Genomic DNA, 72,089 nt, shown 5'->3' with positions numbered 1-72,089 from the left:
TGTAACCATTCCAAGGAAGGAAGGAGACACTGGTCTGAAAAAGATTTACCCCACTTTTCGGACTATAAAAAAGAGGACGAATCAATTGACTGTAAACACTGACGAATTGCATGCATAATTAATGATCTGATAAATCTGATAGACAATTTACACTCTTGTAAACAACCCTCCCCACAGTTGTGAAGTAACTAATGTCCTACCTAGATTGGAGAAGTCGAGCAAAATTTTTAATTGTATAGATGCCAAATTACAAAAAGGTAATTTCAAGATGAGAGGTCTGTTGAAACGACAGACTTCAGGCATTTTCTTCAGACTTGATCAGCAGTCACGCTTGCGCAGGGGAGAAGCGGTATTTTGCGGTAATGCCCATTTAGTGGATCATCAGAATGACTAACGTAAGCTCCAGAGATCAACCCAGCTATTCGTCTGACCCCCTGCAAGAGGATCAGCACTGCCTGCCTTGCCAGTTTGGTAGTAAGGAACTAATTTGTCTCCGGAGCAGCAACATTAGTGTGTCGCACCCGAGATAATAAAGCCAGAAGACGCACGCTCCTGAGTCGCGTTCTGGAGTAGCTTCTGGACGCGATCGCTCGATTACAGCACACCGGAAAATTCGCATGCTAGTCAGCAGCGTTCTGGACTTCGCTTCTCTCAAGCTGACTCGTCCCTTGAATACGCCATTACAGTAAGATTGCATTGTAGAAAATGCACGCTAGATCCGCAATCGCCGTGGCGACACACGCTCGTTTGACCTCAGACAGCTCCACAATGCACTTAAAGTAAGCAACGCGCTAAGGTTCTCGATCTCTCATTTCCTTGTCTAAATCTCCCACATGGCCATCGATTATGTATCTGCTCTTGATTGGTTCTCTCTTAAAACTACAAAGTCTCCTTATTACGTACTTCCGTATTTCATACATCTGTTTTTCGTGGGAAAATTTGTATTCGGTATTGTAGTTTCTTAGCTTTTCCCGTACTGTGTAGACTACCTCGTTTTTTTACGCTGTTCTCGAGAGCAATGTAGACTACTGATTTTAATTCATCACTAAATTCTGCAGATCCTCCTGTCACGAAATAATTTACTCACACCTGAACTAAATACCTCTTTTCGTTTACGATATCCCATGCTAATACGTGTCATACCAAAGTTTTCATCGCAGAAATCACGAGGAAAGTTGACGGTCAACCTTACAGGTAAACAGTAAGCGGCATATAGAAAAATTTTGATGATGTGCGTTTTTGGTTTCTTTGGTGTAAAAGCTGGTGCAAAATGTTTTATTAATGTGGAAGGAAGGAAGGAAAGGCCGCAAGATGCTGATGTCGAAAATAATAAACCATATGGATACTCCTTGGCGCCAAGGAATACATTATAAGCACGAAACAGAGCGCAGAACGTTTGTCTGACGGTCTTCTGTTAAAATGTACTTTCTGAGTAAAATGATTAGTAATGCTGTTGGTTTGTCGATTCCTAATGGCTACTGATCTTTATTACGGACATAATGGCAGCTACTTAATAGCAGTCTAGATGCGAAGTCTTGTAGAGAACTTGGTTTAGAGTCGATCGTAGAGCTGTGTACCAGAAGCATACGTCACCTATAGAAATTTATTTAAAATCGTAATCGAGAGTATAATACTCCTGGTTAACAAAATACCCTCGATCTTAAAATTTACACAGTTTCGTTGAGGGGCATGTATTCTGTTCATTTATGCAAGGGTAGGTGAACTGAAATCGACCTTTGTGGGAGATTAACAGTTCTACATAAGGAAGGAAAATTATGTTGAGAAGACCGCGATTGATCATAGACTGGTTATTTTATCTGGAACAACTGAAATTTAGTTAACTGTGATATCTGGAATGGAGATTGTGGTAGGAGAGATCTCGAACTGATTATCGCGAGGCCCTGTTTTGCCTGTGAACTGCCATAACCATTGAGAGTGGTTTCTCTTATTTGTTGTAGGACGGAATTTACGTAGTTTCGTTGAGTGTTCGTTATAGACAAAAGAGCAGATTACTATTGTATCAGGGTGCTACTGTTGAACCATCGGATATTTTGAGTTGCTGACAGACTACATTGTCCCTAAACGTTCTAGCCTGAATTCTTTAACATTTTGAGTAATAGTACTGAACCATTAAAACACAAAGTCCATTTTTAGTATTCGCATGCTTCATAAGCTGGATCGAGTTCGTAATTTCAATTTAACATGTCTGAGGAAACCAACAGCTCTAGTGATTGAGTCTCGTTTTACTTTCATATTCTGCTACACTGGAAACCGATTACCGCATGGCTACTGACTTGAGGTGACAAGAAAAATTCAACCTACCTTATAGTATTAAACGTAAACTTTTGGTGTACGTATATGCATAAAACATTCTCTGACTTTTTGCCGCGTCAACTCATGATGAAACCTCCAGCTCTTGACCATTACCTCCACCGTCTTCGCCAGGATCAACTGACTTCCAAAATTGCTGCTGCGCTCGCATTATGTAGTCCGTAGACGGCTTCTGATTGGTCGGTAATTACGTAATACTGTCGCAGAAGGTGTCAGCATGTGCGCTGGTGGGGCCACCGCTCCCGTGGTAGCGAAAATATTGGCACAAATGTCTCTGCATCGAGAGTTCGCTTCCAGGCGCCGCTAAGACCATATCCGTTGTAACAGTTGAAGTTCCTGTAACACATTCTTACTTCTACAGCTCCTTTAATCACAGATTTCCAGTATGTATAAGCCTGGAAGAAATTTTTGTTTCGTCAAGCAGTATTTATTGTTTTCTTGTGAGGCTGTGCTCAGCAACTGCACATTTCTCCAGATCTCGGTTTTTAATATGGTGTTACTTTTCAGCACAGTGGTTCGAAACGGTGTGGACGGACTGACCGATTCAATTGCTACCGCACTAAGAAGGATTGTTTTAAATCCCAGGGATCCTGCGGCCGAGACTGTCCTTAACAGAGCGTAGCATCTGCTTTTTTTCCTTAAGAGGTCGATAAATAGGTCTTACACCTCTTCTTTCCAGAACTCTGCCTATTTTGCTGGCTGTAGCACCGCAGAAAGGAAGGAATACATTCGGTAGCTCATCGGGTGAATGTTCAACATTTTCACGTTCTGTTTTCTTGAGGAACACTGAGTTTATATCACGTAAACCAAAGCCGTTCTTTCGGAAAACCTACTTCACGTGCTTACTTTCGGAATCCAAATAGTCCTCGCCAGAACTGACACGGCAAGAAGGCCGAGAATGGTTCATAAAACAGTGCAGTCGCGACTTCGTTCTCTGATCTACTTGTTCAGTAGTTTGATTTTGCTGCAAAATGATCGTCTTCTGGCACTTCAAACTGGAATCATATTTTAAAAGAATCAAAAATAAAATAACGTTAAGTTAATCAGTTCAAAAGTAAAAGAAAAAGAAACTGAAGACAAATATATTCCATGGATATTAATGCACAACTTTGAAGAAGATAAAAACGCAGTCAGAATAAAATCATACTAATTCAATGAAAGAAAATATACGCTGATGGAAGAAAAATTATCAACAACAACAAAAGAAAAACATAAAATTCATCATGGTTTCACCGATATACCGTATTGAAATAATAATCCAGCTATCTCTAGAAGCTTTGAATTAAGTGTTTGTTTGTCTGTTATTTTCCTTTGTGCAGTAACAAAAAATATATACTAAATCACTAATGTAGAAGGGTAAAACTGGAAACGGTCGAAATTTACCGTCACATTACTACACGGTTGTAAGTCAACTGGAATGGGTTAATGTTGGGATGTAAAACAAAGTATATATATTATATGACTTGAGAATCAGGGATACTAGTAGATGTGATTTCCTTTTAAATAGATATGCTAGCTTTATGTGTATGAGATTTTTCATTTTGTTCGCATTTTAATTTCATGTCTACAGGGCGAATTATTAAGAAGACTGGGAGGTGGTCGATTTAATCCATAATATAGAAGCATTCTTGCGTAGGAATATGATATAATCACAGACTGACAATGCTAATTTATTGCTGCATATAGATTGCTTATACCATATTACACGAGAACTGTGTACTGGTGAGAAGGAAAATTTCACGATATGTGCTAGGGTTTACTTCGAAACAGTACATAAACAGGCGACCGGTAAGTTAGTAAATTGTTCATACAGTACTGAAAGTTATTAGGAAATAAAGTCGGCTGTACGTCCAGGGAGAGCTTGTACTGAAAAGAAAGAGTGCGCGGAACACTGAGCAGAACTGGTATTTTGGGAACATCAGAGCAAGGCCGTGGGCTTGTGTGACTTCTGCGTATAATGAAGCAGCATCTGTTGTGATTCTGGACGTCATAAGTACAGTCATCACGTTGGGTAACTAAGCAGAGACAAGAGAAACAACAGGGAATTTTACTTTAATAATAAAAAATGGATAGTGAATTGTAAGCTGTGGTAGCACAGCAAATACAGAGTAAAGAGAATTGAACGATTTAAAGAATGGTCCAGAGAAGGCAAAAAGTGAGAAAGAAGAGATGAAAACTTAGTTTAATAGAAAGTATGAGGTTGTCAGTAAATAGAATATAGCTGTAGAAGATAATGTTTTGGAACTGGTGACACTTCTTGGGGAAATTGCTAAATTTATAGAACCCACTATAAATCTTTCGGTTCATTGTTAAAAGATTTTACGTAGCAGATTGGTAAGGATTTTAATATACGAACAAACTAGCCAAGGAAAAAGTATTCTCTATAAACGAAAGTAGTAAATAAGTACAAACATATTGTCGATACTAAGATAGAGAAGAAACAAAGACAGGGAAAAAAAAGCTGAAGAAGATAAAATTCATGTAAAAGAAGTTAGTTTTTTTAGTAAAGATTTAAATTTTGATTATTATAACAGTTTAAGTGCAGAAAGCTTAATTTACTTGTAGTAGCGGAGAAAATAGTTATAGTGACTGTAATTGAGGTGATTCAAGTGAGGTACATAGGTTACACTGCTTAAATAGTAGCAGAAATAATAGTACTATGTCTGGTGGTAGTAGATGGGACTAGGTAGAAGGATGAAAATTAGGAGTAAAAAATTATTTGGAGTCATTTTCCTCATTTTAAACTAAACAGGTCAGTCGATCCAGTTATATTTTTTATATCATGTCAAGGGTCGTTACGCACTTTATGTGACAGCGACTGGAGTTTTAGATTTATGGATCGTCATTTAGAAAGAAATTTTTAACAGTGAGAAATGCTGAATATGAAACATTTTGTCACTGTAAGAGGTTTTGTACGAGCTTATGAAGCTAAATGTTGGTCAGAGAATGCTAAAGTAAATAAATAAATAAAAACAAAAAAGGAACTGTGGGTTGAACTGTTGGTCCTCAGAGACATGACGCCAAGTCTGTAGAATACCATTTCAATCAAGAGTCAAAAATGGGTGAACCAGTTAGTATGCTACATTCGATAAAAGTGCTAATTGCAAAATTACCTGATAAAGTAAGGGACTGAATAGTGGATGAAAGGTGGACACAGACCCAACCTTTATTAGAATTACTTGACTAGTTAGATAAAACTGAATTTAAAGTAGCTAAATTAGTGTATGTGAAAGGATTACAGAAGGAAAACAGGAATCATTGCAGTAGTCACACAAGACCTGCCTCTGATGCTGAGATCGCTAACGTGTGCTCAAGAGGTGTTGTTCAGCATGGAGGTAAGTGGTTGGAATCCTGGTGGTGGAAAACTCTTCACTGACAATATTTGACCAGCAAGGGGAAGACAGGTGCTACCATTAAGCTCATGATCACTAGAATTTACATCAATCTCCTCGTCTGAATACCAAACCTCTCTGCTGTGTCTCATGAAGTGACGGCACATGGCACTGCTTATGATGATCCATCTGTTGGATGGGAACATTAAGCTGGGCGGCCCCCTAGTTGCTGTTATCGAGGAATAGGCTATGTGCTGCCATTGGATTTTACCCTCTATAGTCTCTGATTATCATCATAATCATATTTGTAATACAACACAAACATTAACTTACACTCCACACACACACACACACACACACACACACACACACACACATACACACACACGCACAAAATGCATACATGTAGTATTGCAAATATTGTAATGAAGCATGTTGTAAATAAATAAAAATGCAAAGTTTCAATCCTCATTCTTCAAAGCTGTATAAAATGCCAGTTGCCACAAAAAGCGAAGTGAGCATGTTGCCTAGGATAAATGGGAAGGTAATGAAGAGAACTGGAGGTGTCCATTCTTTCCAGTTGCCAACGTAGATCTTTTAGGTCTGATGGGACTGAAATGTAGAAAACTGGAGGAAGGGATTTTAGTGACATTTCAAATTCCAGAGATAGCTGGCCATCGATATACGCTAGAAATAAACTTATGAGTTTTATTAGGTATGGACCGGATGATGTGCCATGGTGTCCTGTTGGACTTAACAAGCGAAACGATATGAATAAACATGAAAGGCAGACAAACGTGGATTAAGTAAAATAAAGGGCAACCATGAACAGACACAACCAATTGTTTTAGTAGTAGTAAAATAGATGTAGAATGAGAAGCACAGTTGAATAACAACTATGAAACGTATGGACATACGGGAGAAGAAGCAGAATGTCTATCAGTTTAAAACAAAATGCAATGACTCAACAGAATAAACTTAAAGCGTTTAGTGAGAGACCAGGAAGTATCAATGGTTATGAGTTTAAGTTAGGAAATAAAGTTCATGCACCCTTTTTCAAAAACAACCATAGCGAATAACTCTGCATGTTAGGGACTTGATGAGAAAGGAAATAAATAGGATGTTCAACTGGGGTATATCTGAAAGTGAGATAGTCTTCATTCTTACACCATTTCGGCCATGTAGAAAACAAATAGCTACATTAGATTGGTGTTAAATGCTTGAAGAAACAATATAGTACCTAAAGTAGGGACAGGCATATCCCTTCCAATGGAAGGAATTCTGGTGCAATAAATAGCTTCTTTTAAAGCTGACCAATGAAAACGATTGTACTTCCATTCTGAGCTCGTTTAACGTTAAGTACAAGCATTCTGTAGTAGACTCGAACCCTCAACCTGGCAGCATGCTAAACCAAAACGCTGCACCCTGCAACAACTGCTTTCTTCTGACAGAGGTAGTTACCGTGTACGTGATTACAGTGTTGCCTGATTGCCAATCTTTAACGTCCATTTACTGCCGGAAATATGCGGAGGACGAAATTTTGTGAGGGACATAATTTTATTGCTAGTATGAACGGAGGTCCGAGTACGTTAACGTTTCTTCACGATGTATATTTTCTGACACATACTACAGAAAGTACCATGCTGATAATGTGTCCCATCTGGCGATGCACTGCTGTTCCCGTCGACACTTTTCCTTTCATGTGGTGCAGAAAATTCTCACTCCTCTAGTTACTTTTTATAGTTTACAACATAACTAATAACTATAAACACTTCCGACAAATTCAATCGGATTCATTTCATTTTTTGATACTATGGAACTTTCCAAGGAACTCATCTCGCTCATTGAAAATTTTGGACTCCATTCGCCTGGCTCATCTTACACAGAACTGTAGCATGTTGTAATTCTGCTGCCGTAACCGTTGACAATGAAGTAGAAGATAACTCAAAAATCTTCACCAACTTCAGATATAATTTGGCGTTAAATTATAAATAACAGAAGTCTACAAAGATGAAGTTTTACAGTTCATTCATCCAAAGAAAATAATTACACAACTACAACTTAACTAAAAGCCTGTCTGTCGCTGACAATGTTAACACTTACCTCAGACATTTTCACTATATGTACAACATAAGATATACCGTAAAATTTTTCATAGATATGAATATCATTTTTGTGCTAATTACCGCAATTTTCACTGTGATCTTTCATGACGGTAGTACTGGAAGTAAATTTAGCTTCTTTATGAACTATCCTAATTGAACATTGGCTAAAAAGAAACGAGAAACATAGTTTCTCAGCTAACTGTACCAGCCTAGGACGAGGATTTTTTTTTCAAAAAATGTATAAGAATAATTAGAGATTATTGCAAGTTGACTTTCGACATTAATATGCCATAGAAAATCCTCAATAATGAGAAACATTTAACACTTCCGTTTATATCGTACATTTGTTCATTTATTTATTTGATTACATTCCACTCTTCATTAAGTGCTGTTTGTGGTTATCAATGAGAGGCATATCGCAGATTTAAATGGAGCTGTGGTTGGAAAGTGTGAAATTGTAGTGGCGTGTAAAAAATTAAGGACGAAAGTTACTTGTGTGATGTGTGCCAAGTAACATAACTCGGTGAAAGTTGGACTATACATAGAATGAACTGCGCAGCATAGCACAAAGGCACTGAAAGAACTTTCAATGAGACGAGCAAAAACGACACTACCATTCCAAGAAAATAATTACAATGAAGACACCACGATCTTTGATGAGTCCATGTACATTACAAAATGCGGGACATGGTCCTTAATAGCGTTTGTGGTCACCATGTACGATACTGCTAGCTCTGCATCGTGTTTCCATGCTGGGAACAACGTTGGTAAGGACTTTTTACGATATGACGTTGCATTCCTCCACCAGTGCGGCTGACAACTTTGGTTTGACAACTGCGGGGTGGTCGTTGATGCAATTGTACGTGTTTCAGCAGTACGTCATCTGTCGCTTTTAACACCTGCCCCATGAGAATTAAGTCGGAGGAACGAGCAGATCAGTCTACCCGCCAAATATCATTTCGCTCCGAGAGCTCCTTCACCTGCCATGTCTAGACAGTCGCGTATTGTCATACATAAACGTGAAACCAGGACCGAACGCACTGGTGGAAAAATGCAAACAGGGAAGTAATGCAGGGTCACAATAACGTTTACCGTTGAATGTATCGTATTCCAAGACGCGCAGGTCAGTGCGTCCGTGAGATACTATGCCTCCCCACACAATAGCAATCGGACCCTCAACAATATCGTGTTCGACAGCGCTCCTGGATGCCTTACATACCCTCATATGGCAAGAGGTGTGAACACGTAATGCAATCAGGAACTATTTTACACGTCTTATGATACCTGATGATGGTAAGAGCACTGAAACGTGGCGGTGAACTACAGAAACGGAGGAAAAACGCAACACCAAGAAGTCGCTGTGCGACGTAGACGAGTCTGCAGCTCAAAGATGATGTCCCTTCCAGTTTCGTACCAGTCGGGCTAGTAGCGCCACTACGACGGTGAAAATTAAATTTTCTTTGGAATACACGTCGTAACGGTCGTGAGCGTCTATTACGTTTGAGACTGGCCGTGGTGAGTTAATATTAGTCAAAAACGCCTTGAAGACGACAAAGACGTCATTATTCATTTGAAAGAGGCCGTGTAATACGGCTACGAGAAGACGGGTGTTTCTTATACGATACTGCAGAAAGACTTGGCAGTAATGTAGTCACTGTACATGATTGCTGGCACTGGTGGTCACGAGAATGAACGGTCGCAAGAGACTGTGCTCCTGACGGCTACGTGGCACTAACAAGAGGGAAGATCGTCCTATTCAGTGTATGCCACTGGTGCATCATACTACGTTTGCAGCAGCAACTGGAGCAGAGGTGGCACCACAGTGGCAGAACGAACTGTTACAAACCGGTTACTTTAAGGACAGCTGAGAGCCAGCCACCCAGTCGTATGCATTCCACTGACCCCACTAACATCAGTGGTTTAAGCCAGAGCTCATTGGCAGGGTAAGATCTGCTTTGTTTTCCGATTAAAGCTGGTTCTGCCTCGATGTCAGAGTTGGCTGTGTGTTGGTTGGGAGAAGGCTAGTTGACGACCTGCAACCAAGCTGTCTGCATCCTAGACATATTGCACCTACATCTGGTGGTCTGGGATACATCTAAATCTACATCTACATCCATACTCCGCAAGCCACCTGACGGTGTGTGGCAGAGGGTATCCTGAGTACCTCTATCGGTTCTCCCTTCTATTCCAGTCTCGTTCGTGGAAAGAAGGATTGTCGGTATGCTCCTGTGTGGGCTCTAATCTCTCTGATTTTATCCTCATGGTCTCTGCGCGAGATATACGTAGGAGGGAGGAATATATTGCTTGACTCTTCGGTGACGGTATGTTCTCGAAACTTTAACAAAAGCCCGTACCGAGCTACTGAGCGTCTCTCCTACAGAGTCTTCCACTGGAGTTTATCTATCATCTTCGTAACGCTTTCGCGATTACTAAATGATCCTGTAGCGAAGCGCGCTGCTCTCCGTTGGATCTTCTATCAAACCTATCTGGTATGGATCCCACACTGCTGAGCAGTATACAAGCAGTGGACGCACAAGCGTACTGTAACCTACTTCCTTTGTTTTCGGATTGCATTTCCTTAGGATTCTTCCAATGAATGTCAGTCTGGCATCTGCTTTACCCACGATCAACTCAGTCTGGCATCTGCTTTACCCACGATCAACTTTATATGATCATTCCATTTTAAATCACTCCTAATGCGTACTCCCACATACTTTATGGAATTAACTGCTTCCAGTTGCTGACCTGCTATTTTGTAGCTAAATGATAAGGGATCTTTCTTTTTGGGTATTCGCAGCACATTACACTTGTCTACATTGAGATTGTATTGCCATTCCCTGCACCATGCGTCAATTCGCTGTAGATCCTCCTGCATTTCAGTACAATTTTCCGTTGTTACAACCTCTCGATACGCCACAAAATCATCTGCAAAAAGCCTCAGTGAACTTCCGATGTCATCCACAAGGTCATTTATGTATATTGTGAATAGCAACGGTCCTATGACACTCCCCTGCGGCTAACCTGAAATCATTCTTACTTCGGAAGACTTCTCTCCGTTGAGAATGACATGCTGCGTTCTGTTATCTGGCTGCTCTTGAATCCAATCACACCATTGGTCTTATAGTCCATATGCTCTTACTTTGTTCATTAAACGACTGTGGGGAACTGAATCGAACGCCTTGCGGAAGTCTAGAAACACGGAATCTACCTGCGAACCCGTGTCTATGGCCCTCTGAGTCTCGTGTACGAATAGCGCGAGCTGGGTTTCACACGACCGTCTTTTTCGAAACCCAAGCTGATTCCTACAGAGTAGATTTCTAGTCTCCACTAAAGTCGTTATACTCGAACATAATACGTGTTCCAAAATTCTACAACTGATCGACGTTAGAGATATAGGTCTGCAGTTCTGCACATCTGATCGACGTCCCTTCTTGAAACGGGGATGACCTGTGCCCTTTTCCAATCCTTTGGAACGCTTCGCTCTTCTAGAGACCTACAGTACACCGCTCTAAGAAGGGGGGCTAGTTCCTTCGCGTACTCTGTGTAAAATCGAACTGGTATCCCATCAGGTACAGCGGCCTTTCCTCTTTTGAGCGATTTTAATTGTTTCTCTATCCCTCTGTCGTCTATTTCGATATCTACCATTTTGTCGTCTGTGCGACAATCTAGAGAAGGATTTAGTATGGCAGCAAGAACAGTCCCGTGGTTATCCTATACATCCTAACGGCAAATTTATACGTCAATCTATCTATTCGACGTTTTGTGCTGCCATTTATGAACGACATTCCAGGGACTATTTTCCAACAGGATAACGCTCGCCCACATATTACTGTTGGAGGGCAACAAGCTCTACAGAGTGCCAACATCGTGGCTTGATCTGCACGGACACGAGCTCTGTCTGCAATCGAGCACATATGGGACATCATCGGACGGCAATTCCAGCTGTAATCCACAAACAGCTTTAACAGTGCCTGTATTGGCCTAGCGACTGCAACAGACATAGAACTCCATCCCATAAACTGACATCCGGCACCTTTTTGCATGCTAGCATTCAACATTCGGTGCTTACACCCGTTATTAATGTACCAGCATTTGACATTTGTAATGGCTTATCTTGAATTTACATTAATCTGTGTTCTTCCAATCCAGACAAATGTATTTCCGAAATTTCATTTCTATGGTTTAAATGTTTTTTGGACTTGCAAGTTGTTTGCGTCAGTGTATGAGGGAAGAAAGTTCCCTTTTTACATGAATTTGTGGAAGGGGTCGTCAGAGATGGTGCAGAAATTGTGATTCCGGAGTAGAAAGATGGAAAACGGCCGTGCCCTTGAATGAAATCAACCCGGAATTTTGCCTCAGACGACTCAAAAAAAGCACGGGAAAACTAAAACTGGATGGCTGGGCGGAGGTTTGAATCACCGTCTTCCTGAATACTTATGAGCAAGAAGTGCGAATGACACGGTGATGAGCATGGATGAAAAAGAAAACCAACAAAGTCAATGAGCAGCACAAGGATTATTGGCTACAGAGCCTAATTCGCAAGAAAAGAAGCTGCAACATAAACACGATACGTATGCATGAAAGGATTTCAGGATTCTCAAGATAAGTCTTTGATTGTCATCAAAACAAAATTTTCCTCCATTAATTGTCTTCGTTGGCACCCGGAATTGAAGCTACACTTCACTAAAACAAAAATTTGCGGGAACCCTTTGGTGATATTTAATACTGTCCTGCAACAGTGAAAACTGTCGTCAGTTTTTCGACGTCGCCACAGTTTTGACGGGTAATGCCGATGTCGCAATGCAGCGGCCTTTGCTCAAACCGCAGCTCGCTGATATCTCGTCTACTTTTGCGGATGAGAGCCGCCTGTAACAGACCACACAACTGATGAGTTTGTCTAGTGTGAAGGTAGTGTTAGCGACAGAGGAATCTACGCCCACCTTGGTAATCCAGTGGCCTGTAAGGTTGCGGAAGCTGCTCGCCCAGAGGCTAACACTGCTTGCAGAGGACAAGACAGAATCGTCTGCGAGGAGCTCTCGAAGCGATGCCATAATGAGAAGTGCCACCAGGAGCTGCCACATGCATTCCCAGACCATACTGCCCTTTTCAGAACCAGACACAACACACTTCGAAGTACCCAGGCACGATACAGAGGTCGATTCGAAAGCGCAATGCCTGACAAGATACGTAAAACATGCAGAACACATGGTCAAATGTCTATGTAACTGTTCACGTACGCTCCATCGTCGGGTATGTAATAGGTTGCAATTCAGTTGGTCCGCAGCTCGTGATCGTGCGGTAGCGTTCTCGCTTCCCACGCCCGGGATCCCGGGTTCGATTCCCGCCGTGGTCAGGAATTTTCTCTGCCTCGTGATGACTGGGTGTTGTGTGATGTCCTTAGGTTAGTTAGGTTTAAGTAGTTCTAAGTTTTAGGGGACTGATGGCCGTAGATGTTAAGTCCCATAGTGCTCAGAGCCATTTGAACCAATTCAGTTGAATGGCCACAAGAACACACAAATGATGTTCTTGTTGAGTGTTGTAACCAGCCTTGGTGAGGTACACACTGAGCTGATAAAATTCATGGGATGCTTCCTTTTGCCTGACAGAGTGCAGCAACTTGACGTGGCATGGACTCAATAAATCTCAGGAAGCTCTATAGCCTTCATTATTGCCGGTGCAGGATTTTGTGCAAAACCCGATTAAGTTCCATAAATGATATATGGGATTCATGCCGGGCGATCGGTGGCATGGCGCATTGTCACTCATAGAACTTCCATCGTTGTTTGGGAACCTCACTTCGATGAATAGCTGAAAATGGTCTCCAGGACCCAGACCATTCCATACACACACAGCTCGCACCATTATCGAGCCACCACCAAGCTTCACAGCGGCTTGTTGACAATTGGGGTCCATGGCTTCATTGAGCTGCACGAGTTTCGAACCTTAAAACCAGCTCTCACCAACTGAAATTGGGACTCATTGGATCAAGTCACGGCTTTGCAGTCGTCTATGGTGAAGCGATACGATCACTCACCCTGGGCAGGTGCTGCATGTCATGTCGTGCTTTTAGAAAAGGCACCCACGTCGGTCGTTTGTTGCCATATCCTGTCAACGATAAATTTCGCCACACTGTCCGAACGGTTATGTTCTTTGTACGGCCACGACGAATTCTGCGGTTACTTCACGCGGTGTTGCTTGTCTCTTAGCACTGACAACTCCACGCAAACGTCCTGTTCTTGCTCAATAAGTGAAGGCCATCGGCCACTGCATCGTCCGTGGTGAGACGTAATGCCTGATATTTGGTATTCTCGGCACACTCTTCACGCTGTGGATCGCGGAATACTGAAACCCCTAACGATTTCCGAAATGGGATGTACTATGCATATAGCTCCAACTGCCATTACGCATTCAGAGTCTGTTAACTCCTTTCGGGTTACCATGACAATAATTTTTTCACATGAATAATCTATGTACAAACTACAGCTCCGTCATTGTACTGCCCTATTACATCTTGTGTACGCAGTAATACCACCATCTCTATACGTGATACCGTTGTCCTGCGTCATCTGTCACATTACAGCATAAAAAGCGTGAGCAACGTCCGATGCTGCGTGACCAGTTTGAAGGACTCGGAGATACTGCGTACTCGTGTGAGACAGCATTATCGGCACCTGACTGAGTTTGAAAGCCGTGACGCTGTTGGTCTCAACTCTATCGGCTGATCGAATCATGTGATATACAGATTGCTGCGGCATTCGCATTTGACAGTGGCCCGATATTGGGCTGCATGAAAATGTGAGGTCAAGCATAATCGTCACCAACGTTCTTATCAAACGCGTCTGACAACCGGAAGGGAGTATCGCCGTATTCTGTACCAAGCACATCCGCGCGTACCTTCATGTAATGGACTCGCTGCGGTAAATTGTGACATTCCCAGCCGTTGGTTGGAGACTGGCAGCAGCAGAAACGGGGAATTATCATCCCATGCGTAGATTGCCATTAACATCACAACACATATGGCTGTGTTTGGAATGATGCGGAGAAGCTGCTGATGGATGGTGTTACAGTGTGTTACCAATGAATCGAGCTTCTGCACGACCACCGCTGGCGAGTATTGCGGCGAGCTGAGGAGAAATTCCGTTCTTGCAGTGTTGTAGAGAGACACTTCGGTGCTACTCCTGGGATCATGGTGTGGAAACGATCGCGTTTGGCTGCAGGATACGCCTTGACCTCACGTCATAGTTGGCTATTGCTGTGGGAACTCTGATGGCACAACTGTACGTCATGGATATCTTGAGTCCTCATGTATTACCTCTCATGCGACGGTAATGTGGCTCCATTTAACAACAGGGCATTATTGCGTGATCTTGTACTTCCATGTCTCCAATAGACCATGTCTGGGACCAGCTCAGACGTCCATTCCCCTCAGCTGAGACGTCCATTCCGTCCCATGACCAGTATGCAATATATCAAGGACCAGTTTCATCACTTGTGGCCCAGCTTAGGAGACGACACAATGGCCTTACGAGAGCCTTCCCAGACGAATCATAGCATTCATCGAGGGCAGAGAGGGTGTAGCATCATACTGGCAACAAAGCTCGTAATGTCAAGTTTTTTGTTCGACCCTGTATTCAGCGAAATAATCGCACACGTCCTTTCACGCCGTAAAATTTCAATTTGTTCTGTATCCTCTTCTGGAGTTCAACAAGTTCCTAAAGAAGGAAATGTCACATACACGAGTATGTGTGTGTGAAATATTATGGGACTTAACTGCTAAAGTCATCAATACCTAAGCTTACACACTACTTAACCTCAATTATCCTAAGGACAAACACACACACCCATGCCCGAGGGAGGACTCGAACTTCTGCCCGGACCAGCTGCACGTACACGAGTAAACCGTATGTTTATGAAAGTACGTTTCTTCATGAATCTTTCACTTAATTTACTTTCAAAATGGCACATTTGAAAATATTTTGTAAGTAGAATCACTTTAAAGCAGCACGGAGTACCGTCCCGTGATTACCCCTACGTTTCTATTTTAACAAGCGGTCCTTAAAGAGTCAGGCAAATGGTAAATCTGTGTTGTGGTCGTGGCACATATTGATTTCGCGACAGTACTTTCCCGCTTCTTTTCTCAAATGTAGCTACTACGGCCATGTTGCGGACTGTCTGAGCATGCAGAAATTTATCCAAGAAGAGAGTGGAGGAGAGGAAGACTTTAAAATTACCATTCTCATAAAAATTAGTTGACTAGTTACGAGGTGTTGGCATATCAAAATAATTAAATTTTGTGGTTGACTCAAAAACTTTTCACATCCCAGACAAATTATCGTCAAGAATGTTTCAGAGACTTCTGAAATGAATAAAAACTATGCTCCAGATCCCAGGTGGGGGGATGCGGACAAGTACTGCTCCCTCCCCCCTCTCTTTCCCGACTCCCCACCCTCCCGGTCCCTCCCGGTCCCTCCCGTCCAAAGACACACACACACATACACACACACACACAAGTTGCGGACGCCTGTTTGCTCTATGACACCAGTGAGACTTGTACCTCATAATGACCAGGAAAATGTGTCTCACCAAACGTGAGGGTATCCATACATTCGACAATATTTAGTTTTCTTGCCAATAATGGATGGAAACAAAGAAAATGTGGATTATATGTTTCAGTCACGTCCACACCCTGAAACAAAGTGCACAAATATGGCACACTTTTTTACATCACCGAGCGTGGCACGGCAGTATTTTTGTTAGTCAACTCGCCTTCTGTAGCAGTGGGTTCGAATCCTCGTCTGTGATCTAGATGTAATCCATCTGAATTTCTTTAAAACGATTGAGTCGAATGCCGACTCGGTACCTTATAGCCAATATCAGTTTCCGTCCATGACAGCATCGTGAACGAAACGTCACGTCATACCAAAAATTTCTCTCTTTCATTTTAGTGCTGAAGATTATTCACTTTCGGAATGGTCAGTCTGCCTCTATGTACGTATTTCTGAATTCATACACTCATCATTTACTCAATTTGTAAAGAGCAACAGGTAAGTTTCAGATTAGTTAATCAATGTGTGGCGTCTTTATTACTCGTGAATATTTGTAGGCTTTCAGTGAATGTTAGTTTCTCGTTTTTATTCTCTGTAAGTCATTACCTTATTCCACGAAGGCATTGACCGTGTTGTCTCACAGTGGGATAAAAGTACGAACGGTTACTTCTGAAATGATAAAAAGATTACTTACTCTCTTCCATCTATCTCGATTTCATTTAACTGCGCGCCTATACAGTGAAAAATCCATACATACTCGCAAAGGAATGGGATTCGGGGGAGAAAGTATAGCTCACGACGCACAAATAGCTAGAGTATATTCATACATTACGTGAGAATGGTAGCACTTAGTGACCTACAACCAACATTACATATAATTTCAAATCTTTAGGAGACTTTATCTCCGACAACCCCTAGAAAATGTTCAAAGGTAGAAAGCTTGTCGCTCACTAGGTTGTCAAAACGTTCTGGGTTCAGCCACCGCTTAAAATTTGAATAAGAACAGTCAGAAACGGTGGCCGAAGACTTCCGAGGTAAGAACTCTGCCAACGGCAGGCAAAGGAGTGGACTGAGGTACAGGGCACTCTCTTGCCCTTGTCGTGGGAAACGGCCCTATTTAATTTCATTGTGTTTATTATCACGGCTGATTATATCTTTTTTACTCAGCTTTTTTTGATGAATTTGAAATTAAATGTCGCTTACTTTGTATGGGGATGTCTGTTAGTGAGTGATCACGTGTTAACGGCAGTCAGTTTAATACGTCTGCTTTGCTTTCAGAATAGAACCTGTTTCTAAAATTTCACTTTTCACAAAACTAAGTCCGACAACGTTTGGGCGTAAATCACGTTCCGAAACTATACTCGCCAACAGACAGTCCCGGTAGAGGACCTAGCCAAAAAAATATGGTAGTAATATCTGGAGAACTGCATTCAAATGTCAATACTTAAAAACATTTTTTACATAATTTTTCAAGTACGTAATTTTTTTGCTTCAATTGATGATTCATGTAGTCAAAGATAATTTTAATTTGAGTTACACTTGCATTTGAGTTCAAACATTTTAAAAGCCAGAATAATAAAAAATTAATTACTAATTTCGAAACGGAATAATAATAAGTAATAATAAAAAGCCGCCATTAAAAAGTGGTTCAAATGGCTCTGAGCACTATGGGACTCAACATCCGTGGTCATAAGTCCCCTAGAACTTAGAACTACTTAAACATAACTAACCTAAGGACATCACACACATCCATGTCCGAGGCAGGATTCGAACCTGCGACCGTAGCAGTCGCGCGGTTCCTGACTGAGCGCCTAGAACCGCTAGACCACCGCGGCCGGCGCCACCATTAAAGAATGTGGGCACAGTACTAGGACCGAGAGAGGAAAAGGCTAATTGAGTTCCGCGATAAATTTCAGCTACTAATAGCCAATACTCCGCTCAGGAATCAAAGGAGCATGAGGCGTACTTGGAAAATAGCGGGAGATACCTGAAGACTTACGGCACAGGTTCCGAAATCAGATACTGGACTGTAAGGAGTACCAAGGAGCAGATATAAACTCAGATCACAGCCGAGTAATGATGAAGACGCAAGCTTAAGAGACTAGTCAGGAAGAATCAATGCGCGTGGAAATGGAGTATAAGAGTACTAAGGAATGTGGAGGTACGCTTGAAGTTCTCTGAGGCTGCAAATACTGTGGTAAGGAATAGTTCAGTAGGAGGTGCAGATAAAGAGGAAAGGCCGTCTCTTAATAATAGCAGTGATGGAAGTTGGAAACAAAGACATAGATACAAATGAGGTAACCATGGGTAACACGAGAAATACTTCAGTTGGTTGATGACAGAAGAACAAAGATGTTAAGGGAAATTCAGGAGTGCGCAAATACATGTCACTTAGGAATGAAATAAATGGGGAGTTCAAGTAAGATAATGCGAAATGGCTGCAGGAAAAATGTGAAGAAATGGAAAAGGAAACGATTGTTGGAAGGATTTTCTCAGCGTATAGAAAAGTCAAATCAACCTTCCGTGAATTAAAAGCAATGACCGTAACACTGAATCCATTACCGGATTCAGTATTGTATTACTTGTGTTCCTGCAAATTTTTTTGGAACATGGCATTTTGCTGTATGCATTTTGTTGCTGACTCTCAGAAGTAATGCGGTATGTGTAACCTTCTGAAGAAGGGCACCAAGTGCCCGAAACGGGTAAGAAAATTAAACTCTTTTTATGGAACTAGTTGATTATAATTTGGTTATGGACACACAATCCTTGGTAGTAACGTGCCTTCCGGAGTAACCATAGTGCCCATGGAATACCACGATATGGCTGATCAGATAATTACCGAATCCCCGCCATGTTTCACTCTTGGGACGTTGGATGGGAAGCTGAGGGAGTGAAACAAGACTGATCCGCCCAAATGTTTCCACACTACGTTTTTCTGTTACGGGAATTTGGATCAGTGATAAGTGGGTATAAATTTCCAGATCACCTTGCAGTTACCTCTTGTGGAGCCCTATTCGTTTCGTTTCGGTGCTGGCAAGGATCACGAGGCCGACATTCAGTTCTGGAACGACTTTTACTGCTGTCGTCGTCTCATTTTTCGCCACGATCGCCTACAATGACCGTGTGTCACGATACTCACCACAAATTATCACCATAGTTTAGACTTAGTGGATGATGTTTTTCCGCTTTCCCCGTATGCTGAATAAATCTTTGTTACGGAACGTCTTGAAACACCAAACACTTTGGCTCCCTTGGTTACATGCCATACGACCACCAACAATTTTCTAACGGTCAAATTCTTTGAATTGTGACATAGCACAACACAGATCACTGTTCTGGTTACGACTGACGCTTGCTTTAAACTGAGGATACTGCACAGGTGCCGTTCGTGGTTGAATAAAACGTAACTTTCTTGCAGGTCCTCTAATCTCTTTTCGGTACACTCGTTCGACTATATAAAATTGTTACTACTATTGACTGCGTAAGAACACTGTTCTGTATTGCTATCAGTCCAGATGCAAAATAATACCGTGATAACGCAAATATCAGAAAGCGTATTATTAGAGGTGTCCAGGCTTTTAACGCTCATAAACTCAAACTTATTACAACAAAGAAACGTTAAAAAGCAATTCTCAACTTGATATTACGGAACAAAAATTTTTGTACTGGAGCGGGACAAGGATATTCTACTCAAAAACTTAATATCTCTGTTAATTAACCATGAACATCTTAAATATGATTTCAGTCACAAGAAACAAAGTACACGCACGTTTAAAATCGAAATGGGTAGCGTGAAGTATGCACTGGACGTTGATCCAAATCCACCACATAATCTAACGGTTAAATAATAATAACAATAATAATAAAAAGCACAGTCAACTGTTAGGTATAGTATATATTGGACGGTGATTCAAATCCAGCACATAAACTGACTGTTAAATGTTAATAATAGGAATAATAATAAGGACAGTCAAATGTTAGATACCGCTCTTCTTCAACAGACATAATAGACATAACTGAAACTGAAACGACAAGAAGAAAAAATTTTGTGCTTACTCGCATTTGAACACAGCACGCCTCGTGATGACTGGGTGTTGTGTGATGTCCTTAGGTTAGTTAGGTTTAAGTAGTTCTAAGTTCTAGCGGACTGATGACCATAGATGTTAAGTCACATAGTGCTCAGAGCCATGTGTGTATGAACACAGCACCTGTCGCCATTGATTTATAGACACAAATAGAGGTCAAATAGCGGTTTCTTTTAGCATTAGCGACATGGGCGCATGTCTGAACTGGAAACGAAGTGATGAAAAGTTCCGTGTCTTACTGGCACTAATCGAGATTGTTGACAACGCACGAAAAAATGTTACAAACCAAGATTATATTTACCTGTAGTCTGCTGTGCTCATGTTACATGAAGTTAATTTTTGAGCAGGACCAGGATTCGAACACAGACACGTGCGTTCCGTGGAGACCTCGAACAGTTTGCACGAAAAGATGAAACTGTATCACCCCGAAGAGGGTTTATTAATAAAGTAAAATTTGTGGTGTAAGAACGGTTACTGCTGATAGCGTTTAAACTTGCCGCGACTTTCCACCCTACATCCACTCTCTTCTCGTTGGTAGGGAAGGGACATCATGTTTAATGTGGATTTGGAAGAAAAGGTGCAAGCCTGCGCTATTCACGTGTTGTTCCCAGAGGTGAAGCGTCTGTTCGTGCTTATTGAAATTTGTTTTCTAGTATGTGGATCGAACTGAGGCATTGAGCATATAAAGTCATTATAATTCCAACAGACTAGCAATCTACACGCACGCAGCTGGCTCATGATTTTCTGGTAACGAAGGATACTTCATTCTCGATGAGAATACTGACTTCCAGGAGCTAGAATGCAGCCTGTTCGAAAATTCTTTTATTTGCTCATTCGCGTATCGTAGACGAGCTGTCGAGAAAATCCAATAAGTTCTTTCGATTTGGTTTTGTAATCACTAAAATAAAATCACATAACAGCCATCTGCATCCTTCATTGTTAGATAACTGAGGCGAATGTTTCTGGTTATGATATCGGGATCCTGTTTCAGAAAAGAAATTTTCAGAAGGTAATACGAAGCTGAAATCTGCTTTTTAAATTTTGTTCATTATAATGAATTTGAGATGACGAACATTAAATGTTATGTCATTTCTAACAACGCATTTCCTGATATTTGTACTCTCACGGTATTAATTTGCATCTTGACTGATAACCATACAGGGCAGTGTCCTCTGGTTGTCTCGTGTAGTATCCGTTTTGTGTAAACAAACGACTGCACCGGAAAGAGGGTAAACTAAAGTCACCATCAACTATAATGTTATGAGTCGGGTACGTGTTTGAAATCAAACTCAAGTTTTCTTTGAACCTTTCAGCAAGAGTATCATCTGAACTGGGAGGTCGGTAAAAGGATCCAATTATTATTTTATTCCAGCTGCCGTGCTGGGTACAAAGTAGCCCTTACCCCTCCCTTCGTATTCGTTACGGAAAATGTGTTGGAATTTCCATTTTTAAGGTGCGTAGGAAGATTGAGGTATCAGAATCGAGTGATGCCACTTTCATTTAAGAGGAACACAGGTATACAATTCACATAAGGGAGCAGAAATTTGTTCGTACCTTTTCAGAGGAACCATACGGGTACTAACATTCGTTTGTATAAGGAAATAACCCAACACCAGATCTGAATTGTTGGATGAGAGTCTGAACCTCCTTCTTTCGAACGAGTGTCCGTAGTTTTATACCCTTGCAGTATTTTAAGCGCAGTTGTGTCCCCCAAATATCTGAGCAGCCTCATTAAACAGTTTCTGCTCATGAATGATTTTTCAATTTTCTGACTTTTATTCATTCTTACGTCACAAAGCATTACGAAGTTGACTATAAGAAAGGGCGGGAAAACGGGCAGGAAAGGCTGATTGTAGGTTAAGCTCAAAAACACCAGTGATGTAAACGTTAATAAATCATTAGCGTTTTTAAGCCACTAGAGTTAGACATGGTGGCACAATCTGCATCATATCTGTATCAAATCTTTATCGGAAGATTTACCTTTTTACCACACACGAAGGCAAAAGACATTGTGTACATAATTCTTGAAACGGTGGATGTCTCCCGTAATTTATAATGCAATCGTTACGATAGATTTGTTTATGGATCTATATGGATATACATGTCTTGGCACTACGATTCGAGAGAGAAAGAGCAGTTTCGACGAAGGTCACATTTCGCGCACTTTAATTTCTGTGAACTTATATTTCTCTTTTTTGTCTTCATTATCGTTGTTCGATGTGTTTAGCATAGCAGGTTTTAAATCAGAGCGTATGTAGGCTCCTGCTCCACCCATCGTCCGTCATGTTTGTCGTGTCTTAGAAAGATGTAGCCATCTAGATTCACTGAGATTATGGGTGTACTTGGTTTGAGACAAGTTTCCAACAGGACTATTACATGAATGTCCATGTATTGAAATAAATGACTGAACTTCAAGAGATGAACTGGAAGGGAAAATACGTTCGCGAGTGCAACTTGATACATAGTGCATCCAGGTGCATGACGATCGAGGATGCAGCTGGTGAGCAGTTGCGACTCTGGATTCGCGCTGCCGTGGGAAAAAAAGCGTACGAAAACGCTAAAGTGGGGAGTGCATGTTGCAGGACGTGAAAGTGACCGGTAATATCAGGCAGGAGGGAGGTTTTGTGGCCAATGTCAGCGAGGTTTCAGCAATTGTTAAACTGCCAAGTGGTCACAGGAAAAGAGGCTCGCTAAACAGAGCTAGAATAATATGTGCACAACAGTACTGAAAACAAGATAAAAGGAATATAAACAGAGTGTACAATTAATGGCGCTAATTATAAGTAACTAGAATAATATGATAATGTACTGCCAAATAAAAGTTGAAGTAAGATGATCATGTACGATACTCGCAATTTAAGTAAGAAACAGCAAAAAACAGTAATTATTACTGAAATATAACAAAAGCAATTAACACGTTATTTAAGTTATTACTGGGAATAATCTTCAGTATAAACACAAAGACTAGCGGCAGCAGAAATTAACATGTATTGGGTCCTGAAGCACAGGCTTTTGAATTCCTTTCCATTGGAAACTGATCTTTTTCTAATTTCGGTCTTCACCATTATCCTATCATCATTTGTCCATACGTTCTGTAGGCCAGTTCTCAAAATCGCCTTCTTCAAAGTTTTTAATCTTTTAGGGGTGAGATCCTCCCGTATTGTCAGACTTGACCTCACTACTTCCTTCGTCGATGTCACGATTTCATATGTTTTCCTGTACGAAACAAACTTTAGTATTATCGATCTAGGATATGTAGATCATGGCGTCCTATGTCCCATCTATGACTTTTGACAGTGACATGCAATGTCGCCCGCATGCGTGGCTTTTTGATGACATTATTCATCACTAATGCGTCAGTATTCTTTCCGCTATGCTTTACAATCCCGAACAGCCTGAGATTATTGCGCCTCTGATATTGTTCAAGCTAATCAGACTTCCCAATAAGTTTTTGTTCGAACAATCGTTCCCTATTCTCATTTTCCTTGAATGATTAGTTCAGAGCATGAATCTCGCTTGCATTCGCATTCAGAGTTTTTTGTCCGTCCGTGACCGCATTAGTGATGGTATGGACAGCATGGCCGAACGTGTTCTATGCTTGTAGTGTGGCATTAACCTTAGCCTAAACGCATTCTTAAAGTAAAAAAGTTTATATCTCTGCTTCTAATCCTTTCCTAAATAACTTATTATTTGGGTCTTCCATTCTTTAATTGAATTATGTCTTCCGTTAAATAAGGTTTCTTTACATGGACTCCTCAGAATTGCTAAACTGTGATCTGAATCTCTATTTGCTCCTGAGAACACAATACGATGCAATACATGATTTCGAAACTTCTACCTCGCAGATGGTACTTTCATGTGCCGTCAGGCCTTTGACAAGTGTATCTTCTCGTCTTGAGATTCTTCAGAAGTGTACTTGATAATGCTTGCTGAAAATGATTGAAGACATAAACGGGTCTTTCTGCTGTCTCGTTCATTCTAAATCCCTTATTCCCCACTCTCTATTTCATTCCTTTTTCTACTACAGTGTTCCAATCTCCAATGAGTTTAAGATTTTTATCGTCCTCTACAATCTGAATAGCCTGGTAACAGCCTTCTTTTCAGCTTTGGCTAGTGACATCAGCATGACTAACTAAACTGTTGTTAATGGCTACGGTTTGCAGTAGTATCGCTGAATCGTTCATGACAAGCAACTCATTTCCCTGCCTTTCAATTAAAAACGGATACTGCTGCCATTTTATTTGGTCTACAATTTTTCTTCCGCGTTTTTTTCTCGATGCTCGGGGCTTTTTTGCGAAAAACTTACAAAAAATCTACGATACAAGGTACTGGCTAAGACTGGCCACTACTTTCATCTTTCAGGCAGCATATGAATCTTTCGGCGGAAGAATTTGCGTCTTTTGAAGAGATCCGCAAATCATCCAATTTTGCACTTGTTCATATCAATGGAAGTGATGGTCAGCGAGGCTGTGTGTCATAGATCGAAAAAGATGGTAGTCAGAGGGAGAAATGTCTAGATTATACAGCGGTTAGTGTGCGACTCTCGTTTCACCGTTTGCAATTGATTTTCGACGCGTTTTGTGATATTAGATTGAGGACTGCCATGCTGCAAAAACATCTTTTCGCATCTACCGGTGTACTGTGACGATTTATCTTTCAGCGCTTGACTCAAACTCATCACTTCCTTTCTAGAACGATCTCCTGTGAATGTTTCCTTCGGTTTCAGTAGCTTCGACAACCTACTCTCTTCCACCGGTTTTCGACGTCAGACGGAGCAGTCTGTACACGTTCTTTACTACGAACAGTGGAGAACAACTATATAAGGCCATCACAAATCGACTAATAACATGATGGCGTTATGTTTACAAAAGTCAAATCTTATTCGATGATACTTATGACGTACCCCCTATTCCACCACTTGCCGCTACTGTATATATTGCAAAACTGCGGAAGAAAAGCTGTAGACCTGAAATCATGTTCTCCTCTTGTTTTACTGTTTTACCGTATATTCTGGGCTGTAAATCAAAGAGAACAGTTTTTCATCAGGATAACACAATAGCTCTCAAAGTTACTTTAGTAATGGGAACCGTACCGTGTAACAGAATAAACAGATCTCTTCTTCGGAGCCCCGCAACTGTCTCTCACTGCGAAACATAGTTTTGAAATTTGGCTCAAAGGTACCTATAATCTTCCTCTGTAATGCTACGGCCTGCGGTGTCACGCTTCGGCTCTGCAATTCTTCAGACAGCGAGGTGTCGACACAAATAAAAATAAGCGCGCACATCGAAAGTTCATGTGAGCTGTAAGAGACGCCAATGAAAATACTCATTTCCCTGTGGCGTTGCTTCCCAAACATTTCGCGGTTGAAAGCAACAGCTTGCTGTGCGGTGAGGCTCAGGAAGATGTCAGAGGTGTCACAGTTTGTAGTTATTGACGGAAAGTCATTGAGTAAAACAGAAGTTATTTCTGGCGTTCCCCAAGGTAGTGTTATAGGCCCTTTGCTGTTCCTTATCTATACAAACGATTTTGAAGACAATCTGAGCAGCCGTCTTACGTTGTTTGCAGATGACGCTGTCGTTTATCGACTAATAAAGTAATCAGAAGACCAAAATAAATTGCAAAACGAGTGTGAGGTCATCCACATGAGTGCTAAAAGGAACTCGTTAAACTTCGGTCACACAATAAATCAGTCTAATCTGAATGCCGTAAATTCAACTAAATACCTAGGTATTACAATAACGAACAACTTAAATTGGAAGGAAGACATAGAAAATGTTGTGGGCAAGGCTAACCAAAGACTGCGTTTTATTGGCAGGACACTTAGAAATGTAACAGACCTACTAAGGAGAATCCCTACACTACGCTTGTCCGTCCACTTTTAGAATAATGCTGCGCGGTGTGGGATTCTTACTAGATAGGACCGACGGAGTACATCGAAAAAGTTCAAAGGAAGGCAGCACGTTTTGTACCATCGCAGAATATTGGAGAGAGTGTCACTAAAATGATACAGGATTTGGGTTGGACATCATTAAAAGAAAGGCGTTTTTCGTTGAGACGGAATCTTCTCACGAAATTCCAGTCACCAACTTTCTCCTCCGAATGCGAAAATGATTTGTTGACACCGACCTACATAGGGAGGAACAATCACCAAGATAAAGTAAGAGAAATCAGATGTCGTACGGAGAGACATAGGTATTCATTCTTTCCGCGCACTATACGAGACTGGAATAATAAAGAATTGTGAAGGTGGTTCGATGAACCATCTGCCAGGCACTTAAATGTGATTTGCAGAGTATCCATGTAGATGCAGATTTTTTGACGAAATTTCACACTGCAGACACCCTGAGACGTTTCAGGGCTGCTCTAAGGAAGTTGTGGCGTTGTATTTGCATTGAACGTGATTGCTGGCCTTTGGGGTGCATCGCGAAAGCAATTTTGATTCTCGTGTAGAAGTTGGAATCACTAGGGATCATACAAAACCATTCCACCAAATTGGAACGTGATTCAAAGTAGGAATGGATACTTCCGCTTTTTCAACCCTTCTGTTTTCTGTATCCCTGTGGCGTCATAACACGGGAGTGTAACATTAACATGTGCCTGAATAAAACGGCAAAAATATCGCTTTATGTTCAACCTCCCCCATCCCATAATTCGGCAACATCTTCGGTGCAACACAACCAACTTCGAACAGCACTTAAGAAATGCATTTTCAGATATTTCTATAACAAATCAGAATGGTCATTGGTGTAGCACCTGAGAGTTAGGCAAGCCTTACGACACCTGTTCGATGTGGTTTGCCTAACATTAGGCGCTAGAACAGCCGCCAGCTGGATTGGTGTCAAGAATATCTGACACGTACATTTCTAATGTGCGAAACGAAACACCAAGGGTGCTGTCGTACAGGGTCCCGTTTTATTCAAGCAATTACGTCGCAGGATGGCGGGAAACAGGAGATCAAAGAGTGTAAATACTCTTTGCTGCTTCGCGTCACGTTCAAACTTCATCGAATCGTTTTCAACGATCCATAGTGGTTCCAAAATTTTGCACGAAAGGAAAAATTGCGGCCGCTTTGTACTCCAAGGGGGAAACGTACGAGTGTGTCAGTAATGTCAAAGGTTGTGAAGAACACCGTCCTCTTGCTCATCGCACGGTGGACTGCTGGTTTAATCCTTAAAATACCTAGGAATCAAAGCCCCAGACAAAGGGGTGTTATTATTGACGCCCTTTAAGAGACCCCTAGTGGATTTTTCGTATCGGTTCTGAGCGGCGATCTATCTGAATGCTTTCCTCGGACAGCAATTAGAAACCGCCCGATTTCAGCCCTATGTGTCTCGGTTCGATGACGACCTTCTCATAATTTGATACGACTACAGTGGTGTTGGACAGAATTGTGATGAAATTTGGTGCCAATGTGAGATCATTAACTCACCTTACTGGCCACATGAACTTCTCAGCTGTGACCATCTTTACACGTGTTGATTCCCTACTGTTTGAAACTCCGCCGAGCCCGCAGCTGATGTCGCAGCGCATCACGCACCTTCGAGCCAAATTTTTAAAAATTCGTCGCAATGGGAGATAATTACGTGGATTCGAAAAAAACGTGATATAAGTTTGAGATATGAATATTGCCACAGATATGTCATTCACCATAATTAGTTGCGTGTTTCCGCATGTTAAGGAATGAGAAGAGTATGTGTGCCAAAGGTTATTTTGCAGACCATACAAAGCAGCACTTAGGAAATGGAGTCCACTCATATTTAAAAAAAAAAAGAAAATGTAGTCTTATGCTGCTATATCACGATTTTTCTTCGTTACGACATTTGCGTATCAGTATTTCATTTAAATTAATGTTACTGGATTTCCATGCTCTAGCTTGCGATTTAATTCTATCATGTCAATGAACCCACTTTAATCTAGTGGTTGGAATGTATTAGTGTGGACTTGTGGAGAGAAAGTGTGTCTCTAAATGTTGTTGCTTTTTAATGAGTTTTTGTGAAAACCATTTACACTAATCGTCAGTCGTTTCTTAATCATTCCGTTGTTCAAAAATAGAAGAAAATTAATCAAAGTACCCATTAATGTCAAATCTATTAACTGCCATGCGTACCTACTCGCAATCTGGTTGAAACGATATAGTGCTTCCGAATCCAACACTCTGAAATTTATTACTATTTTTACGTACTGTGTATCTTGGCCTCGTCATTCCTTAAAACATAACGAGAATTAGAAACTTACAGAATATGAATATCGACCAACAGTCCATTAACATATTCTCGTCATATTTTGAGCGGATAGTGAGGTCAAGATACAGTGCTACGTTTCACGTGCAAATATACTGTTTGATAATATGCGCAACGATCTCTTTTCTGGCGAATTGTTCAGACTTCTTTGATTTCTATTGTCTACTTCAACATCCGTAAGTGACAAACTGAGGAACCATTTGCATTTCAGAAGTGCGTGGAACGCTTTCATTCCACGAAAGGAAGAAAGTAACTAATGCATTTATAGGTTAACGTGCAACAACGTAACTTAATGCAAACTACGTTGCGTGTAATAAATCTGCCGGTAAAAGTCAAAGAATGGACTCCAAGACATGTACGCCTACTTATTAATATGTGCACCATCAGCCAGTATCGCTTAGGTAACAGGAACGCAAACGGATGAATCCGCAGATGACAGCTCTACTCTGTTCTCATGTCTGACGTAACAGTACTACGTTCACCAGGCATGTACAAAACAGACAGCCTCTCGGGTTACAGCTGTAAATGTTAGGACTACGTATTTTTAGTAAGATTACTCTTCCAGGCTCTAAAAAAATTAAAGCAGTTGTGGACCAACAAAGAATCTCGTTTATCGTCCTTATCCGGGTCTGTGTTTGTATATACAGCGCTGTTTCTGTACTTTCCGTAGACGCAGCTGCTCCTTGAAAGGAAGTGGGACTGACCCATGGTGGGGTCACTACGATTACTCCAACTCTTCAAACTCTTCTGTACTGAGAGGGCCAGCAGTCGTTTCTGTTCTGAAGGAGACAGCGCCACCGATCTTCATCATCGTAAGTAAGAGTCAGCCTCGCGAAATGGCAGTACTGTTACATACTAAAACATTATCAAGCAATGAAACCGAGGGAATTGAGATGTTTGGGTCAATAGAATATGGTGACAGTTTTCAGAATACATTCTAATTGCAATATCGTCTTCTTCCATGTGACGTTCTGATCCTAATGTCTTTCCCACTTTTACGCATCTTGATAACTTCATATATAAACATTCCGCTTGCGTATGTTTGTGCTCGCAAAACTTGAAAGGTAGTTAGTCGATTCACCTAAAATTTTAACACAATGTTGTGTTTGAATGCGTTTGTGTTTTTCTACACTTGCTTTTTGTATTAGTAAGTATGTAATGTATAAAGGGGAAACATTGTCACCAAAAGTATAGAAAAATTCTTGACCGCTTTACTCCAGATTTTTACACGATACTCTAATGAACATATGATCGTAGGTTATACTTTTTGTGCATATAATAAATACATATGTACTCAGTAGATAAAAGGTAATTTATTTGCGGGTGAAACTACGCTTCGAACATGACTTGACGTGTCCTTCGTCTCAAAGCCACGTGATTTCTACAGTTACGGAATCGGAAAGGTACTCCAGTGTTGGCAGAATGTTGTAAATACTGAGGTAGAATATATTATTGATGTTTAGTATTTTATCCATCTTCTGCAACTGTAGTCGCATACATTGAAATAATGACCCCCAGTTGTATAAAAAAAAATTTATTTCCTTAACAGGCACTTAGAGCCCTTCTTGAGAAGATTACAACTCCCGCATGATTTACGAGTGTCAACAATTAAGATGCACGCAGCATATTTCTGAACCACATGAACGTAGCTGTTTGCTGTAGGCATCATACTGTTGACACTTGTAAATAATGAGGTTGCTATAACCTTTTGGAGGAGGGCACTTAGTGCCTGTAACCGGTTAAGGAAACAAAATTTCTTTAATGCAACTCATTGCCGATTATTTCGTCATACATTACTGATGGCTTAAGTCTCGATTATGTGTATTTGTTATGTTTGTTGTATAGAAAAACGCTACGAACTTATGCGACAACACAATATTACAGCATAAGAGCAATTAAAAAGACCTCAGTTTTGATGTGATGTTTATATCCATGAAAAATTAATTTATATTGCACAGCGTACGGAATATATTATATCTTCATTAACGCTTACCACTACCGAGTATAGAAAAAAATCGTTTGACACAAAAAACTTTCAACATCATTCTAATGTATGCTGCACGGAAATGGCGAGAGCGTCGCACAGCCGAGTTACTTTGACCAACTATCAAGCTTACGCTTGCAGGACGCAATTACTATCACAGTATTGCACAGTGTTAAAGAGTGATGCCACCTTAATCAAGTTACGGAATGTTACATGTAAGATTAATAACTTAGTAAGGTGAACGAGCCTATAAGCATATACGCTGACCTTCGCTAATCCAACATAACAATTATCCAACAAACTCGAGTGCAGGAACACCGCAAACGATCTTTGTAAATTTATCCTTTTGTCGATGTTCTCATGATAATTGTTTTGAGGATATCTTTTATTTTGATAGCTGCATTTGTGAATTTTCACTTCAGACGCGATCTCAGATTTCTTTATGTTTTAAATACGATGTACAATAACGTAAATCCTGTTATCTACGAGAATTGCAGTGTCATAGTCCATTAGGGGAGTAAGATGTTGTAGCTGTAGTAGTGTTATTGATCTTGGTACAATTTGTACTACGGTATTGTACACGACATGTTATTAAAGTTACAAAACAAAAAGTAATTCACATGAACGTCATTAACGGTCTACTTTCACAAGATTGGCACACTTAACTGTCCGTGACCTTATAGGGTAATTATCCCATTATTTGTCTGAAGTAATTTTGCAAATCGCGTAAAGCTAGAATCAGAAAGTTCCGGTGGTATTAGAGTCTCCATACACACGAACACGAGACCCATCCGCTTGAAACATAGCAAGCTAGAATCAGAAAGTTCCGGTGGGATTAGAGCCTCCATAGACCCGAACACGAGACCCATCCGCTTGAAACATAGCAAAATTCTTCGGTTTGTCCCGGGTGAACAACAGTGTCTCGCATATACATTACTGCAAAAAAGTCTTTTCGTAATGTAAGTAGCTAATGTTAGACTGTACATTCATTTCTTATCAATAGTCACTGCACTCGACATATAAAATTTATTTCTCAACTCCAATCACTGCACACAACATACACACACTATATCAGCTGTCAACATGTCCATAATTATGTTGTTGATTTCTCCTTTTGATGTTGATCTTTACAAAGCTTAGCTTCCCATTTGCTTGCCTGAAAAATTGAATCTGCATTCCTTCATAACGAAAGAGATATTTATCTCAGAAAGAGAACTAGGCATTAGTATTATCAGCGCTACATTTAGGGATTTTCAGATAACAACATCTAGTACATTAGCAACATATTATATTAATAGTATACTACATTAATGACAATAGGCCTACCACATGCGATTTTTGAGAATGATTTCTGAACCAGCGAAACGGGATAATGGTCTGTGTTTGACATCACGCTCGTGAATTTAGCTTTGTGTGCGGTTAAATGGAATTTTCTATAATAAACTTGCATGCGGTACTAAATTTCCAGTTGTATGAATGTGTATAAACAGCGATTAAACATAACCATGATCCTTATAATACTATGGTACTATATGTAGAGGAACCTACGAGAACACGGCCACTGCCACAACCGAATTTCCCAGCAACTTCTGAAGAAACGGCGGTCAAAGTTTTCGACGTGATTTAGACGATTTTTACGACACAAAAACTTCAGCTGTATTGGTGGCGCAGTGGATACCGCCACGGTCTCTCAGTTTTGCGGCCTGCTTTCTCAACCGAATTATGTTTCTATTTGCCTTATTTTGTTTTCTTTTATTTTTTATTTATTTACCTATGTCTGGAGAATGATATTAAACGAATGTTTCCTATCAAGTTAGGGGATAAAAGGACGTCATATTAATGGTAAAATTACACCTACGTTTTGCGATAAATATCATACATACATTTATTATTTGTTTCCTGTACGTATGGTATTTTCAGAGTTGTAATCTTTTTAAATTTTCATATTCTTATATTTCAGTCTTATATCAGGTCTTATATTAGTACCTTTAGCTCTACTTTATTCTTCTCTTTGTTCTTGAGGACTATTTGGTGCATTATTGTGGATGATACCGGTCGCAGAAACACCCGACACACAGAAATTCCAACCTGTCGACCATCGTACGACGGCAGGTTTGACAGAATAATATTTTTTGGTAGGAATCTCACTTGGGAAGGAAGATTTCACATATTTGACAATGATTTGGCAACCAACAATGCATACCAGATAACTTTATCTAACACTGGTGCTTACAATTAATTAAGAAATAATTAAGACTTACGATACACAATAGGAATTTCGCCGAAAAAACTTTCAAACAATTTTCTCATCGATTATTGGTCCTTTTTTAAAATACTATCAGTAGACGCCTAAGTGCAACGTTCTACACTCCTAGATACATTTACAGCACTGATATTTGAAATTAAATGGTACGAACATTAATTACTATTACTTTATGAAAAAATATTCAACTACATATCACCAAATTTCAGTTTGTTTTACTGCTGTCCTGTTTGGGTCACATACCGTATGTGCTTACGCAACCGAAATTCATGTGAACAACATATTCTAACATAATACGAGCAGCAAAGAAAAAGAGGGAAAATTAAGGTTTAACGTAACGTCGACGACGTTGTTATTTGATTTAAGAGAAAGACGGTGAAGCAAATTCGGCCGTGTCTCTTCAATAAATCATTGGTTTTAGGTAAATCTGGATATCTGGACGTGGTACTGAAGTCCGGGGTCTTACGAGTGCACCTCTCCACTCGGCAACAATACTTCCAATTATTTAAAAAAAGTGTATCTATCGTATATTTTGTGGCAGGGTAGCAAATCTGCATGAGAAAGATGGAATGACATAAATATTTTGCAGGTCTTGACAGCTGTGGTCAAGGGGTAGAGTGTCTGACTAGCAATAAAATGTCCTGCTTCCTCATCACTGCTTACATTCTGTATAGAAATCATGACCATGGGCAGCCCTGTGAAAGAGGGCGGAGGAGTAGACAGAGTTTAAGGGCCTTGTCTTGCCCATGGGGTGGGAAATGTCCCTAACAGGCGGGAGAATTAGCTACGCTCAGCGACATAAGGAGGCAGGAGGCTATGGAAACCATTGCATTGAAGACATATTCAGTGAGGTGCCAAAACACATGGAGTAGCGAAGTGCACACATACAGATGGTGGTTCTATCGAATACACAAGGTAAAAAAGGGCAGTGCATTGGCAGAGCTGTCTAAGACTTTGAACGCGCAGTGGTATTTGGAGTTAGATGAATGGGACATTCCATTTCGCATATCGTTAAGGAATTCAGTATTCCAAGACCTACAGTGGCAAGATTGTGCCAAGAATACCAAATTTCAGGCATTAGCCCACACCTCCGACAACCCACCACATTCGCTTAACGGCCGATAGCAGCGGCGTTTGCGTAGGTTTTTCACTGCTAACAGACAAGAAAAAGTCCGTGAAATATCCGTAGGAACCAGTGTGGAACGTACAACAAACGCATCCATTAGGACAATGGTGCGAAATATGGCGTTAATGGGCTAAGGCAGCAGCGATATAGCCCGGAGCGCTTCTCCAGGGCTCTACCCTAGACAACTGGACAGTCCTAGCCTGGTCAAATGAGTCCCTATTTTAGTTGGTAAGAAAGGATGGTAGGGTTCGAATGTGGCACGGAGCTAACGAAGCCATTGACCAAAGTAGTCAACAACGCACTGTGTAAGCTGGTGGTGGCTCCATATTGGTGAGGGCTGTGTTTACGTGGATCTGACTGAGTCCACTGTTCTAGCTCAACCTATCAATGACTGGAAATGGTTATGTCGGTGACTTCGAGACTCCTTGCACTCATTCATGGACTTCATGTTCCCAAACTAGGATGCAGTTTTTAGGGATGACATCGCGCCATATCGACGGGCCACAGTAGTTCGCTGTTGGGCAATTTGAGCGAATGATTTGGCCACAGAGCTCGCCCAGCGTGAAACATAATCGAGAGTCCACAAAGTGCAGAAAAACCTGCGCTGGCAACACTTTCTCAATTATGGACGGCTGAAGAGGCAGCGTGGCTGCGTATTCCTGCAGGGAACGTATTGAGTCGATGCCACGTTGCGTTTCCGCACTACGGCGAGTAAAAGGACGTCGGACGCGTTATTAGGAGGTATCCCGTGACTTTTGTCACCCCAGTGTAATGTGTGTCAACAGGATATGTGGATTTAGAGTGATCTTTGGTAGTGTAAAGCAGGAGAGTTTTTTGAAACACTCTTTGTCAATCCGGACAGTTATCCATATTCTAACTTCCACAACGTGACCGTAGCCTTGTAGCTTGTGATTGAAGGACCATAAATATCCAAAAGCTATTCTGTCGTAACGACTGATTTCTAAATTAAGAGAAACAACCACCGTTTGAAGAACTGTATACTCAAATCCTTATGCGTTCATGTGAGGAGAAATAGCAAACTTTGTAATAAAAATTTGATAGAGAAACCATGCAAATTTATCCAACATATCTAAATCTAGTGGCTTAGAAACGGAAACGAATTATTAATGTTTACATTGGTCTTGTTTTTGAGCTTAACCTGTAGTCAGTCTTTTCTGCCCATTCTACCGCTCTTTCTTATAGACCGCTTCCTACGCCTTTGCGGTGTACGAATGGATAAAAACTAGCAAATTGCGAAGTAATTCATGTGAAGTGATGGTTCAATTGGACTCATTAGATATTTCGAGCACAAAAAAAGGGTTCAAATGGCCCTGAGAACCATGGGACTTAACTTCTGAGGTCATCAGTCCCCTAGAACTTAGAATTACTTAAACCTAACTAACCTAAGACATCACACATATCCATGCCCGAGGCAGGATTCGAACCTGCGACCGTAGCGGTCGCGCGGTTCCAGACTGTAGCGCCTAGAACCGCTCCGCCACACCGGCCGGCTTTAGGGCACAGAACTGCGCTTAAAATACTGCGAGGGTATAAGCGGTGAACACTAGTTCGAAAGAAGAAGCTTCAAACTCTCTTCTAGAAATTCAGATTGGTGTTTCCGTTATTTCCTTATACAAACAAGTGTTAATACCAGCATTGTTCCTTTGGAAAGGTGCGGACAAATTGCTGCTGCCTTATACGCATTGTTTGCTTGAGTTCCGCTTAAATGAATAATCATAAAATGAGTAATCATAGCAATATCGACGCATTTTCCCTAACGCGTAAGCAAAGGGGGGGGGGGGCGGGGGGGGGGGGGAGACACGCTACGCTTGCTCAAGATAAAAAAAACCTAAAGAACCCAAATTTCATGAAATGTGTTTCTATAACTAGGATACAGAACCTGAAAATGTCATTTAGTACAGTGATAACAACACCACTCAGTTTTTCCCAGTGTTTCACCGAGTGGTGGAACACATTTTGACCACCACAAAAAGTTTAAAAAACTATTAATTTCGTTAATTGTCGTTGATTTTCATTTCCAGCATAATTTTTAATGCTGTGTACGGTGTGTTCGCCCCGTTCTGTGCTTCTAGGTCTTGTAGAGAGGAGTGAATACATAATACTTTGAATATGAATCCATTTCCGGAAACGTACCGTTTCCGGTTTGTAGAGGTTTCAGTTGAGATGTGTCACGCGTCCACGGCTGCTGAGGGAAAGAGAAAAGTCTCAGAGTTGCTTGTGGTGGTATGCAATAGTGTAGACAGGATAACGCGTACTACGTCAGACGATCATCTGATGTCTGCCTACAGAATTTAATTTACGAGACTCTGTAGAGGCAGAGGAAGATCTGCTAGAATGAGTTCTTGCCAATGCACTAGAAACTGATGACACGTGGTTCCTGTTCAAAATATTATTTACTCACTCCCCTTCACAATTACCTAGAACTTTGTAACGGAAATTTCCCAACATCCTGCAGACGTCTAAGAAGGCTCCGGAAGTATGAGTATGACATATCTTGTGAAAAGTCACATTCACTACTGACACTTAAATTTTTGGGTTACGTTTTACTGAAAACAAAATTAGCGAATCGATAACAGAAATCATTAAAAATAATAAATATTTCGGTTTGCTGTCGATTCTGATAAAAACAACACTACCACTGAACTATTCATAGTAACTCACTCTCTGCCCCTCTTTCTTACTCATAACGAATTCTACTCTCGTTATACCATTTTCTGCTACTGCTGATATTACCCTGCAGTCATCTTATCTGAAATACTTGTCTTCTTTCCATTTCACTTCAGTGACCCCTACTTCATCTAGATTGAGCCTTTGCATTTCCCTTCTCAAATTTTCTGGTTTTCCTACCACGTTCAAGATACTGACATTCCACGCCCAGACTCGTAGAATCTTATCCTTCCGTTGGTTATTCAATTTTTTTCTGAGGGTCATCTCCCTATTGCCAGTCCTCTGTGGGGGACTACTCCGCAATCTTTTGCCAATGGAGATATCCTCACGACAGTTTTTTTAATTACAGGCCACATGTCCTGTGGATACACGTTCTGTGTCTTTAATGCCTTGGTTTCCATTGCCTTCTGCATCCTCATGTCGTTGATCATCATTGATTCATCCTCCTTTAGCGGCAGTTTCTCAGCCCAAGGGCAAAGGAGTGTCCTGAACCTCGGTCCACTCCTCCGACCTCTTTGACAAAACGAGGGTCATGTCTTATGTCGGAAGCCTTCGGCCGCCAGTGCTGATTATCAACCGAAAAGTAAACCCTAGTAGGTTTCGAACCCGGGATCAAGGACATTTTGATAACTAATCAAACATGCTACCCCCAGACCACGGGTGACTAGCCGCATGAGTTTTAACCCACTCTCCAACACCACTAAATTGTGATCTGAATGTATATCCGCTTCAGAGTACGCCTTACAGTCCAGTATATGGTTTCGAAATCTCAGCCTGACCCCGATGTTATCTGACTGAAATCCTCCTGTATCTACCGTCCTTTCCCAAATATACTTCAGCCGCTTGCGACTCTTGAACAGAGTATTCGCTATTACTAGCTGAAACTTATTGCAGAACGCAATTAGTCTTCCTCCTCTCTCATTCCTAGTACCAAATCCGTTTTCTCCAGTAATCCTTTCTTCTACTTCTTCCCCAACAACCGCATTCCAATTCCCCATGACTATTAAATATTAATATGCAGTTATGTACTGAATTACCCATGCAGTATCGTCGTATACGTTCTCTAACTCACCTTCGGCTTGCACTGTCAGCATGGGTTGGGTTGGGTTGTTTGGGGGAAGAGACAAAACAGCGAGGTCATCGGTCTCATCGGATTAGGGAAGAACGGGGAAGAAAGTCTACCCTTTCAAAGGATCCATCCCGGAATTTGCGTGGAGCGATTTAGGGAAATCACGTGAAATCCAAATCAGGATGGCCGGACGCGGAATTGAACCGTCGTCCTCTCGAATGCGAGCTGTCAGCATGTATACATGAAATATCGTTTTTGATATTGGTTAGCTGTCGATTCTGATTAGAACAACCCTATCACTGAACTCTCACTCTCTGCCCCATATTCCTACTCATAACGAATCCTACTCCCGTTATACAATTTTATGGTGCTGTTGATATTGCCCTACACTAATCTGACCATAAATCCTCATCTTCTTTATATTTAAGCTCACCATTTCTTGACTGAGTCTTTGTATTTCCCTTTACAGTTTTTCTAGCTTCCCAATGTAATGGTACTTGAATTACGTAACCATTACGGCAGCTCACCTGAACCTCTCGATACCAGCAGTATTCTACTGTGTTTCTGTAAAGTAGTTAACATATTTATGAGACAACATTCAGATTTGATTTCATTAATGTAGAGTTACTTTGATACATCGAAATGTTTATGTTGCAATGATATTATTCTTATGTGTATTCTTTCTTTTGTCACTATGATCTATGACGTACTTGTAACTCTGATTTTTGGCCGCGTAAGCGATTATTAGTTAGTTAATTAGAGAGTCGATCGTCATGTTGGAAAGACGCATAACGTAGTCAGCTTATAAAATGTGAACTTTTGACAGTGAGGAAGATGTTTTCAAGTATGTTTTGTATTGTGAAGTGATGTTTTGTGTGTTACGCGATATTGCAACAAAAGAAATAAAAAGGAAGTGTAACTTAAATCCGGAGTGTTGATTATTTTTTACATCACCATTGTGCTAGCTTTCAAAGGTTTAATCTTCAAGAATGGTTTGTGAAACATATCTATAAAACTTTTGAATGTCGCATAAAAAAAAACTAGGCCTCTTTGCATCCGAGCTTGAAATCATCACCACCTAGATTTTCGACGATTGAGCCATGATTTTACAACGAGACCAGCGTGGGAAACACGAAAAGATGAGTGCCTAGTTTTATTCATTATTACATGAAATGACTTTATTAACTGTGCTCTAATGACACCTGCACACATAATAACTTTGTTGTTACCCTAAAATGCAGTATTTAGCAGCGTGAGCAACATCACAATCATTATTAAATTTTGACCTTTGTTGTGGTAGGGTTGTTAGACCAACCACGTTAAAACTTTTGACATTCCCCGCTCCGAATTGTTGGCGTTATCCTTCGTAGGACTATTCAATCTTTTGATCATGGTCACCTCCCACTGTGCAGTCGTGTCCCAGAGATCCGAATGGGTGCTAGTCTGGAATCTTTTGCTAAGTGAAAGATCATTGTGACAATGTTTTTAATCAGAGGCCACATGTCCTGTGGGTACATATTATGTGCCTTTAGTGCTGTGGTTTCCATTGCCTTCTGCATTCTCATGTTATGGATCATCCCTGTTCTTCTGACTTTAGAGGGCAGTTTCCCACCCCAAGAACAAAAGAGCTCCTTGAATCTCTGTCAGCTCCTCTGCTCTCTTCGACATGGCCGATGGCAGATAAGGGTGTCTTCTGCCGCCACTGCTGGTGATGTTTATTCAAAATATAAGGGGTGGCGGGGTTCAAAGCCAATATGTGAGAATGGCCTGACTATTGAAGTTCAGATTTATACAATCAAGCGACGTTGCCTCTTCAACATACAAAAAAAAGGTCATTGAAATTATATCAACAAAGACGTGTTATCAAGCGTCGAACGATACTCTCCTATAACGTAAAAGTTCTAAAATCACTTATAACATTTGGTTCCATACTGTTATATAAACTATTCTGACCTAATTGTAGGCTTTATAATTCGCATCTTAATTAAGCTGTCCTATGGGTAGTGTTCTTTGTCACTCACGTGATTGTATGTCTTGACGCATAGGTGTGAATACAAGATATAATTGTTGAAGTTATAAATAATTAAAAGAAAGTGGAAAAACGCCGATTCCTTGCATGAAAGGCTTATGTTTACTGATTTCAATACATTACCAAACTATATGCCCAACAGTGAATATGATGCTTAAAAGTATTCTTTTCTTTCTGATTTGTATGTTTACTTACTCCAAACGGATACTACAAGAGACCACTAGAAAACACTGCCCTGTATGGTTACCAGTCTATATGCAAATTACTACCGTGATAATACAAATATCACGAAACACGTTATTGGATATGACATATCTTTAACGCTCGTCATCTCAAATTTATCATAATAAACAAAAATTAAAAAGCAGGTTACCTTCTGAAAATTTTGTTCTGGGCCATGAGCCCGACATCATATTCAGAAACCTTCGCCTCAATTATCTGACCATGAAAGATGCAGAAGGCCACTATGTGATTTTATTTTAGTTATTACAAAATCAAACTGAAGAAACGTATTGGCTTGCCTTGGCAGCTCTTTTAGGCGATGCGGACGCTCAAGGAAAAGAGGCTATATTTCACCTCCTGGAAGGCAGTATTCTCATCCAGAGTGAAGTATCCTCTATTACGAGAAAATCATGAGGCAGCTGCGTGTGTATAGTTCACTAGTCTGTTGGAATGAGTATGGCTTTGTGTGCTTTTTAATATGCACGAACAGAAGTTGTTCGTCTCTGGGAACAACATGTAAATTTCACAGCTTTTCCAAATCCACATTAAACTTGTTGTCCCTTCGCTAGCGACGAGAGAAAAGTGGGTGTAGGGTGGAAAGTCGCGGCAAGTTTAAAGGCTATCAGCAGTAACCGTTCTTACACCTCAAATTTTTATTTGTTAATAAACCAATGTTATGTATTTGTACTTGAGACGTTGAAAATACATGTGCTGGACTGGAATTCTAAGAGAGATCTGTTCTTTCGCGGGTTTGACCGCTTCGGGGCGATACGATTTCATATTTCGTGCTAATTCTTCGAGGTCTCCACGATACGCAGGTGTTTAGGTTCGAATCCTGTTCCGGCACAAAAATTTCCATCATGTCATTTTATAGCTGTAACTAACGGTACAAACTATCCTGATTTCTAAAATTTCTTCGTGTGTTGTCAACAATCTCGATTGGTGCCGATTTTGACTCCCAGTCAGAGACGGAATTTTTGTCACGTCATCTCCAATTCGTACATGCAACGATGTTGCATGCTGAAAGGAAGCGTTATTTGACCTCTATTGGTGACTATAAAACAATGTCGACAGATGCAGGATTCAAATCCGGGTAAGCCGAAACTTCTATCTTCTCGTCGTTTCAGTTACATTTATCTCTGTTATATCCGTTGAAGGATGTCGGTATCTATCATTTGATTCTGGTTATTTATTATTATTAATATTATTATTATTTAACAATCACATTATGTATTGGATTTCAATCACCGTCTAACAAATGCCTTAAGTCACGTCACTTCGATTTTGAACATGTGTGTACTTTGTTACTTGTGGATGAAATCATATTTAAGAAATTTCTTGGTTAGTCAACGGGAACTATAGTTTCTGGATAGAACATCCGGGTTTCGGTCAAGTACAAAAATTTTCGCCACGTAATATCAGTTGAGACTTCCTTTTTAACTTTTGATTTTTATAAAACTTTGTGTTTATGAGGGTTAAAAGCTTTGTCGCCTCTAATAACGTGTTTTCTGATACTAGCATTATTATTCTATTAATTTGCATCTGCACTTGTCAAACGAGTGTACCGAAAACAGATAAGGGACCTACAAGAAAGTTACTTTAGTATGTCGTATACAAATCAGGCGGAAAGCAATTCACTCCGTTCGGATACTTCTGAACATGGTAGTACATTAAAAACACAAAAAATTCGATTTACTATAAAATATCAAAAACTGAAGACTTTATTCACTGTAATATCACGTCACACCCATGGATATATCCCTCTGAATAACATTTCTTCAATAACGGGGTTGGATAAAAATATGGGAACACCGCGGGACATACATACATGAACATAATAGCAGATAGCCGCGTCCGGAGGTTGCGCTGTTGTATTTGGCCACGAACGGCACTTGTGCAGTAGCCTCAATACGACGCAAGTGTCAGTCGCGATCGGAACAGTGGTCTGTGTAGTGTTATGTCACAGCTGGAACAATTCGAACGCGAGCAAATTGTTGGTGTTCGTATGGCAGGTGGTTGCGTAACCAAGAGACCCAAAGTGTTTGTTATTTGAAGAGGTACCGAGTCGAAGATTTATACCGCATTCGTGGAACTCGGTAAAACATCATATGATACATCACAACGCCGACCAACATTTGTGTTGAGTGATCGTTATAAACGTCACTGAACACGATTGGGACAAAAAATTAAGGACGACAGCTACAAAAGTCACTGCACAAGAGTTTGTCCCATCGCGGTCGCTGTCAGCACTGAAACAAAATTAAGAGGGTTCCAGAAACAGAGCATTGCAAGGCGAGCTGGAATTTCAAAACAATTCATCATGAACCAGATTCTCATAACAGCAAACAGTAGTGCCGAAACCATTAAACTTAGAAATATCGTTTGGACGGATGAGTCTCGTTTCACTCTCTCAGCTTCCCTCCCAATGTGCTAAGAGTAAACCATGGCGGGGATTCGGTAACCATGGCTCCATTGTTGCTCCGCAAGGTCACATTTCTGCCAAAGATCATACGTCTATTTTGGATAATTAGGTCCATCGTATTGTAGAGTGTTTGTTTCCCAGTGATGATGATGTGCTCGAAGACGACAGGGCCCGTGTCCACAAAGCTCGCATCGTTCAGGACTGGTCTCGTGAGCACGAGGAAGAATTGTAGCATCTCTCCTGGCCGTGAAAGTCGCCAGACCTCATCATTATTGAGTTTTTGTGCTCTACTCTGGAGAGAAGGGTGTGCGACCGCTATGCAACTCCTCCTTCGTTACCTCCACCTTCCACTATTTTGTGGGAAGTATGGAATAAGATTCCCTTGAAAACTATAGAGGATCTGTGTTAACGCATTTCAAAATGACTGGAAAATGTTTTGAACGTCAACGTTTTTCCTACTCCCTGTAAGGCATGGCTATGCGTTGTATTTGTGGTGTTTCTCACACCCTGTGTGTATAACAACGCATTTGTAGGCTGTCCCAGATTCTTAAAAACACCATTAATATCTCCATTACTTGAAGAAGAGCGTATCAGAAAGTGACATGAAACCTGTACATTACGTCATTCGTAACAATATATCAATATTATGTACATGCATATAATTTTGCATAAAAAACAATTTTGCTTGGCATGTGCTGGTGCGAACTATCACACACTTTAATATCAAGTGTGCAGATGCATTTCAGAAGAGACGCAATTGTTCCAAAAAATTTAATTTCAAAAACAGTAGACTGACCTGATGTTGCTATTAGTTATGTTGCGTTTAAAGAGTCAGCTAAAAAATAATCATAACAATGGTAAAGAAGTTACTAGTCCGTAAGAAGCGGCTGGCAATACTACTGGGGCTCTATTCTCTCTGTCTGAGCTGACCGTATTATCGCAGCATAAACGAACCGTACCACTGCTCCACTGGTGTCGCCGTAACGAGTGTTTCTGTGTTTGGTGTCTGTGGGCGCTCAACGGCGAGCTTTTCAGCGCCCACCGTGATGAGAATGGTTGTTACGCTTATTGCCTGTATTCAGTTTAGACAAACACGTCGATATACAAAGAAAGTTTGCTGCCGCCTATCTCGTTGTTTATAGTTCCTGCAGCTTTCAAACGATAGCGTAATCAAACATAATACTTCGCTTAGCACTAACTAATAGCACATACGAAACGTTTTACAACTGCATACAATGGTATGGTAGCTTTCCACGGGTAGTGTGGTTTTCAGCAAAATAATTTTAGGCATCAGGCCACGTTATTACGAAGCACTAAATCAGCTTAACGTCGGAGGTTTAGACCGTCTTGCTGTGGTGCTTTTCAGGGCGATTAATTAGCGAATATTGGTAAATGTCTACCTATATATGCAGTCTGTTTCGGTTATCTGCTGGCTACGGAAGACATCGTGGTCCAGGGGTAGCGTCTTTGATTCATAATCAAAAAGTCTTCGGTCCCGGGTTCGATCCCCACCAGTGCTTAAATTTTGATAAACAGTCAGCATTGGCGGCCGAAGATTTCCGGCATAAGAAGTCAGCCTCATTCTGCCAACGGCCTTGTCAAAGAGGGCGGAGGAGCGGATAGAGATTCAGGGCACTCTCTTGTCCTAGGGGTGGGAAATTGCCGCTAAAGGCGGAAGAATCAGCAATGATCAACGACATGAGGATGCAGAAGCCAATGGAAACCACAGCATTAATGACACGTAACGTGTATAGACAGGACATGTGGCCTGTAATTGAAGAAGTGTCATGATGATCTCTCCGTTGGCAAAAGATTCCGGAATAGTCCCCCATTCGGATCTCCGGGAGGGGACTGCCAAGAGGGAGATTACCATGAGAAAAAGATTGAATAATCAACGAAAGGATAACGTTCTACGAGTCGGGGCGTGGAATGTCAGAAGCTTGAACGTGGTAGGGAAACTAGAAAATCTGAAAACGGAAATGCAAAGGCTCAATCTAGATATAGTAGGGGTCAGTGAAGTGAAGTGGAAGGAAGACAAGGATTTTTGGTCAGATGAGTATCGGGTAATATCAACAGCAGCAGAAAATGGTATAACAGGTGTAGGATTCGTTATGAATAGGAAAGTAGGGCAGAGGGTGTGTTACTATGAACAGTTCAGTGACCGGGTTGTTCTAATCAGAATCGACAGGAGACCAACACCGACAACGATAATTCAGATATACATGCCGACGTCACAAGCTGAAGATGAACAGATAGAGAAAGTGTATGAGGATATTGAAAGGGTAATGCAGTATGTAAAGGGGGACGAACACCTAATAGTCATGGGCGACTGGAATGCAGTTGTAGGGGAAGGAGTAGAAGAAAAGGTTACAGGAGAATATGGGCTTGGGACAAGGAATGAAAGAGGAGAAAGACTAACTGAGTTCTGTATCAAGTTTCAGCTAGTAATAGCGAATACCCTGTTCAAGAATCACAAGAGGAGGAGGTATACTTGGAAAAGGAAGGAAGATGCGGGAAGATTTCAATTAGATTACATCATGGTCAGGCAGAGATTCAGAAATCAGATACTGGATTGTAAGGCGTACCCAGGAGCAGATATAGACTCAGATCACAATATAGTAGTGATGAAGAGTAGGCTGAAGTTCAAGACATTAGTCAGGAAGAATCAATACGCAAAGAAGTGGGATACGGAAGTAATAAGGAATGACGAGATACGTTTGAAGTTCTCGAACGCTATAGTTACAGCAATAAGGAATAGCGCAGTAGGCAGTAGAGTTGAAGAGGCATGGACATCTCTAAAAAGGGCCATCACAGAAGTTGGGAAGGAAAACATAGGTACAAAGAATGTAGCTGCGAAGAAACCATGGGTAACAGAAGAAATACTTCAGTTGATTGATGAAAGGAGGAAGTACAAACATGTTCCGGGAAAATCAGGAATACAGAAATACAAGTCGCTGAGGAATGAAATAAATAGGAAGTGCAGGGAAGCTAAGACGAAATGGCTGCAGGAAAAATGTGAAGACATCGAAAAAGATATGATTGTCGGAAGGACAGGAAAGTCAAAACAACCTTTGGTGACATTAAAAGCAACGGTGGTAACATTAAGAGTGCAACGGGAATTCCACTGTTAAATGCAGAGGAGAGAGCAGATAGGGGGAAAGAATACATTGAAAGCCTCTATGAGGGTGAAGATTTGTCTGATGTGATAGAAGAAGAAACAGGAGTCGATTTAGAAGAGATAGGGGATCCAGTATTAGCATCGGAATTTAAAAGAGCTTTGGAGGACCTACGGTCAAATAAGGCAGAAGGGATAGATAACATTCCATCAGAATTTCTAAAATCATTGGGGGAAGTGGAAACAAAACGACTATTCACGTTGGTGTGTAGAATATATGAGTCTGGCGATATACCATCTGACTTTCGGAAAAGCATCATCCACACAATTCCGAAGACGGCAAGAGCTGACAAGTGCGAGAATTACCGCACAATCAGCTTAACAGCTCATGCATCGAAGCTGCTTACAAGAATAATACACCGAAGAATGGAAAAGAAAATTGAGAATGCGCTAGGTGACGATCAGTTTGGCTTTAGGAAAAGTAAAAGGACGAGAGAGGCAATTCTGACGTTACGGCTAATATTGGAAGCAAGGCTAAAGAAAGATCAAGACACTTTCATATGATTTGTCGACCTGGAAAAAGCGTTCGACAATATAAAATGGTGCAAGCTGTTCGAGATTCTGAAAATGTAGGAGTAAGCTACAGGGAGAGACGGGTCATATACAATATGTACAACAACCAAGAGGGAATAATAAGAGTGGACGATCAAGAACGAAGTGCTCGTATTAAGAAGGGTGTAAGACAAGACTGTAGCCTTTCACCCCTACTCTTCAATCTGTACATCGAGGAAGCAATGATGGAAATAAAAGAAAGGTTCAGGAGTGGAATTAAAGTACAATGTGAAAGGATATCAATGATACGATTCGCTGATGACATTGCTATCCTGAGTGAAAGTGAAGAAGAATTAAATGATCTGTTGAACGGAATGAACAGTCTAATGAGTACACAGTATGGTTTGAGAGTAAATTGGAGAAAGACGAAGGAATGAGAAGTAATAGAAATGAGAACAGCGAGAAACTTAACATCAGGATTGATGGTCACGAAGGCAATGAAGTTAAGGAATTCTGTTACCTAGGCAGTAAAATAACAAATGACGGACGGAGCAAGGAGAACATCAAAAGCAAACTCGCTATGGCAAAAAAGGCATTTCCTGCCAAGAGAAGTCTACAAATATCAAATACCGGCATTAATTTGAGGAAGAAATTTCTGAGGATGAACGTCTGGAGTACAGCATTGTATGGTAGTGAAACATGGACTGTGGGAAAACCGGAGCAGAAGAGAATCGAAGCATTTGAGATGTGGTGCTATAGACGAACGTTGAAAATTTGGTGGACTGATAAGGTAAGGAATGAGGAGGTTCTACGCAGAATCGGAGAGGAAAGGAATATGTGGAAAACACTGATAAGGAGAAGGGACAGGATGATAGGACATCTGCTAAGACATGAGGGAATGACTTACATGGTACTAGAGGGAGCTGTAGAGGGCAAAAACTGTAGAGGAAGACAGAGATTGGAATACGTCAAGCAAATAATTGAGGACGTAGGTTGCAAGTGCTACTCTGAGATGAAGAGGTTAGCACAGGAAAGGAATTCGTGGCGGGCCGCATCAAACCAGTCAGTAGACTGATGACCAAAAAAAAAAACCAAAGTCACATCTCTGGGATGTCACTTGACACTTGCTATGTGTACTATTAGGGGTTGGAGCAAGGGGGGAGGGGATCACTGAACGCCAGGGTATTATCTGTTTTACTCTGGTGGCTTATTGGAAGGCAACTCTGGCATGAAACTGGTAGGAAACAACGTACTGGCAGGTTGCCTGTGCCACTACTAAGTGATTGGTAGGCAGCTTTCGTGGTGATTGGTAGACAATAACCAATCGGCAGCTTGTATAATGTGCAGTGTTTCCCTGTGTGGAAGTGTTAACGCCACGATTTATGCTATTAAATAAGGGACAAGTGGTGCTGCTGGTGGTGAACGCATGCGACATGAAGCCATCCTCAATGGTTACGCTTTTGGGGAATCTGAATATTTGAGAAACCTCTCTTATTTTTCGCTGCTGCATCCATGGCTGCAGATCAAGCACTTGAGGTTGGTGGAACGGTGGTCTGGTGGTGTTCAGTTACAGCTGCACTACGCCGGGTAAAAGGAGGTCCGACACGATATTTACGAAGGGTCCTGAATTTTGTCACTTCACTGTATATATTACCAAGACTGGTAATAATACCTACCACGAACAACACTTAATGTGCTCTGGTGCCAATTCAACGTATCACGTATAATTACGACCCTTTGCACGCCCGATGACGGAGAGTATGTGTACAAAGTTACATTGACATCCGTCCATGAAATCTGGATGATTTACGTACTTTGTCGGGCTTTGTGCATTCGAATCGACTTCTGTACCTTGCCAAGTCTTCCTAATCGTGTTCTGTCTGGTTTTTCAGAGGACAGTATGGTCTGGGAATGCACTTGGCAGCTTCTGCTGACACTCTTCATTGTGGCATCGCCTCGAGAGCTCCTCGCAGACGACTGTGTGTCGTCCTCTGCAAGCAGTGTTAGCCTCTCTGCGAGCAGCTTCCGCAACCTTACGGGTCACTGGATAACCAAGGTGGGTGTACACTCGCCGGCTGCTAACACTACCCTCACACCAGCGAAACTCATCAGTTGTCTGGTCTGTTACAGGCGGCTCTCATCCGCAAAAGTAGAAGAGACGTCAGTGATCTGCTGGCTGAGGAAAGGCCGTTGCATTACGACATCGACGTTACCCGTCAAGGTTGTGGTGACGACGAAACCCTGACGACGTTTTTCAGTGTTGTAGGTCAGTACGTAACATCACGAAAGGAGCTTCCGCCTTCCAGCAAATTTTTATTTTAGTTAAGTGTAGTTTCGCCTCTGAGTACCAAAGAAGGAAGATAACCTTGGTTCTATCAGAATGAAAGAAATCTCTTCTCTGTTTTCTCCTGTTGCTTCTATCTTCGCGATTTAGGCTCTGTAGCGAAGAATGTCTGTGCTACTCATTGATGTTGTTGGGTTTCCCCTCCTTCCATGGTCATCAGAGTGTTGTTCGCACTTTTTGCTTATGTGTATTTGAACTCGCATTCAGGAGGAGGGCGATTCAAACCTCCTTCCATCCATCCAGTTTTAGATTTTCCGCCCCTTCTCTCAGTCGTCTGAGGAAAATTCCGGGATAGTTTCGTAAGAAAGGCATCGCCACTTTCCTTCATTCTATCCCAGAATCTGAGTTTCTACGCCATCTATCATGACCTCTACGACGAATGATTGTTATATCGATTCTTTCTTCCTTCTAAAAGCTTCATATAAGAAATAAAAAAATCGAAAGACCAAAAGTAATCAGTGTAGGGATATGAAATTTCTGCATTACATTTTTATTTGTAACATATTCAAGGGATTAACATTGCAAGATCACAGATTAATGGAAACCCGAGATAAGCTATTGCAAATGTGAAATGCTGGTACATTAATAAACGGTATAGACACCCGAATTATGAATACAGACATGCGAACGTGCCTGCACCGTGTTGTACAGGTGCCGAATGTCAGTTTGTGGGATGTACATCAGTGTGTGTTTCAGTAGCTAGGCTAATACAGGAACGTATAATGCTGTTGTTGATGACGGTAATGTTGTCTGCTGGTGACGTTTCATATGTGTTAAATTGGAAACAGGTCTATTGATCGAGCAGGCCAAGGCAAGATGTCGACACTCTGAAGAGCACGTTTGGCTGCAACAGCGTTATGTGGACCAGCATTGTCCTGTAGCAAAACAGCCCCTGGAATGCCGTTCATGAAGGGCAGCACAGAAGGCCGAATCACCAAACTGACGTCAGGATGCGTGGAAGAACCGCGAGACTGCTCCTGCTGTCATACGAAATCGTACCTCAGACCATAAGTCCACACGTATGCCCATGTGTCTCGAACGCAGACGGGATGGTTGCAGACCGTCAACTGACCTCCTTCATACCAACACACAGTCATCACTGCCTTCGAGGCAGAACAAGCTTTCATCAGAAAACACTACAGCCCTCCAACCTGCCTCCATTGAGTTCTCACTTTACGCTACTGCAGTCACCGGGGTCAGTGGAACGCATAATACTGGTGTCTAGCTCGAGCTGTCCATGGATTAACCGGTTTGTAACAGTTCGTTGTGTCACAGTGGTGCCAAATGCTGCTCACATTACTGCTGTAGATGCATTATGATGCATGCAGTACGATGCACCAGAGGCATACACTGGACACGACGTTCTTCCCTGTCAGTAGTGCCACGTGACCGTCTGTAGCGCAGTCCTCCTGCGATCATACATTCTCGTGACCACCGCTGCCACCGATCAGGTACATACAGTGGCTACATTATTCCCAAGTCTTTCTTCAGTATCGCAGAAGCAACATCCATCTGCTCGTAGCCCTATTACACGACATCTTTCAAACTCAACGAAGTGCTGACAATGACGTCTTTGTCGTCTGCAAGGGAGTGATGGCTAACATCAATTCACCACGTCCAGTCTCATAGGTAACTAACGCTCGAGATGTGTAGAAACATACTTACCTACTTCCGTTTATGTCACGCTACTCCTTTCTGGTTGTAACCTCCCAAAAGAAAAAATAATTATAATATTCACATTTAGTGTAACCTCCCCACAGAAAAATCTCCTTTAAGTTCCCAATAGAAAAATTTCTTTCCAATAATAAAATTTCAACTTTTAATGTGATCTTCCAGTAAAGAGTGACTGCATATCGAGATTCATAAGTTTTGACGCCAGCAGCGCTGCGTCATGGCCCTGTGAAAGCATCCTGAATAGACTGAAAAATTCTTACCTCACAATGATGTCGCCGGATAAAGCTATCTATATATTTGCTCCTATGAGAAATTTTTGGCGCAGCCCAGTGCAATGCTGGCCAACAGATTTTCATTTGTAGGAAAACAACTGATTTTCTTTTGCTTAATCAACATGAGTAAGCACACGAAAAATTCGTAAAATCTTTAAACTCAGATAAATGACTGCAAAAGTTTTCTTCAGAACAAAAGTTATTATTGAAACATTTCTGCAAGGAATTACATGGGACTTTAACTTTACAATTGTGGTTAAATCAGTTGTGGCAATTAACATATGCGCGAGGCAACAAATAACAATATTTTTTTTTTTTTTTACTTTATACCGCATCGCTCAGGCACCACCATCGTTATGCACGACCGGCCCAACACAAGTCAACTGCAGCACTGCCCTGTCCGAAATCCATAACTCAAGTGTTCTGTGCGAGCTACAAAACACGACTGCTCTCTGCAAGTTACTAAACTCGACTTACTGCTAGCACTGCTCTGACCTGCGATTCTATTGCAGCATAGATATTCAATATCGCAGGCAGCGGGTGAGCAATCGATCGAAATTACATCTGCTCAAGTGCGCTAGAAAATAGTAATGGACCCCTAATTAACCCCTTACATAGTGTTGCCATTTTTTTCGGGTGTGTAGTTCACTGACGAGTTTCAGTTCTCTTATCATCATTAGGTATCACAAGACATTCAGAACTGTTTCTGAGTGTAACGCGTGTTCCCACGTCTCGCCATATGACGGAATGTAATGCACCCAGGAGCGCTGTCGAAAAAGATTTCTTTGGTAGTCCCAGTGTTATTGTGAAGTAGGAATAGTATCGCATGGGTGCACTAACTTCCATAACTCCATTCACCGGTCAACGTTAATGTGAGACTGTATTTCATCCCTATGTGCGATTTCCAGGGGTGTATTCAGCCCTGACTTCGTGTTTATGAATGATAATGGGCGACTGCGTATAACGGCACAAGTGAAGTAGCTCCTGGTACGAAATAATATTCGGCGCATAGACTGATTCGATCGCTCGCCCGAGTTAAATGTCATGGGGCACGAGTAAAATGCGGCGGGTGATGTACTGCTGCAGCACGGACACTTGCACCAACGAACATCCCGCATTTGTCAAACCGTTGTTGTCAACCGCGCTGGTGGAGAAATGCAATGCCATACCGCAAGAACTCCCTAGCAGCCTTGTTCCTAGCATGGGAACACGATGCAGAGGTTGCATTGTTGCCCATGGTCGCCACACACACTATTAAGAACCATGTCCCGGCTTTTGTGATGTCTTTGGACTCATTATAAATCGCAGTGACTTAAGTGTTATTATTGTATAACAGACGTTTCATTTCTGTTCATCTCATTCTGTAATTGATTCAGTTATCTTTCTATCTACATATAGTCCAACTTTCACCGAGCTTTGCTTATTGCCAGTCACACATCACGCAAGTTACTTTCGTTCGTAACTTCTACACTCCACTGCAATTTCTCCATTTCCTACCGCAGCTCCACTTACATCTGCGAGATGCCTCGCATTGATAACCGCAATAGCACTTTATGCAGAGTGGAATGTTATCCGTCAAATAAATACATAAACAAATGTGAGATGTAAAAACAAGTCTTAAATGTTTCCGATTATTGAGGATTTTCCGAAGCATATCAATGTCGGAAGTTAACGGTCCAATAATCTTTAAATATTCTTACACTTTTTTTAAAAAATATGCCTCATCCTAGGCTGGTACGGGTAGTTGAGAAACTACCGACTATGTTGCTCGTTTCTTTTTAGCCAATATTCAATTAGGATAATTCATAAAGAAGGCAAATATACTTCCAATATTGCTGCCATGAAAGATCAGAGTGAAAATTTCTGTAAGTGGCACAAAAATGGTATTCATATCAATGAAATATTACGATATATGTTACGTTGCAGATATAGTGAAAGTATGTTACTCAAAAGTCATCTTTATCAGCGGCAACAGACTTTTACTTTAGTTACAGTGTTATATTTATTTTGTTTGGATCAGTGACATGTAAAACTGCATCTTTGTAGACTTCTGTTCAAAAATAGTTCAAATGGCTCCGAGCACTGTGGGACTTACCTGCTGAGGTCATCGGTCCCCTAGAACTTAGAACTACTTGAACCTAACTAACCTAAGGACATCACACACATTCACGCCCGAGGCAGGATTCGAACCAGCGACCGTAGCGGTCGCGCGGTTCCAGACTGCAGCGCCTAGAATCGCTTAGCCACTCCGGCCGGCCAGACTTCCGTTATTTATAATTTATCGCCAAATGATATTTATCTCAAGTTGGTGAATATTTATGAGTTATCTTCTACTTCATTGTCAACAGTTACAGCAACAGAATTAAAACGTGCTTCAGTTCTGTGTAAGATAAGGAAGGTGAATGTGGTCCAAAATTTTCGATGATCGAGATGAGTTTCTCAGAAAAGTTTCATAGTGTCAAAAAATAAAACGAATCCGATCGAATTTGTCGGAAGTGTTTATAGTGCTTAGTTATATTGTAAACTATAAAAACATAAATGACGGAGAGTGAATTTTCTGCAGCAAATGAAAGGAAAAATATCGACGTGAACAGCAGTGCATCGACAAATGGGACACATTACGAAGATGGTACCTTCTGTAGTATGTGTCAGAAAATTACTATACATGGTGAAGAAAAATTCGCCTTCTCGGTCCTCCTTACATACAAGCAACAACAAAAAAATGTCAGTCATTAAATTTCGTCCTCCACGTATTTACGGCAGTAAATGGACGTTTAAGATTGGCAATCAGCAACACTGTAACCGCATGTACGGTAACTATCTCTGTCAGAAAAGAGCAGTAGTACCGTGAAGTTGCTGCGGTAGACAGCGTTTTGGGTCAGCATGCTGTAGGTTGAGGGTTCGAGTCTCCATCGAGGCGTAAGTGCTTTTATGTACTAAATGTAGGCTGCATGGTACATTATTTTGCATCTTAATCGTTATACACCGATTACAGTGGGTATTCTACAAAATGATTTTACTTACGTAAAACGAATCAGGAATGGAAGTACCACAGTTTTCATTGGTTAGCTTTTAAAGTAGATTTTTGGACATCATGGAACTGGCTGCTGTGGCCGAGCGGTTCTAGGCGCTTCAGTCCGGAACCGCGCTGCTGCTACAGCCGCAGGTTCGAATCCTGCCTCGGGCATGGATGTGGGTGATGTCCTTAGGTTAGTTAGGTTTAATTAGTTCTAAGTCTAGGGAACTGATGACGTCAGATGTTATGTCCCATAGTGCTTAGAGCCATTTGAACCACATCATGGAGGCGAAATGTTTCGCACCACTCCCTCTACGAGATTCCAAACCTGTCTTCTGTATACGCATACACTCCCTCAATGGTCCCATCGATTATTACCAACTATTATTCTTGCCGCATTCCGATCCATTACATTTCGTTCCGGCCTTGTGTCACCAGTAGGGATAGTAAACTGCTTCACAAATAATTTACAAACTCGGTTACCATTTGTATATATTGTCTCCACTAATCATGCTTTTCAACGTGGAATCTGGTAAATGCATGCTGTTTAGTAGGTATTTGCATGCGTTACTGTTATTATTAATATTATCATCAATGGAAATGCGGGAACATTATGTCTCTTACCGGTAAGGAAACAGTGTATTTCGAAAATAAACGTTGCAGAATCAGCAGTGTGGGGATAAATCGTGCAGAACAAAAGCTGTAAAAGAGGTGGAATAGCCCGCTGCGAATTATGACTTGTTTTACTGGATCCGCCATTCACCAGACACGGACTAGCTGATAGCGAAGTAACGCGCCCGTGGCCGACTCCACGTACATTTATACAAATAGTATTTTCTTCTTGCATTATTCAAAACAGTGTGGCAGACGTATCACATACACAAACGATGAATATGTGGATATGCTTCTGGTCCTTGGTGCATCTGATTACTGGACTGGTGTTGCAGCTCGTGAATATGCAGCCATATGTGCTGGTCGTCGTCATACTGATAAAAATGTATTTCGTCATCTGGAGTTTCGTCTTCGGGAGACAGGTTCTCTCCCTCCACCATCGAGTGACAATAGTTGCCCACGGACTCGTCGCACTCTTAGCTACTGACGTCATACACCAAGAACCCCAGTGAAGTACGCGTAGCGTAACAAGTCAGCACGTTGTTTGATGAGCTGCGCGAGCATCGGCTGCACCCCTATCATTATACTTTAACGCAAACCTGCTTCTTGGAGACATCCGTCTGAGAAGTTGCAGCATTAGAAAATTGCAGTGAAATGCAGGAAGATCTGCAGCGGATAGGCACTTGGTGCAGGGAGTGGCAACTGACCCTTAACATAGACAAATGTAATGTATTGCGAGTACATAGAAAGAAGGATCCTTTATTGATGAGTATGTGATAGCGGAACAAACACTGGTAGCAGTTACTTCTGTAAAATATCTGGGAGTATGCGTACGGAACGATTTGGAGTGGAATAATTATATAAAATTAATTGTCGGTAAGGCGGGTGCCAGGTTGAGATTCATTGGGAGAGTCCTTAGAAAATGTAGGCCCATCAACAAAGGAGGTGGCCTACAAAACACTCGTTCGACCTATACTTGAATATGGCTCATCAGTGTGGGATACGTACCAGGTCGGGTTGACAGAGGAGACAGAGAAGATCCAAAGAAGAGCGGCGCGTTTCGTCAAAGGGTTGTTTGGTAAGCGTGATAGCGTTATGGAGATATTTAGCAAACTCAAGTGGCACTCTCTGCAAGAGAGGCGCTGTGCATCCCGGGGTAGCTTGCTGTCAAGGTTTCGAGAGGGTGCGTTTCTGGATGAGGTATCGAATATATTGCTTCCCCCTACTTATACATGCCTAGGAGATCACGAATGTAAAATTAGAGAGATTCGAGCGCGCACGGAGGCTCTCCGGCAGTCGTTCTTCCCGCGAACCATACGCGACTGGAACAGCAATGGGAGGTAATGACAGTGGCACGTAAAGTGCCCTCCGCCACACACCGTTGGGTGGCTCGCAGAGTATAAATGTAGATGTAGATGGGTGCAGTTCTGTGAAAGTCTCCAGCAACGTCAGGAAGCCATTGAAGTCGTCATAAACACTGTATTATGGTCGGATGAAGCAACCTTCACTCGTGAAGGTGTCTTCAATATGCACAAAGCTCACAAAATTGTTGTGACGTTAACCCGTTCGTCACCCGCAACTATGGATATCAAGTTCGCTTTAGCATGTACGGAAAACTGGGAGACAGGAGTTTGGTCCCTGCTTGTTAGCTGACTGGTTAAGTGCACGAATGTACCATACATTCCTCTCAAACTATTTGCCTGACGCACTGAAAGATGTTCCATTTCATTTCGGTAGAGGTTATGGTTCCAACATGAAGGTGTACCTCCACACTTTGGAATTCATGTGAGACAGAATATTTCCAGGGGAATGGATTGGACGGGGAGGTCCAGTTGTATGGTCTCCGCGTTCATCAGACCCAAATCCCTTGCATTTCGTCCTGTGAGGGATTCGATTCCTGGACGGGTTAGGGATTTTCTCTGCCAGCGGACTGAGCGTTTGTGTTGTCGTTTTATCATCATCATCATGCGTAACAGGGGCTAGAGTGGACTGTGTAAAAAAGTTGGACTGTTAAAAATTGGGACTTTGTATGGGCGCTGATGACCGAGCAGTTGAGCGCCCCACAAACCAAACATCAACATGTTCCCATGAGAACACTTGAAGGACACGTGTATTCTACCCCGCCGACACAAGTGGAAGAGCTGCTTGTGCGTGTTCATGGTGCTCTTGTGTCTGTGAATGCATCCACGTTGCGAAGAGTCCAGAGCCGTATGAGCCGTCGGGTCGTTTAATGACTGGACTACAGGGAGGTCACTTCGACGATCTGCTCTGAGAACAACATATCCAGTTTTAAACATCATTCGGTTATTAATATGGAAATTATTATTGTCACTGGTTGCTAATGTGCTACATCTGAGCAACCATACTGCATATAATATTAATGACTAGCAGATGTAGAGTTATTTAACTGTGCAGTCATCTTTGGCATCTCGAAATTGATATTTTTTTGTAGTTGTTCTGTCCTAAGACATGTCATTTGTTTCAACTGTCTCTTTTTGACTCGTATGACCACCTTTCTTTATGTCCACCGTTACAAAAGCCTGTGCTATGTAAATGTCGGTTACGAGTGGCTCAAGAAGCAGTGTATATTGCAGTATTACTTGGAACAATGAAGCTTACAAGAACAAATACACCTTGACCCAGATTCGAATGACCGATCTCCTTCATGCCAAGCCAAGCCAAACCGCTATCCACCAAATGCACGGCACTGCTCCGCCCTTCTGGCAGAGGTGGTTACTGTACGTGAGATTACCGTATGGCCAGATTGCCAATCTTTAACGTTCATTCACTGCCGGAAATACGCGGAGAACGAAATTTTGTGATAGATATTTGTGTACTACTAGTATGTGAGGAATCGCGCTGCGAAGGCTGGGTGCACGTATTTATCTTCACCCTTTATAGTCTGGACATGGTGAAAACACTTTAGTTGTGTTTCGGTCGTTTCCAGCGAGATCAGTGGGAAGAGATGTATCCTTAGAGACAGCAAATACGTATAGATACTTAGTCTGCGACATCAGATATTCAATCCGTTTCCACTTCTCTATCTAGTGATGAATAATTTCGGGAACGATTATAATCCTTTCTTACCCTACGTTTTGGATTGTAATCAAAAAACAATTACGTCTAGCTTTGGGTAAGTTTTATTAACAAATCAACACTCAGAGTTTTATCAAATATCACTGTGTTTTGCAAATTTTCTCACATGATGACATGGTTGGAGACCGTGGCTGTTATTTGAAGACAAATGTTGATGGTTTTGGGACATCAACCTGCCACAAATTTACTTTCAGTTCCTTTATTCAAAGGGTACCGTTACCGGTTTCAAATCGTTGTGATCCATCTTCAGACGGTTTACACGATTTCCTTATAACATGTGGTGTGTTTTTTACAGATTAATTGTACTAAAATATAAGTAGTGCATAACTATAAGCACGCAACACACAAGTGGTTGCGTTACAGATTTTCGTTGCATGTGACTTACGTGAGATGTCGGTTTGGAGTGTTTGTTTTCATAACATTCGTCCAACAGATGTGAATACATCCCACTGCATTCTTATTGTTGCACATATAAATTTTTCTCACTGAATACTTTAGATTTGTCACAGAGAAGATTTCTACCACGCACCACATGATTAGATACATATAAAAAGCTTACAAACATATGAGTGTCAAAGATGCTATGATATATCGTAACATTTGAAGATGTCCTACGTTTGGAAAGGATCATATTTTCACTTACGCAACTGAAATGCATTTTACACTAGTATATAGACATTCATTTTTTGAGTTGATACTGTTACATTAATTATAAAGTTGTTTCTTTTTTTGTTACTGTATAGGTATAGTACATTATTTAATTACATTTAGCATCATGAGAATTATAGTAACATATAAATTTGCTGCTTGATCTGCAGATAGGCGTACTAATATTATTTGCTTTGGAGGTTGGAAAATAATTTTTGGAAATTTTTCAGGAAAGGGGTGTTCGTAAACTCTGTTTGTTCATTAAGGGTATAGTCTGGGGTGCTGTTTGTGTGTGTGTGTATTTCTGTTTCTTCTAATATATTCATGGTGGCTCCTTTTCTGCTAGATGTAAAATTTTTAAGTTGTTCTCAGTGTTTCTCACTGGATGGTTTTCTTCAGCAATACGGCCTGCAAATGCAGATTTGTTCAAGTTACCAAGTCTTAAAGCATCAATGTGTTCTTTGTATGTAATTTCAAAACTTCTGCCTGTCTGTCCAATGTAGAATTTTGGGCCTGTATCGCATTTCAGTTTGCATATTCCTGATTTACGGTAGGAACTCTTGGAGGTATTTACATCATGGATTACGTTCTGTTGTAATTTATTATTTGTGGAAAAGCTGATTATGATATTTTTCTTTTTAAATAAGTTTGCTATTCGTTATGATAGTGGGCCTATGTATGGGGGAGTAGCACATTTAGGTTTGGCTTCTGTGGCACACTGATTTGGCTTCAGGTGACTGCTGTGAAGTGGATCTGTGGTTTTTGTCTGCATTTTGTTGTGGAGTTTTTCTATTATTATGGGTTTATTTCCATTATTATGAGCAACTGTTTTAATTATATTCATTTCCTTTTGTTGGTGTGTGTCACTCGTTGGCACTTTTTTAATTCGGTGTAGCATCGTTGTGAAATATGCCATTTTTTGTTGGCAGGGGTGGCAAGATGAGTTGTCAATACTGACATGTGTGGTGTTAGGTTTTCTGTAAATACTAAATTGATGTTTACTGTTACTACTGCAAATCTTCAGCTCAAGAAAGTTAATGTTTTTATTAGTTTCATGTTCAACTGTGAATTTAATATTTTTGTTCATTTTGCTTAGATCTGCTGCTAATGTACCTATTTTATTGCTTATACCATCAAAAATCAAGATTGTATCATCAACATATCTTCTGTAGCAGACTATTTTGTTTGAGGGGTGCTGGTTGGTTGAGAAAAATGTTTGTTCTATATGGTTGATGTAAATGTCAGCCAATATCCCAGCTAAGCTACTTCCCATTGCCAAACCTTCATGTTGTTGGTACAGTTTGTTGTTGTAGCTAAAGTAATTATGCTCTAGAATAAGTGAAAGTATATTTTGTCTGACAATGTCGAACTTACGTCATATAAAAAAGAACAGCAAGAAGTACTGAAGGTTTATTCTATGCAATTTCATTGAGGCTATGTCTATCTCCGTATATTTAGAAGAAGGTCCTCGTTCTAAATTAACCGAGCACATGCAATAAAATCTGTTCACACCGTCTCTTGATATTTGTAATGTTTGTATGTGCTCTACACTTGGCCTGAGTCTTGTGGAATGAGTACCTTGCAGGGGATATTCTCACGACAAAGAGTCACCTACATGCCTCGTGTCATATTAATGAAGATATATCGGATACAGTCGGCTTCTACTGGAACTGATTAACTTTCGCAACTGTACTGTAGATGACGATAACCTTTATCTTTCAGTTAGACATTCTGAAAAGCTTCTGACAGTGTTGCAGTGTAGTCTATGCTGAGAAATGATTGTTAAGGGAAAAATCGATGTGATGCGCCGTTTCCGTCTTAATTAGCACTTATGTTAGCCAGTCAGGCCGACAGGTGCTCAAGTTCAACAGCCCCATCAGAGACGGTATCGCCAAATATGTTCTTCGCTTAGTGTCCTAAAACCGAAAATGTGAGAGATACACAAACTGGACGTGGTTCGATAGTATGGATCGAACCCGAGCCAAAGGCTGAGTACTCTCGTGCACTATCATCTAGGCTGTGAGATCAACTGTCGTTAATTGTATCTGGCGTAGAGTTGCTCTATACCAAATCTGTGTTTTGGTGCTTTTGGTAAAGTGCGTAAATGACGTAGTAAATGGTGGGATTACCCATAGTATTGGCAGCACTGGTAGGAACAGAAAAATGAGAGTGTAAGAGAGAAACTAGGCACTGACAACTTCTCATTGTTTTTCTTGTTTACCTATTCTTCCTTTTGCACGTAATTAGAATCGCACATTATTCAGTGTTAGTCCATCGTGTATTTCAAATCCCTACAAAAACTAATTTTTATTTTATAAGCAACAAAAATTTGTTGACAGTGGAACTTTCGTGTTTTTACGTAACTAAAGATGTTGCTTTTGGTGCAAGTACAGTATACATGCAGAAATATAAAACCATATAGATATAATTATTGTTAATTTGTACGCAATAGAATGATGTTCACCATTATTAAAAGTAAGAGTTTCCTATTATTATTGACAATGCGAAAGTTCTTTATGACTAAAAGAAACACGGATTATATACATTCGACGAAGTATTGTAGCGATGTTTGATGTATTTTTCTTCTTTGTTTTTTTTTATTTTACTTTTTTCTAGGGAACTGCGTTTCCTATCGCCATATGGGATAGCTGTATTCTTTTTACTACAACATCCCTCTGTTTGAAGTTACAAATCAACAATTTTCGAATGAAATCTGAATTAAACATAGACATTTTCAATTTTGCTGTAAATACGGATTATTTTTTAGTAACAAACAAGAGAATAACTGTGTAGGGCAGATGTTTCGTAGATTACATGACCCATTATAAATCCTCATTCACTTTTTAGATGGTTCATAGCTTCTGGTTTATAGTGGAATTTCGTAAGACCCTCATCGCGTACATACGGAAACCGATCGTTATAGGATAAAGTTCGATAACTATGAAACACGTCCAACATGTCACCTTAACTGACCAAAGCTACTATGAAAACTGTCGAGATCTACGCTTCTTTGTGATAATCTACGGTAGCCAGCGCAGTTTTACAACTCTAAACTGGAGGGCTGCTTGAATTTGTGCGCACAACGGCCTGACTGGATAAATGCAATGCTGACTCAGGGCCAGCAAAAGTTTAGAAATTTTTCTTTAACAGTTATTTCTCAGCGAAACGTATCCTGCTACACCATTACAAGCTTTTCAGACCTTTTCTGACCACCCTGTGTATTAACCATCACACCGCAAATTTGATTTGCATTACCTTGCACCTCACACTGGGGTCCACTGGAGCCCAGTAAAATATTATCATACATCATGTGTTCCTAGCTCATTAACACATACATTGGACTGTCTTACGTATATATGACGTTGTAAATAACTATGTAGTTACCTGTAGTGATTTTCTTATTATTACAAGAATGAGTAACATATGACATTTATAAAATGTGCATAGTATTATTAATAAATGATATTTTGTATTACTTTATGTTTAGTTGTCTCATATTTGAATGTGTATAATGGAATAGAATGTCTTACATCACTTTATTTAGTTATTACAATTAATACCATACGGTATTTATAAATTTGGTAAGTGTTACACTTCAGCACTATGCTGAGAATAAGTTTTTATATATATTTTTTATTACATGAGCCTGACTTGAATGTGTAAAGTAATATAGTGTAATATAATATAGTGGATTATTTGATTTTTACGGAATATTTTGGCATTAAAGGCAAATTGTGTTTTACTGTCATTTTTAGAACGTAAAAATGGTATTTCAGGTTTATTTTTTCTTACAGTTGCCAACATTGTCAAACCAAAGTTTTCAATCATTGTCTGATAAAGAGGAATGGACGAAAATCAGTTGTCAACTTCAGGTTCCTATTAGTGCCATGGATTGGTTCTGATAACTTTCTCACATAATGTATGGAATAGCGTTTAGTATGTAATAAGTCTTGGAATCATTCAGCATCAAAATCTTAATTCCATATTTGTCCGGTTTTGAAGATATGCATATTCTGAATGGGCATTTGCCACGGAAGCCCATTAGCTGCTAGTATATTGTATAGTATTAGAAAGGGGTGTGTAGGGATTTGCAGTTGTCATTAAATTTAGTCCAGATGTCCTGAATGAGTGCAAATTGGTCTTCTTGTTTTCTTTCATGCAGGTTGCTTTGTCATCGAATCTTAAACAACTAGTCAAAAACTGAAATAGTGTTTGATGACATTGTAGCGCAAAAGAGGGCATTTTCAAAGTTCTTCTAAATTTGTGTGACCAGCCTTGTTTTCGCCACAGAGTTACAAGAGTCCAATGGCAGCTCTTAGCTCTACAATACTATTGTAGTGTTATGGTAACTTTCCGGGTTTCAGGTTGAAGAACTTTTGCGAGTAATTTCGTCATTCTCATAAGTGACAATCATGTCTGGCATTTCTTCTGTCACTAATGACTGACTTGCTTTAATTGGACTAGAAATAAAACATGCTTGACCCCTTGGTCCTGGGAGGTGAGTAGCTAAATTTCTGGATTTAGTCCTTTCTCTCTTAGATGGTGTAGTTGAAGACGACTTATAGCCATTCTCACCTAAAAAGATTTTTGAAATGAAGGAACTACCATAACTATCATCATCGTCTTCTCCACTCTCTTCTGTACCTGATGATTACTGTATTTCGACAGAAGCAGGATCTTCATCGGAATCTAGACCTCCAAATGAATGTTTTTCCTGGTCCAACCCATCCAAAAGTGCAGTATATACTGTATATCGTCATCTGTTATAAGTCTTTAACTTAATGTCGCTGAAAAATAAAATAAAATAATATAGGGCTAATACTGAAAGGAAACAGTTATAAGTTACACACAGTATATGTTTCAACACTGTGTATTTATCAAGCTATTATTTTCAGTGTGAATAAATGAACTAAACGGAACGCACATTAGGGTAATCAAGACCCCTACGGACGTTCAACAACCTTTACAGCCTGGCACTACCGCAACAACAATGCCAATGTTCGAGTTAATCTCGCATACATGTAGGCAGTGTTACCAACCTAATATGCACTAAGTTTCAATATATTGTAGCCAACATACTCTTTGTAATACACAAAAAGTAATACACAGTTAGTTTAATTAGCCACATCCCAGAGTCATTCGATAGCAACAGTCTTTGGCCTACCTATAAGAGTACACACAATTTTTACAGGACGGTCTGTACTAACCTATTGTTGACATACCTTTGTATGATTAGCGTTATTTTCCCTATTGTTTCATGAACCTAATGTGTCATTTGATATATCACGGACAGCACCCCCTCCCCGTGTTGGTGCCGACTACAAATTCTTTCGAAATGTTGGATACTATAAGCTGCACACTGAGAAAATGAACTGGGAAAATGCTCGGAGAACATGCGCAAAGGAAGGTGCGCACCTCGCCATTGTGAACTCTGAGGCGGAAGAAAATGCTATACGCGAAGTAATGAGAGCTCACTCGTCAGATAACTTCGCTGCTTTCATCGGTTTCCACGATATCTTCAAGGAAGGGGAATACGTCACTGTCTTGGGTGAGTATCACTATTATGTAAGTAACATATTTAGATTGGCTGGAAAGAATCGTATTTCAATCCTTCAACATGAAAGAAAAACGGAACTCACAGAACAAATCAGTCAGTATTTCGTGTGTAATTTCTGAAGAGATGCCCAGTATTTGAGAGAAGTTTCGACTCTCTCTTTCCACCGCATTCCATCTTTTGCTGATAGTACTTGCAGTAAGTAACTGTATGACGTTAACAGCAGGAGTGATCATTTAGGGTTGATGTCCTGTTGACGACTTCAGATGTGGTTCGTACAGGATGAGGAAACACCCAAATATCAGGAATTCTAATTTTCTCTTTCATCAAACAGGACGATGAGAAACAGGCTGAAATGCTCGTAATGCTATTACAAGGTAATCTGTGCTGAGATGGGATTGTTAAGAAAAAAATTCGGTACATGGCACCATTTCCTAATTAATTGCTACTGAAGTTAGCCAACCAGGCCTCTGCGCGCCCAGATTCAAGCGGCCCGCCAGGTGCAGTTAGTGTCACTTGTTCTAGAAGCTTAGGTGAGAGCGCTAATTTTTTTCTGAGTAATTATTTCTTAACACGGCCTACACTGAAACACCCTTACAAAGCTGTTCAGTGCGTTTCTGATCACCCAATAAAAATCGCAACACCAAAAAATAGTTACTGTTGAGTAATGATATTTCGGAAATACGTCTGGATGACATATCTATGTGGTTAACATAGAAAAAAAAATTGGTTACTGCAAGCGTGAGACAAGCTATAGCAATTGTGATATGCTGGTACCTTAGTATCCGGTGCAATCGCCATAATGTTGAATGCCTGCATTGTATTGTACAGGTGCCGGATGTCAGTTCTATGCCTTTTGCGTTTGGTCGGTCAATGCAGGGAAAGTTAATGCTGTTTATGGAAGATGCTGGAATTGTCATCCGATGACGTCCAATTCGTACTCGACTGGATACAGATCTGTGATCGACAAGATCAAGGCGACACGTCGACACTCTGTACAGAATGGAATGCCGGCACTATCCTGTCGGAAAACACTCCCTAGAATAATATTCATGAAAGACTGGACGACAGTTCGAATCACCAATCTAACGTACAAATTTGCTGTCGGGGTGCAAGGAAAAACCACGAGAGGGCTCTTGCTATCGTATGAAATCCCACGCTATACATGAACTCCATGTGGATGTCCATTCTGCGATATTGCAGAAAGACTTGACAGAAACGTGTCCAAGTTTGTAATTGCTGTCAGTAGTGGATACGACAATGTACTGTCGCAAAAGGACCGGTATCCAGGCGGCCACGTGGCACCGTCGAAAGGGAAGACCATCGTGTTGTGCGTATGGCTTCGGCAGCAGAAATTAGTGTAGCAGTTGGCCCCAAAGTGACACACCGAACTTTTACAAATCGCTTAATTCAGGGACAGCTACGAGCCAGACGCCCTGTAGCGCAACATTCCACTGGCACGACACCACCACCATTTCCGAAATCAGCTGTGTCAAGAAAGAGCTATGTGAATGCAGTGTGGAGGTCTACTGTGTTTACTGAGGAAGCTGGTTTTGCCTCGGAGCCAGAATATAAGGCGGCACTGCTTGGCTGTGAATAATTGCAGCCCAAATGTTAACTGAAAATCATTCCTGAAAATGGTGGACAGCCGTAGCCCGAGGATTTTCACGAGGTCATATATGGGAATTGAGACTGTTGAACATTCCTTGGCTTTTGAAAGTCAATTCATAAGTCCACAGAACAATGTTTGTGATTGGGGGAATTAGTATTCTTTGCTGCAAAGTCGTCCCGAATTGGAAAACCAGCTGGTACAAAGTCCTGTACCTTACTCAGCTTGTACGGATGACGATGATCGTCACACAGAGTTCTCATAACCCTGCAAGAACTAACATTTAGAGCATGAGCAACGGAGGTACACAGATTGAATTTTTGTTGTCGGACATTTGATGTACTCTTTTATCGAAATCATGACTGTGTGTACTCCATGGTCGACGTCGACCAGAGAAATCTCTTTCAGTGTGCCCCTTTCATGGAGAAGATGATCCACAGCCCCAAATGGCCTCTGATTTGGTATTCGTCTGTTTGGATAACGTTCTGCGTATAAACGCCGTGTTCCTTCCATAGTTTCTGCTGCTCCAAAGGCCAAGTGCATGTCTGCAGGTACATTCCACACAAAAGATTCCATGTCCTGCGCATAGCAACACTGTGTTTTTACATTTGTAAGTGCATACTGTTGTTCCATAAAACACTATCTTACCTTTGGTAGTACAGCAACTGTTTACGAATTGCGTTGAGGTGGAAACGAAGAACACATTGGACAGCACATTGCATGAACATAGCAACGAGTGAGGACTAGTACAAGATTTCTTCGTTGGGGCGCAGTTAAGAATGAAAACAATTCGAACTTGACTTCAGACAAGCGTTGCTCTGGATAATATTTCTATATTAGAGCTAAAATATTCGTAAGGATTACCTTACCAACCAGTTCCTCCAGTCCGTATGGTAGATAATATCACAGTGGAGTATTCAGCCTACCAAGCAGGTTGATCACAATTAAATCACTGAAATATGTAGTTCATGAAGAACTATTTCGTTTCATTTTTCGTAATATATCTACGACAAGTGTGTTACAATCACATTTTCGTAGTACATCTTCAACCAGTGCGTCATAATATGTCTATAAGATGTAAGTTAGAATTTCATTTACTACTACCAATACACCTTTTCCAAACGATGATTTTCTCCACTGTGTACAAACTTTAGGGACTGATCGATGAGAGGATACGGGGCAAAGGAGGACAAATGAACTTATGTCCGGAAATGCATGGTTCCCATGCTAGAGACAATTTATACAATAATACACCGTTACAGAGTTTGTGGCCTAATACGCGCTGTACCATGCAGCCACAGATATACTATGTGTTGATAATGGTTTCCATGTGCCTCAACGCATGTGTGTACGCGCCGTAGCATGTTCTGTCTCACACATTCATATCGGCCTGGCTGCACACGAACAGTGTCAAAGGCAGCGTGAATACGCTGCTCCACTGTCTCCACATCTGGAAAGGGCTCTGCATCCACGATACTTCTGAGTCGGCCCCATGACGAAATCGCAAGGGTTGAGATCCGGCGAACGAGTAGGCCATGGAACCGGGTCCCATCGTCCAATTTGCCGGCCGGAATGGCCGAGCGGTTCTAGGCGCTACAGTCTGGAACCGCGTCACCGCTACGGTCGCAGGTTCGAATCCTTCCTCGGGCATGGATGTGTGGTTCAAATGGCTCTGAGCACTATGGGACTTAACAGCTGCGGTCATCAGTCCCCTAGAACTTAGAACTACTTAAACCTAACTAACCTAAGGACATCACACACATCCATGCCCGAGGCAGGATTCGAACCTGCGACCTTAGCAGTCGCGCGGTTCCGGACTGCGCGTCTAGAACTGCGAGACCACCGCGGCCGGCGGCATGGATGTGTGTGATGTCCTCAGGTTAGTTAGGTTTAAGTAGCGATGCTGATGATACGCTGTCACCATACCATGGGGTTCTGCATACTATCGCATTGATAATCGTTATGAAAGTTTAAGATGCCACTGAACGTAAATGTGGCGTCATCTATGAATAGAGTTAAGTGCCATAGTGCTCAGAGCCATTTTCAACCCTCGTCCAATCCACCGACGAGGAAAGACTCTACTGAAATGCGTCTAGATGTTAATCGTGAAGTAGGCTGGAGCACTCTCATTTAGCAGCCACATAACTCTTTGAATTATCACTGGCCTTATTCCGGCAAGGAGAAGCAAAATCACCCTCAAGAAACGCTGATAGTTCCGGCCTGTTATACGTCGGGGGAAGAATACTAGTCCCAAAATATGGTTGCCAGTTTCCCTGCCCACTGTTTCCAGCGTCAGCGATGCTGATGATATGCTGTCACCATACCATGGGGTTCTGCATACTATCGCATTGATAATCGTTATGAAAGTTTAAGATGCCACTGAACGTAAATGTGGCCTCATCTGTGAATAGAGTAGATGATACCAACCCCGAAATCGTGGTTGTGTGGTGAAGGAACCAGTGACAAAACTGCTCCCGATGTGGAAAGTCGGTAATACGCCCTGCACACGCTGTGTAAACGCTGGCCGAACACAGCATCAAGAAGAGAGCGCTCAGCCTAGAGAGAAGAGAGGACGTGAGGACCGAGCAATCATCAGAGAGGCACTGAGAGCCGCGGATTCGTGATTAGTATCGACGCAAAGTGCAGCTTGTGTGTCAGTGACCATAAGGAACCATTGTGTACAATGCTGTATCAAATCCACTACAAGGTGAGTTAGCAAGAGAAGTGAATCGGACGCAACATTACCAATTACCATGACAGGAGAGGGCACTCGGGCGTGACGTATGAGATACAGTACGACCCTCTAGGAGGAAACGATGCACACTGTAACTGTGGCTGTATTGTACAGTGCGTATTAGACCGCTGTCTCTACAACAAAGTATGATTGAATAAATGGTCTCTTGCATGCAAACAAAGCTTTTCTGAACTTAAGTTCATTAGACCTTTTTTGTTCCGTATCCTCTCATCCATCAATCCCTAGAATTTGTACACGATGGGAAAAATCACCATCTACACGTGCAACATATGGGCTACAATTTCAGTACACTACATGAACATCACATGTAGGTTACAATTTCAGTTTACTTCTTTCCTATGAGTAAAATATGTAGGTTATAATTTCAGCACGTTACATGTACAGTCGGTGGGACATCTCTAAATCCCCCACTCCCCCCGCACCTTCAGCGTACACCCATTGTCGTCCAAGTCCCGTGAACTTCTGACATTTAACCATGTCCTGAAACTGAGCCACGCGAGTGAGTAAACTTCTAGGACATGACGTGCCTGTGGGCCTCTGAATCGCATTTCAGCTGCTAGCACGTTACACTTTTTTTATGGCTGCATTAGCATGAAAATGAGTGATTCAGTAGGAAGCAGTTTGGGTCACTTCACATTTGATATTCAGTTGTAAGAACTCAATAAAAATTTGAAACTTCGACTTTGGTTCTGCAAAAGGACCGGAAGATGACGTGGGGAACTTGGATTATCATAAATGAGTGCCATTTTTTCGAGCCTGCAAAACGTATTTAGCCTAGGAATAAGGGTTTTTGCTCACTGCGCAAATTTAACATTTATTCCAATAATAAATTGTACGTGTCTGAAATGATTGTTTCCTATGCTTCAGGTGAACCTCTGAAATCGAGTGGCCGCGTAAGGTGGGCAAAGGGGGAGCCCAATAACGGGATGTTCCCCGGTTCTCCGGAAGGCGAGGACTGCGGGAATATTTACGCGGACGGAACCATCAACGACTGCAGGTGCACTCAGGAGTTGCCATTTGTGTGCGAACAGAGTCTCTAATGCTTGTCGGGGCTGACTCTTTTGTATCCTGCAGTTAGCTGTGAATTGCTGAAACTTCAACACCTGCGCTTGGTTGCAAATTATGGAAGAAACAAACTGCGCATCAGCTTCTTCTGCCAATAGGAAGATGTTACAAAGCAAAACATAAAATAAAAATCATTTCTTTTTCTGTTAGCGCTGATTATTCGTACAAGGAGCCAATGAGAATGTTCCTAAGAGTTGCATTTATTATACTGCCATTTGTATCAAAATTTTTCACGTTTAAATTAACGCTAGAGTGTATTTACCTTCCGTGCGAAATGAAAATTGTTATTGCCGTGTTTATTCTTTAAACTTAAGAACGTCGAATCACAGGCAAATTTATATTTTTAAAACGGTCAGTTCTGAGGGAGAGCTTGCAGCAACTAGTTTTTATTCATATTCATTCTACTGACCAGTACAATTAACCCTTTAAGCGACCATACAGGAAAGCTTTCGCACGAACTCTAGGTTTCGTTCATTGGCAACAATTATGCATGTCCATTACAAGAAACACACGCAATTTGAAAGATGTGAGCAGACACCGGTTTTGAGACGATTTATTGCAGTATTCAAATAGTAAAGTGGAAGGCCACTATTTGATCATGCCCTTTGCGGAACACTTCATGGAAAAAGATGTATGGAAAAGGGAAAAATGTAAACTTTGGCGGGCGATGGATGAATGAGCGACGCTGCACTGCAATTTCGGAATCTCTGTCTGACCATGATGTAAAGTTACTAAAATCATGCTTGTCATGCACAGACGAACTGCGAGAGAATTCCGGATCGGTGCTCCTTACATAGTCTCTCAGTATTTGCCGCTTGCTATTCGAACAAAGCTATAGCCATCACCCTCGCCCATTGTTGCGCACTTCATCTCTCGTACTTGAATCCGTGGTAGACGTCTTAGAGTGTGAGTGAGTGAGCATCGCTTTCGAAGAGAAGCGAGGACTCCGCCTATTGTTGACAACCACAAACAGCGGTTGCGTCACCACAGAAACACTTAGTTACTCGATACAGATGGATAATAAGCCGTGATGACTCAAATTTTTAGGAAGATGGCCACCAAGAGCGTTGTATTAGTGTTGGATCTGTCCGTGGACTTCGGTTTCTTCGCAATGTACAGGTGAGCAGAAGTGAAGGCCTCCAATACGAAACTGCACTTATTGAGGGTGACCACTACTGGAAAGTGGTAATTCATATCACATTTCTGAAGTGAAATAGTTGCTCTTATCGAATTTAACAACAGTTTTACTGATACCGGTCGTTATTAATATTATTTTCCATATTTCTGCTATGATTCCGTCTTCGCCGAGAGACTTGTTGTTCTTCAAAGAGTTGATTATTTCCTTTACTTCTTTAACAGATGGTGTTTCTGAATCAGAACTGGATGGGGGTTTCTAAAAATCTAATGTTGTATCTGAGGCTCTCAGCTGAGAAGTGAGTGAACATACTTAGCTAAAATTTGGCAGTTATTTCTCGTGTTGGTTTTCAGTGATCTGTCAGGATGGCGAAAGCACAGATTAGGTGGTTGTTACCAGTCATTATTTATTCCCACAACGTGTTGAAACCTCCATCACCAGATGAATTTATGTGGCCTGATATGACTTTTATGTGTAGTTTTACGACTCTGGAGTACCCTGTGTCACTGTGCAACAGAGAAAAACGAGCAGTGTTTCTGAACGTTGCTCAAAGTTTTGTGATTGCCTTTGACTGAAAGGATGAACAAAACATAAATGTTAAAGTAAAATAAAAATACATCCAGTGCTAACAGAATCTTTTCCCCTGTTGTGTTAGATGAAATACATGATCACGCTTTGTGAACACTGAAGGGAGCCAATATGGTGTCTAGAAAATACTAAGTTCAAAGAACATACAGGAAAAAATACCATTTCAAAGTCTCAAAGCTTAATGCTGATCTTAGATTGTGTAGAGCGTAAATGAAAATAAATGTAAATGCAAATGCCTTCAGTGGTAACAGACCCATTTCTGTCAGCTTTACGTAACTTTATACTTTCTGCACATTTATGCAATCTTGATGACATGTTAGATATATTAAGTGTAAATATAATGTTTCCAACTGTATAAAAATTGAATATCAATCATAATTTACATGCTGTAGCTATGTTACATTGTGTGTATGTGTATGTGTATGTGTGTGTGTGTGTGTGTGTGTGTGTGTGTGTGATTTGGAGGGCGAGATTGAATTCCAGAATTTGCTGTACATCAAAGCCGAAAATATTAGCCGGTAAGGCAAATCGGAGCTGAACTTTTGGACCAATATGTCTAAAATAAATAAGAATTTCCGTTTGTGTTTGACTATCCGTTTATGAGTTTAAGGGAATTCTATTTATGGCATATTCAACGCTTTCAGTCTGTCTGCCGTAGGCCACGAATATATTTTTTCAGAATTTTTTACGTAATTATCATTCTTTGGCCACAGCAGGATATTCGAGAATGAACCTTTGTTGAGATAACCACTTTTCAGGCAAATGTCAGATAAGTTCTTGGTGGGATCGAGGAGGCAACGGCTTTGCCGAAGTGGATACGGCGGTTCCCGTCAGATCACCGAAGTTTACCGTTATCGGGCGTGGCCGGCACTTGGATGGGTGACCATCCGGGCCGCCATTCGCTGTTGCCATTTTCCGGGGTGCACTCTGCCTCGTGATGCCAATTGAGAAGATACTCGAGCGAATAATAGCGGCTCCCGACAAAGAAAACAATCGTAACGACCGGGAGAGCGGTGTGCTGACCACACGCCCCTCCTATCCGCATCCTCAGTGAGGATGACAAGGCGGTCGGATGGTACCGGTGGAACACTTGTAGCCGGAAGACGGATTGCTGTTGGGATCGAGATATTCTCAGTGTGCAATACTTGGGAGGGTATTTCCTGCTATAGCATTTGACTTGCAGCCATAGCTAATCTCTCGAAAACCTTTGTTCGAACAGGAGATGGGAACTAATTTTAATTCAGTAGGGCATTACGTTCGAGAGGAAAAAACTGGAAACTTAAGTGTACGTGAAAGTGCACTTGTTGAGGCACACATAGAGCAAGGCCGATGATTTGCTCAATATATGAAGTGTACCCGTACCTAAATCAAGCACTTTTTTCACTTCTCATTTTTTACTGCAAGGAGCAGAGCAGACTTTGAAATCCTGTTAAAGAATGGCGGTTTTTTGCAGCCAGAGACCCAGAGGGAATCGCAGTTGGGAATATTTGTGAGGGGACTTGGAGTTCCTACTTTCGAGTGGTAACCAAGGAGGGCCTTTCAAAAACCTTGGCGAGTACCGGCGATTAGGAACTATTTTACTTTATTTCTGGGACAATATTATCAAAAAGTA

General features: G+C 41.2%; 1 protein-coding gene across 1 annotated transcript; it reads left to right on the top strand.

The window, feature by feature from the left end:
• The first annotated feature begins 29,318 nt into the window (after nt 1-29,318).
• Nucleotides 29,319-68,903, top strand: LOC124777412 (hemolymph lipopolysaccharide-binding protein-like). The gene is made up of 5 exons (XM_047252809.1): nt 29,319-29,451; nt 48,002-48,165; nt 48,240-48,375; nt 63,065-63,319; nt 68,557-68,903. The coding sequence occupies exons 1-5, from the start codon at nt 29,346-29,348 to the stop codon at nt 68,727-68,729; spliced, it is 834 nt and encodes a 277-aa protein (XP_047108765.1). The 5' UTR covers nt 29,319-29,345; the 3' UTR covers nt 68,730-68,903.
• The last annotated feature ends 3,186 nt before the right edge of the window (nt 68,904-72,089 follow it).

The sequence above is a fragment of the Schistocerca piceifrons genome, chromosome 2 (genome assembly GCF_021461385.2).
Source record: "Schistocerca piceifrons isolate TAMUIC-IGC-003096 chromosome 2, iqSchPice1.1, whole genome shotgun sequence".
Lineage (NCBI taxonomy): Eukaryota > Metazoa > Arthropoda > Insecta > Orthoptera > Acrididae > Schistocerca > Schistocerca piceifrons.
The sequence above is the reverse complement of the archived record's forward strand: the minus strand, read 5'-3'. Positions and strand labels throughout refer to the sequence as shown.

Bases quoted from the DNA above. Each gene is read 5' to 3' on its own strand.
- LOC124777412 (XM_047252809.1), top strand. From the start codon at position 29,346: ATGGTGGGGTCACTACGATTACTCCAACTCTTCAAACTCTTCTGTACT. The intron at 48,166-48,239 runs GTGGGTGTACAC...GGTCTGTTACAG, and splicing joins CGGGTCACTGGATAACCAAG to GCGGCTCTCATCCGCAAAAG. The intron at 63,320-68,556 runs GTGAGTATCACT...CCTATGCTTCAG, and splicing joins GGAATACGTCACTGTCTTGG to GTGAACCTCTGAAATCGAGT.